This window comes from Phoenix dactylifera, chromosome 15 (genome assembly GCF_051530095.1).
Source record: "Phoenix dactylifera cultivar Ajwa chromosome 15, Ajwa_hap1_PhDact_Kaust_v1.1, whole genome shotgun sequence".
In the NCBI taxonomy this organism is placed as follows: domain Eukaryota; kingdom Viridiplantae; phylum Streptophyta; class Magnoliopsida; order Arecales; family Arecaceae; genus Phoenix; species Phoenix dactylifera.
In genome coordinates, this window is record NC_143204.1 from 10459015 (window position 1) to 10531103 (window position 72089).

The 72089-nt window shown below is 39.7% G+C and overlaps 2 protein-coding genes across 3 annotated transcripts; both read left to right on the forward strand.

Moving 5' to 3' along the window:
• Positions 1–20712: 20712 nt before the first annotated feature.
• LOC103719136 (uncharacterized) lies at positions 20713–30250 on the forward strand. Of its 2 annotated transcripts, none has more exons than XM_008808231.6 (4): positions 20713–20885; positions 21002–21079; positions 24656–24848; positions 29849–30250. In XM_008808231.6, the coding sequence occupies exons 2-4, from the start codon at positions 21026–21028 to the stop codon at positions 29977–29979; spliced, it is 378 nt and encodes a 125-aa protein (XP_008806453.1). In that variant the 5' UTR covers positions 20713–20885; positions 21002–21025; the 3' UTR covers positions 29980–30250. The 2 variants fall into 2 exon arrangements, with proteins under 2 accessions (XP_008806453.1, XP_008806454.1); XM_008808232.5 differs by having other exon boundaries at positions 20758–20885; positions 20976–21079.
• Positions 30251–48949: 18699 nt separating this feature from the next.
• On the forward strand, positions 48950–50242 carry LOC120109276 (uncharacterized). Its single transcript, XM_089927622.1, has 3 exons — positions 48950–49137; positions 49264–49540; positions 49634–50242. Exons 1-3 carry the CDS (start codon positions 48950–48952, stop codon positions 50240–50242), a joined length of 1074 nt encoding a protein of 357 aa, XP_089783748.1.
• Positions 50243–72089: the final 21847 nt, after the last annotated feature.

Here is a 72089-nt window from a genome sequence, read left to right on the forward strand (position 1 = left end):
TCAAAGCTATTGTTAAAGCAATTCCTAGTTTATACAGCCAAAAAGATTAGATTTTGAGTTAAAAATTTGAATTCTCGACCTTTTTTTATTATTTTTTTTATTTTTTAAAAAAATCAAAAATATTCTCAATTTTAAATCTTTTTTTAAATTATTTTTATTTTAGGTAAAAAAATCAAAATATTCTCACCCCCATACCTAAATCTAACATTGTCCTCAATGTTAAAGAAAATTTAAAGCAGTAATAGGACAGAGGAGAAGTTACCTGATATGGGTAGGTTAAGTGACAATTGGGGCAAAAACCCCCAAACATGCATGTTAGTAATTTATTGGATTTACTATTATTATTATTTTTATAATATTTACATGTTGGGTTGCCTCCCAAGAGCGCTAAGTTTTATGTCTTCAGCCAGACAAAATGTAGATCTCCTTTTTTTTTCTTCAATCATTATCTAAGAATGGTTTTGGAAGAGTTCGAGAAAGAACAATCGGCTGATGATGATCTATGCTCATAAGGGAAACAGAATTAGGGGGCGCATGCTCGACCCCTTCCTCGAAATGGGCAAGGTAAACCTCTAAAGGGTCCTTATTATAAGTTTGTAAGAAAGTGTCCTGAACCAGACTTTCAATCATGTCAACTTCATTGATTTCTTTGTCGTCTGGTGGTTGTTTACTTATGTTGAAGATATTAAGCTCGACTTTCATGTTGCCAAAAGATAACTTCAGCATCCCATTTCGACAATTGATCACAGCATTTATTATGGCTAAGAAAGGTCTACCTAAAATTATAGGTGTGTGACTGTCTGGATGTATTATAGGTTCGGTCTCAAGGATAACGAAGTCCACAGGATAGTAAAACTCGTTTACCTTCACTATTAAATCCTCTACAATCCCCTTGGGGTACTTCACCGTCCTATCTGCTAAGGAAAGGGTAAGATTTGTGGGTTTTAATTTCTCCAAACCTAACTTTTGGTACACATAGTAGGGAAGTAAGTTCACACTGGCTCCTAAATCTAATAGGGCTCTCTGGATGATTGTCTCTCCTATTTTTTATTTCAATGGTGGGGCAACCAGGGTCTTTGAATTTTGGGGCAATCTATTGTTGAATGAGATATGAGGCTTGTGCAGCCATAACAGCTTGCCTAGAAATACTGGTTTTTCTTTTGACCGTGGTGAGGTCTTTCAAGAATTTTGTAGAGGAGAAAATTTGTCTTATGGCATCGAGAAAAGGTATATTTATTTGAACAGTTTTAAAGACTTCCATTATTTCATCAAGGTTAGATTGTTTCTTGGAGTCCTGAAGTCTACTGGGAAAGGGAACCTTAGGTTTGTATGTTTCTATGGGTCCTTCCTTTTTGTCTGATTTATCCTGTTCTTGACCCCTCTTCTGAATAGGGTTCTTATCAGATTCATTTTTATTTTCTTTTTCATGTTCAGGAAGTTGGACTTTATTATCCACTTGCTTGCCAGACCTTAAAGTGGTAATTGCCTAGACTTCATAGGTCGGATTTCCATTAGAATTGATTTGAAACTGACCTCTCTGACCTTGATTTTGTTGTCTACTAGGGTTAGGAACTGGTTGACTAGGTAGTTCACCTTTCTTTCTATCCCCTAGAGAGTTTGCTATTTGGCTTAGACTAACCTCAAGTTTTGCAATCGCTTGCGCATGGAATTGGTTAGTCTAGGCTTGGGCTGTATTGGTCTGTTGTTGTTGCTTGATAAAATCTTGTTGCTGCCATCATGGTTTCTAATGGTGTAGGTTACTATGGGATAGGGGCATTATAAGAAGGTACAGATGGAACCAAAGGTTGGTTCATTTATGATGGACCTATCCTGGGGAAGTTGTTCTGAAAACCTGGTGGACCATTTTGATGCTGAATAGGTTCATTTTGCTTGTATGAGAAGTTCGGGAGAAACCTATTATCAGAGTGATAAACTGGGCTGAACGAATTGGGAGTGGGTCTCTTAAAGGCATTATATGAATTTAGAGCATTTGTCTGCTCAGCCTTAATGTTGGGTAAACTAGGACAACACTCCACTAAATGCTCAGAACTGTTACACAAGATACATAAGTCATGTGGCTTGTGTTCCACTTTCATGATGGGATTTAGCTCTTTATATGAACTCGAGCTAGTGGAAACAGTGAAAGCATCAAACTTTTTACTTAAGTTGTTCATTCTAGTCACCAGATTGGACATGACATTTTTTAGTTCTGGGTCTGCTTTCATTTTATAATTACCTGGTTTTCTAGACCCAAACTCATCTCTATTTACTTCCTCACTATAGCTACTCCAATTTTGGGCGTTCTCGGCTAAGTCAACAAGAAATTCATAGGCTTGATCCGGGGTTTGGTTCATGAACCTACCTTTGTGCATGGACTCGATTATATTTCTATGTGCCGGAGGTAGTTCTTTGTAAAAGAAATGTACTAGATCAGCCTTGTCAAGCTCATGGTGCGGGCACTTGACCAAAAGATCATGGAATCTTTTCCAAAGTTGGAAAAATTCTTCCTCAGATTTTTCTCTAAAAGTTCTGATGGCATCCTTAATTTTTTCAGTTTTTACCATGGGATAGAAGTTAGCCATGAACTTCCTAGATAGTTATTCCCATGATGTGATGGAATTTGAAGCAAGGGAATACAGCCATGCAGCAGCACGATCTTCTAAAGTCATGGAAAACAACCTTAATTTAATACCCTCTTCATCTAAGTTTTGATTTCTAAACGTTTGACAGATTGTCAAAAATTTGTTTAGATGAATGTAGGGTTGTTCACTCTCGAATCCATGAAACTTGGGTAACATGTTTATTGTTGCAGCCCGAATCTCGAATTGGGCTGCATTATTAATTGGTAATACTATGCAAGTAGGGGGACTAGCAGATGCGGGTGCAAACAACTCATTCAAAGTTCTAATATGTTCACCCATTGTAGAGATTGACGGTTGGTTTACAGTTTGCAAGTTGTAATGAAAAGTTCTGTCAATCTCAGGATCAAATGGAGTTAACTTATCCCTTAATGACCTTCTACCATGCATACATTATCAACAATTCATTAGATTTGACTCCTAAAATGAACGAAATCCTAAGAGAAGAGAAGAGCTAGACACAGATGACCACAACCAACACCACCCAACAATTTGACCCTATTAGTCTTAAAATTAAGTAAGGTTTAGTAGCTTCTTAAATCTAGTTGCACAGAGATTTATCAGGTTAAAAGGTTTCTGAAATTCTCTCTAGATTAGACAGCTCCTAATCTCCCTTTCAGATTAAGCTTGAGCTTACCAGTTAAGCGATCCAGTAACTAGTGACTAGGAAAGTTCCGGGATGTTTGGTGGTGCCAGAAGGGATACACCGATACCACAATACCCGTAACAGTTCTTACTGTTGTAAAACTTTCCTAGACATCACCAATTACTAAATTCTCACTGGAGTGGCTTTCAGCCGCTTCTTTCCAAGAGCCTAATTGAGCTCGAAAGCCCTAAGGCCAACGTCTAATTGATTTTAATTTAATTTGGCTTAGGATATGTATGCAAGGTGGTGATTTCTGGGCTAAGGGCGGGTAATGACTTTCCGACCTTATCTTTGTAATGGATTTTGCCCTTAAATTATTTTATGCAAATGCTTATACTAAATGCAGCAAATATTCAATGATTTTTTTAAAATTTGTGGAATGTCGTTAGGTTGTACTGATTAAATAAGCAAGCAAAATTATATATATATATATATATTAATTTTATGTTTTTTTAAGTTTTTATATAGGAATAACTTGAATGTAAACTAAAAACTAATCCTTATGCGTCAGTCAATCTCCGAATGCCCGTTGAATAAGCTTTGGAGATTACTCCGTGAAGAGCCCCAATAGAGGTATGATAACCTCGGGGGATTGCGCCCTATCAATTACAAGCAATTTTTTTTTAAAATTTCAAATTTTGAATTTCAGAATTTAAATTTTGAATTTAAATTTTTAAATTTTAGAATTTTGAATTTTTTTTAATTTTTTTTAATTTTTTTTGAATTTTAAATAATTTTTTTTCAAAATTTTAAATTCCAAATTTCAAATTTCAGAATTTAATAACTACGAAATTATCAACTAAAAATAATCAAAACAAAAAAATTAATAGAAATAAAAAAAAACTTACAACCAGAGTGCGTTCACTTCGGGCATCCAAAATTCGATTTGATCTTCGTGGTCGTTTTTACTTCTCGATTTGCCTCCCCGGCAACAGCGCTAAAATTTTGTTGTCTGATTTCTGTTTACCTAAAAATATGCTAAACAGATCGTTGTTAGAACCGATAAACAAAGTTTAAATTAATTTTACTCTTACCTGTTCTACTCGAAGAATAGTGGTTGTAAGAGGTCGATCCATAGGGAGGTGGTTGGAGTTGCATAAAAATTAAAACATTCATTCGGATTCAAAATCAATTTTTGAATAATAATAGAAAAACATTATGTCAGAGATGTTGAACATTTTCTAATTGAAAATAAACAAAAGGGAAGAAAGAAAACTTTGCAATTAAAATTGGATGCAGAGTAGGGGTCGATTTCTAAAGACAGAATATGAATTAAAATCGCCAGTCGAATAGCAAAGATTAATTTCAGAGTTATCTTCAAACTAAGAATTTCAGAATAAATTGCAGAGATTAAACTAAACCTAGAGCACGGATTGCATAAAAGAAAATTAATGGATTTCATAAAAAGAAAACTGTTTACAAATAAAAATGGAGATTAGAGGCCTAATACTCCTTCTATTTTGCAAATAAAATAAAGAAAATAAAACAAAAACAAATCTCTTCTCCCTCTCTCTCCCACAGTGGACATAAAATATTAATTCCCCTTTTTTTTTCTTCTTCTTTCCAAAAGAAAACAGAGCAATCCCCTGTTTCTTCTTCTCTCCCCACCGAACCGAGCTCCCTCTCTCCTCTATTCTTTGGCTCAACACCCAGCCGAGAGCTCCCCCCTCCCTTCTCCCTCTCCTCGCCCTCTTATAGATCACCAGATCTTGAAGCCAGCCATGAATAGGAGGAGGAACGGGCACCTGGGATCGCGTGCGGGATCTTTTCTTCGGAACGGACGCGGGATCTCGGGAGGCAGGAGAGGGCGGACGTTGGGGGATCGCTGAGACGGACGGGTTGACGCTCGGAATTCGGAAGAGGGGCTGGACGCGGTGCGGAATCGTCGGATCACGGAAGAAGGGAACGCATGTGGAAGAGGCGGAGGGAGCTGACGGTGATCTGTGGCTAGGGCACTGCGGAATGAAGAAATGGAAGGGAGCAGAGGCGGAGGAGCTACAGATGGACGGGCATGGGAGGTTGCTGGGTTTTTGAAAGAGGGTGGAGCCGGACGCGATCACAGGATGCTTCATGGCTGAAGAGGAATGGGGCGCATGATCCTTGGGGCGGACTGCATGCAAGGCTGGATCAAGGAGGAGATGGTGCTGCATCACAGGCTGAAGAAAAGGTGCTTGATCGACGGGAGGAAGAAGACGTGGTGGAGACGCGCTAGCAGCGACGCGGAGGGCTGGGATCTTGATCACGGAAGAGCTGTGGTCAGCCGTGACCGATGGAGCGGGCGTGGGACGCTGGGAGCTGACTCGGCTGGGTGCTGGATTTTCTTTGCCCTCCTGAGATGGGAGCTGGGAGACACCAAGTTCCATCCAATTAGTCATATAGATAAAGATAGTGTGATATGAAATTTGGCTTGTAGACGGACGGACTTAGTTCGTCACGGGTCATCTGTTCTGACTGGAGGTCACTTGCAAGTCTTTCAAGTCATGGGTCACCTAGCACCTCGTAGTTATGATATGGCTAAATTAGATTTGCCCAAAATTCTTTCCCAAAAGCACAGAAAAATTGGACCCGATTTGGACCCGAACCCGACTCGGACCCGACCCGATCTTCAACCGAGTTAGGTCTGGTAAGGGATCCTTCTGAAGTCAAATTTGTACTCAATGTGCATTTTATCTCTAATTTATGATAATCTGTGTCAAACCTAAATATAATATTAATCCAGTGAATTTATTATTATCCGTTAGCAATAACACTAATTTTAGTGACGCACTTTTGTGCTCTCATCAATTATTTTTGGGTATTCTGGGAATAACTTCCCATATGAAGAAATAATGAAGTCCACGTTCGTAGGGGAGTCGCCGGAGGAAGAGAAGAAAGCAATGGGAGCCCGCAGCTATGCTGCTGCTACCGTTCACCACTGCATGGAAGCCTAAGTTCTTCACTAGGGCTGGATGCAGCCCTAACAAAGGGACATGGGTTTTATGTATTTAATTTTTATATTCTTGGAGTTGTATGAACCCTCTTACTCTTAAATAAATATTTTTTCATCTCATATTTAATCTCTGTGACTTTAAATATGATGTTCGTACAACTTGTTTTCATGATAACTGAGTGAATATAAAGATAATCCATGCTTAAGGAAGATGCAGTGTCCTGCCACCTTATTTTAGGGTAGGCATTTCATACCTACTGAAGATGGATTTTCCTAAAATTACTTTAGTGAAATTTTTATTTGAATGCTTATAGGGCTTGTAGCTAATTTGCATGTTAATCCAAGAATAAATTAAAATACAATTAACCCTTGTTCCGATCTTAGTGGTGAATTCCTTGCCCTAGGTTTTCCCACACTGATATCATTTTAATTGCATTTCTTATTAAATTGCTTAGTTTAATAGTCTTCGCAAACTATTTTTTTAAATATTTTTTTTTAAGAAAACAACTATACCCCAATCCCTGTGGATCGATACCCGTAATTACTATTCTACTAGATATGTGCTATTGCATGGTCTTTAAAGTTGACTATCAATTTTTGGCGCCGTTGCCGGGGATTGCTAGCATGGTTGTTTTTCTTTTCATAATTTTTTTTCGAAATAATAATAATAATAATAATATATATCTAAAATAAAATAAAAATATTTTCTATTTTTGTTACTTTTCTTATCTCCTTTCTCTCTCTTACTAATTTTTGATTTTTCTTTTGGTATTATTTGATCAGGAATCGAAGAGAAAATTTGGGACGATCAAAAGGAAACTACTAGAAAAAGAATGCTGTAGAGGTTTGCTTTAAAAAAAAATTTTGCTGGAAAAATTTTCTTTGGTAACCTCTAAACCTTTCTTATTTAAATTGATTTCCAGTTTGCTTGAAATTTTGTGGTGATTGTCTGATTTTAATTTCAGTAAAAGTGTGAATGCATGCTTGATACACATACACCAATTAATCTGCACATAGTAAGGGCAATCACCCCAACAAGATAAGAACTGGATTTCATCACCAGATTCTTGCCCAAATTAGGTGAACCAAATCGCACATAGCTATCACTTTAATTAAAATCAATTAGACGTTGGCTCCTAGGGACATTCGAGCTCAATGGGACGAAGGTCACCGAAAGTTGCACCAATTTCGCTCTGTGGCTCAGTTGATGTTTAGGCAAGCTTTGTCCCAAGGAAGACAGTTCATCTGTTCGAGGCAAGTAGTTTTTAAGTGGGACCTTTGCAACGCATCGTGACCCCCCCACTTACCTGGGAGCTTACCTGGTCAACTCAGTTCATTAGACCAGATTGGAGGCTTAGGTGCTCTCTTCAAACCAGTTAGGAGCTGTCTAGTGATTTTAGGGCAAATACAAGGATTTGATGTGTTTTTATTTTAATGCATGCTTGACTGTACTTGACTGATCCAACAAGCTTTAGTGTATGCTAGGGTGTCATTCCAGATCTTCTGAATTAGTACCTTTTGATTCTGAAATAGAGCATTCTATTAGGGCCCTTTGAGCTGAAATCCGCACCTATAGAACCATAGGATCTGCTTCACCTGTCGAGATGGCTGAAGAACAACCCAAGCTGTTAAAGGAGTACTTTACTCCTTCCATTTATACCTCGCCATCTTGTATTCGACTACCTGATACCACTGCTGCTGTACAGTTTGAAATTAAGTCTAGTGTCATCCAAATGCTTCCCTCTTTTTATGGACTTAACAATGAAGATCCATATAAACATTTAGATGAGTTCCTTGAGATCTGCACTACTATTAAAATTCAGAACTTCACTGATGATGCTCTGAAACTTAGGTTGTTCCCTTTCTCTCTTAAGGATAGAGCTAAGCAGTGGCTCCATTCATTAGAAGCCAATTCCATTCTTTCATGGGCCCAAATGCAACATGAATTTTTAAAAAAATATTTTTCCATAGGAAGAATGAACCAATTTAGGCGAGCGATCACGAGCTTCTCCCAATCTGACGGGGAAGAATTTCATGAAACCTGGGAAAAATTTAGAGATTTACTTCGAAAATGCCCCCATCATCAAATACCCAAGTGGCAATTAGTACAATGCTTTTATGACGAGTTGTCCGAACGAAACCGTTAGATGGTTGATGCTTCTTGTGGGGGTACTTTCATGCTTAAAAGTGAACATGAGGCATGGCAATTATTTGAAAACCTTAATGAAAATTCCCTCCACCATGCCTCCTCTGCTCGTTAAGCACCCCCGAGTTCTCAAAGAAAATGGACCATATATGAAGTTAGCCAGCCCATAGGCCTATCTGACAAAGTAGATGCACTGTCCTGCAAATTGGACCAGCTAATGTTTAGAGAACAGCTTCCAAACTTTTCCCAAGCACAAGTTTGTGCTCTTTGTTCTAGCCCGTCTCACCCTATTCATGAATGCCCTTCGGCAGCTCAATTCCCTGAATTTGTGCAAGAACAAGTAAATGCTGTCCAAACACAATCCCGACCCGGTAATGATCCATATTCTATCACTTACAATCCGGGATGGCGCAACCATCCAAATTTCTCTTGGAAGCAGCAGACTCCCAATACTTTCCAACCTTATTCCCAAAACTTTCAACCATTCCAGAATGTTCATCCAAACCGTCCTCCTACTCACTATTCACAATTTCAACATGTCCCTCCTCCAGCACCCCAAAGGGATATGGCTTTTGAGCAAAAAGTTTTGACTGCCCTTCAAGGATTCGAAGCCAATACATAATTGTTGCACTCCCATACCCAGTCTATTGCCAAATTAGAAACCCAGCTAGGGCAGCTAGCGAGTGCACTAAATAAAAGAGAGGAAGGCAAGCTTCCAAGCCAACCAGTGAGTAACCCGAGAGGGCAGTATATGGCTCAAGAGACTCACCCGAATGATGTTCACCATGAACAAGCTAATGCCATGACTACCTTAAGAAGCGGACGCGTAGTGGACAATAAGGTTGGAGAAAAAGAACATAAGGAAAATGAAGACAGGAGTGTGACAGTGCCTAAAGAGAACCCATCTAATCCAATATCAACCACACCTCTACACCAAAGGCTCCTTTTCCTCAGTGTCTGAATACACCTTTTTCCTTTGGCAAGAAAGGAACTTCGTTGGAAGAAATAATGGAGGTATTCAAACAAGTCAAAATCAACCTCCCTCTCCTTGATGCCATGAAACAAGTTCCATCGTATGCCAAATTTCTCAAAGACCTTTGTACCCAGAAACAAAAATCTAGGACACATGTGCCTAAAAAGGTCTTCCTAACTGAACAAGTGAGCTCCATCTTCCAGCACAAAATCCCTCCTAAGTTCAAGGATCCTGGTGCACCTACCATCTCTTGTGTGGTAGGAGATAATTCCATTGATCGAGCACTATTAGATTTGGGGGCAAGTGTGAACCTTCTACCTTATTCAGTCTACGAGAAGTTCGGATTAGGTGAATTAAAGCCTACTTCGGTGTCCCTGCAATTGGCTGATCGATCTGTTAAAATACCATGAGGAACAATTGAAGATGTCCTAGTCAAGGTAGATAAATTTTATTTTTCAGTTGATTTCATCGTCCTTGATATGGAACCTGTGCCGAACCTTAAGAAATAGATCCCTATGATTCTTGGTCGTCCCTTCTTAGCTACAGCCAATGCATGTATTAACTGTAGAACTGGGGTGATGGATATATCTTTTGGGAACATGAAAGTCAAACTAAATGTATTCTATGCCTCTGATCAACCTGCAAGGGAAGATGAGTGCTTCCTAGTAGACAAAATGGACGATCTTGTAGAAGAAGCCCTTTCCTACATTCTGGCATATGACCCTTTGGAAGCATGTTTAGCCCATTTTGACATTGATAATTTTGATTTAAACAAGGCCATAGAAGAAGTCAATGTCCTACTTGACAATCCGTCTCTCACAAATTCTCATCCTTGGCGTATCCGATATGAACCTCTTCCTACCCTTTCTAGTACGCCACAGTGCCTCTCCATCGAGTCCCCTCCCAAACTTGAGTTAAAGCCACTTTCGGTAACCCTTAAGTATGCTTTTCTAGGATCCGAAGATACCCTACCTGTAATCATCACGGCAGACCTGTCTGACAAATAGGAGAGTCAACTTTTGAGCGTGTTAAAAGAACACAAACATACAATTGGATGGTCCGTAACCGATCTGAAGGGGATTGACCCATCTACTTGCATGCATCGCATTCACCTAGAAGAAGATGCAAAACCGACCCGTAAAATGCAAAGGAGACTCAACCCTAACATGAAAGAGGTGGTCAAGAAAGAAGTAGTAAAGTTATTAGATGCCGAAATCATTTATCCTATCTCTGATAGCAACTGGGTGAGTCCGACTCAAGTAGTACCAAAGAAGTCGGGCATTACTGTGGTCGAAAATGCAGAAGAAGAGTTGATGCCCACACGCACGACCACTAGCTGGCGTGTTTGCATTGACTATAGAAAGCTTAACTCCATGACTAGGAAGGACCATTTTTCTTTGCCCTTTATTGACCAAATATTGGAAAGATTAGCCGGTCAGGGCTTCTACTGTTTCTTAGATGGTTATTCTGGATATAACCAAGTAGCCGTGTATCCCGATGATCAAGAGAAAACCACTTTCACATGTCCATTTGGGACATTTGCATATAGGAGAATGCCATTTGGACTCTGCAATGCACCCGCGACATTTCAACGATGCATGATGGCAATTTTTTCTGACATGGTAGAAAAATTTCTGAAAGTATTCATGGATGATTTTTCAGTTTTTGGCCCCTCATTTAATGATTGTCTCAGTAATTTAGCTCTGGTTCTGAAAAGATGTAAGGAGACCAATCTAGTGCTAAGTTGGGAAAAGAGCCATTTCATGGTTCAAGAGGGTATAGTCTTGGGACACATTGTGTCCAAAAGCAGTATTGAGGTAGATAAAGCAAATGTTGATCTTATTTCTAATCTTCCTCCACCTAAATCTGTGAAACAAATCCGTTCTTTTCTTGGCCATGCTGGTTTTTACCGTCGCTTCATTAAAGACTTCAGCAAAATCTCTAGGCCCTTGTGCAATCTCCTTCCCAAGGATACACCCTTTGTCTTTGATGAAGCATGTAAAGAGGCCTTTGAAAAACTCCGATCTAAGTTGTCTACAGCACCTGTCATACAACCTCCCAATTGGATCCTTCCATTTGAACTTATGTGTGACGCTTCTGACTATGCCATTGGGGCGGTTTTAGGACAACGGCTAGAGAAGTTACCTCATGTCATCTACTATGCTAGTAAGATACTCTCAGATGCACAATTGAATTATACCACTACTGAGAAAGAATTACTAGCTATAGTATTTGCTCTGGACAAATTTCGATCCTATCTCTTAGGATCCAAGGTTATTATATTCACTGATCATTCTGCTCTCCGGTACCTCCTTTCAAAGAAGGATACCAAGTCTCGCCTAATTCGATGGATCCTGTTGTTACAGAAATTTAATTTAGAAATTCGTGATAAGAAAAGTACCGCAAATATTGTAGCAGACCATTTGTCTAGAATCCTTCTCGAACCTCCTCATAACATTTCACCACTTCATGACTCCTTTCCAGATGAACAATTATTTGAGGTACAACAAGTGAAAACACCATGGTTTGCCAACATAGTGAACTATCTTGCCATAGGATAAATTTCCGATCATTGGTCCAAACAGGACAAGGATCGATTCTTTTCGCAAGTCAGGTTCTACTTTTGGGATGACCCCGATCTGTTTAAGTACTGCTCTGATCAAGTAATCCGTCGATGTGTACCTGAATGAATTTCAGAGTATTCTTAGTTTTTGTCATACCCAAGCCTGCGGGGGACATTTTGGGGGTAGAAAAATTGCAGCTAAAGTCTTACAAAGTGGATTTTATTGGCCCTCATTGTTCAAAGATGCTCACAATTTTTGCCAAACTTGTGAGCGATGCCAGCGAATGGGTACAATCACCCGTAGAGATATGATGCCACTTAACCCCATTTTAATTATAGAAATTTTCGATATCTGGGGTATTGACTTCATGGGCCCTTTTCCGCGTTCTTTTAGTTTTGAGTACATTCTTGTCGGGATAGATTATATCTCGAAGTGGGTAGAAGCTGTTGCCACTAGGACTAACGATCACAAGGTTGTAGTTAAGTTCTTACAAACAAATATATTTAGTCGCTTTGGCACACCCCGAGCTATTATTAGTGATGGGGGATCACATTTCTGCAACCGATCTTTTGAAGCTTTGGTTCGTAAATATTCAATCACCCACAAAGTTGCCACCCTGTACCATTCCCAAACAAGTGGACAAGTTGAAGTTTTCAATAGGGAGATAAAACACATCTTAGAGAAAACAATATGCCCTGATAGAAAAGATTGGTCTCAAAGATTAAATGATTCTCTCTGGGCTTATCGTACTGCCTATAAGACTTCTATTGGCATGTCTCCCTATCGACTGATTTTTGGTAAAGCTTGCCACCTACCGGTAGAACTTGAGCATAGAGCTTTTTGGGCCATTAAAAAGTTTAACTTTGATATGGCAGCAGCTGGTTCTAACTGGAAACTTCAACTTAACAAGCTTGAAGAGTTACGCAATGAGGCATATGAGAATGCCAAAATTTATAAGGCAAGGACTAAGGCTTTTCATGACAAATCCATTAACCGTAAGTCTTTTGAGCCTAATCAAAAGATTTGGCTATTCAATTCTAAATTGCGTCTCTTCCCTGGTAAACTTCGCTCTAGGTGGGATGGCCCTTTTTTAGTTAGGAAGGTTTTTCCTCATGGTGCGGTAGAAATTCAAAACATTAGTGATGGTCGTGTCCTGAATGTCAATGGTCAAAGATTGAAACCTTACATAGAGTGTGTTGCAGATGGACAGTTGATTGAATCCCTTGATTTAATGGATCCTATTTATCGGGATAATTAAGGATGCACTGCGTCTGGCTGAAGACGTTAAACTTAGCGCTTGTTGGAAGGCAATCCAATTTTCATAGGTTATTTTTGCATATTTTTTTTTATCGTATTTTTTTCAAGTGTCCTCATATTACTGATGCAACTAAGGTACAATGCTTCTATCCTCCATATGCATCATATTTTCGTTCAAAATAAAATAACAAAAAATAAAAAATAATAATAATATAATATTATTAAAAAAATAAAAAAAACATTGAGGACAATGTCTGATCTAGGTTGGGGGGTATAAGATTCAAATTTTTTTACGTAATTTTTCGTTTTCGATTTTTTGAATAAGTTTTTCGAAAAAAAAAAACGAACCTAATTACTATACCTTAGTGCTGAAATGATAAATGCACAAAGTATATAAAATCTAACAAGTCCAATAATTAGTCAGAAGTAAGACAACTTGAGTTCTTTTCATTAAAAGTTCTTTTAGTGAGTTGTAAGATAATTTTTATTTTGAAATTTTACAACACACATGGCCTGCACTTCTAAGGATTAGGTTCAATATTATGTTGTTAAGTCTGGTAGCAACCTTGAGTCCTGATGAATCATACCTATCTAATTCACTATTATCAAAAAAAAAAATGAATTTAGTCAGGTACATCGAAAAGGGCTACCTATTGTCAAAGATCAGCGGGCTTATGATGATGAACCCGAGCATAGGTCCGTAGGGGAGTCTTGATGCCCAACACCTTATGCCATCTGGTATGAGAGTGTTGACTGAATGCTCGCTACACGGAGGAATCATTACAAGAGTAAAAGTGCATAATTTATTTATTAAAAAAAAGAAGAGAAAGAGAAAATAATATTGATCTTGAAAAAGATAATAGTGTGAAAGCCATCGTTATAAAAATTCGAGTAAACTGGAATATTACAGATAAAGTCCATGAGGTATTAAAGTAAACATCCACAACTCTCGAAATCCTGCAAGATATGATGATTTTGAATCAGTGAATATGTCTTATCTGACCAATTCTTGGAAACTACTAGCTTTAGTAGTATTTTGGAGATCTAAAGCCTTAGCTTGTGTATGGTCCAGATATCACCGAGCACCCAAGTATAAATACGCCTTACGACTCTCTAACAGAAACTTAATGACTTCAACTTAAGTTGCATACTGACCTAGGATTTGGAATGACTTAAAAATTAAAACTTTGTGTGCTTTTGAAATTTTTGGCATTAATGCATTTGAAATTAGATTTTATAAAACAATAAAATAAATTCTTTGGGTAGAGACAGCAGTTTGTGGGTATCTGAGCCGGAAACCCTCACAAGACAAAACTCGTCCACTAGGGCCACCTAGGGGTTTAAAGCCTTATTGCATACGGTAAATGCAATCGCGATTCCTGCGAAAGTGTGTTAGTTTTTTTTTATTTTTATTTTGCTCGAGGACTAGCAAAATGTAGGTTTGGAGGTATGATAAGTGTTAAATAAGGCGTAAATTAATCTATTTTATATAACACTTATTATTATTATTATACACATATTCTAAATTTAAACATGAAAAAATGTGTTTTCCTTCAGCATTTCATTTTAAATAAATTATTCAAGTTTGATTGATTTTCTTTATTTTATTGGTCGAGTCTAATGTATGTAGGTCAAGTCAAATTCATTTGGGATGATCCTTGAACCCAAATTGCATGCACCCTGTGAATCAAATCCTCTCAGATTTTCGATTCAGCCGTTCATCCCAACTCTATTGTTTTTTTCACATCCAATTGAGCTCGACCTTTCATGTTCTAACATTCTGTCCCAAAATCTTCCATGTTGAATTATTTGAACCTGTATAATGGATCAGCTTTCATGTTGCAATCAACCATTCAAGTCATCATATCCTTCCACGTGCAATCCTGAGACCAACAAACAAGCCCGTCCAAAGAACAGAGCCGTGTGTCTCCTCTTCCGAGTCAAGCCATTTTTCTTCCGGATTAATCCCATTCAAATGTATAACGTCCCAGCTATTCCGCTCCACGTTATTCTCCCAAGCTTCACAGCATCTCCCACATCCAATAGATTCAGCTGTCGTGATCTACCTTCGTCCACGTCCTCAACCGAACCCAACAGCTCCCAGCTCCTTATCCCACGGATCAACCAAACTCCCGGATTAATCCCAGCGTCCAAGCCAATCTCTTCCGCATCCAAAGCATCTCCCAAGTATTCTTCGACTTCATCCTCTCAGCATCTCTATCATCTCCAACTAAAATTCTTTCTCCCAAACCAATCCAGCATCTTTCCGGCTTGATCCCATGAAATCCCCTGCTTATCCGTGATTCTCTTCCTCCTTAAATCTTTCACTCCCGTGTCCCACGAACAAAACTAAAACCGCTTCCACCCATGAAGGAGCTCATCTTTTCTTCTCCTGGACATCTCCCAGCCCGCGGTTCATCTTCATCTCCCCATTCCGTGGATCACGCCCCAACTCATCTTCCCCGAGTCCGTGATTCATTCTTCCCCTGTTCCAGTTTGCAACCTTATCCCAAGGAACGGAGCCTGATAAATCCAACGAGTCCCGAGCTTCACGGCACCTTCCCCTACTTCGGATAAGTCCCAAACCCCCTCATTCACAGCAAATCCTTCATCAGGCCATGGATAAGTGCAGCTCCTACTAGCCTCCGAGATTCTCCCCAACATCTTCCCAACGTCCCACGCTTATCTTCCCGTTCGGATCAAGCAACCAGTTCATCTTCCCTGTTTCGTTCCCGCAATCGTACGCGTCTCCTTCTGCATCCAAAGATCCTCTGTTCTCAGCCGTATCCCTCTACCGAACTCAGGATCCGATCTTACCTCCCAGCTCATGGATTCGTCTCCTCTTCCGGCTTGATCCCAGCTCCTCCCAGCTGAGATCCCAACGTCTCACCCATTGCATCCACGCTTTGGGGAAGGGAAGGTTTCCCCTCCCCCGAACCCCCTCCCCTTCCAAGGGTTATGGAACCCGAACCTCGTAACCTTAGGTTCGGGAACTTTCGGGATATCAGGGGATGGGATGGTTTCCACTCCCCCGAACCCCCTCCCCTTCCTTAGGCTATGGAACGTTACCCCCCAAAGCCCCCCTCGGGGGGGAATAGGAGGTAATTAAACTAGACGAAAGGCCGGCAACCACCCAAATCCGCAAGCGATCTACCGCATTCCCTTCCTCTTCCTTCGAGATTCTATCAACGCCCACATCAGCAGCATTCCCAAACTCCCTTCGGGTCACTCCACAAACGGAATCCCCTGTTTCGAGATCACATCCATCCGAATCCCTTGCATCTCAGCTCGCGATTCATCACTTCCTCCCAACCGTTCTCTCCTCCCACAAAATCCCAGCAACCCCACGTATCTTCTCCGCATCAGAATCAGTTCGTTCCCATCCGGATCAGCTCCATCCAGCCGCTTTCATCCTTATCCGTGATTCAAAACAGGGGAGGAGAGAGAGGTGGGCAGCCTATAAAAGGAGTCAGGCGTAAGCAGAGGAGGCATTCTTCTCACCCATTCTCTTCTGTTCCATTCTTCTTCCCCCATCAAGCTTGGAGTAAGCCGAATCCCATGAAGTCAAGAGAGAGATTATTTTTGGGTATTCTGGGAATAACTTCCCATATGAAGAAATAATGAAGTCCACGTTCGTAGGGGAGTCGCCGGAGGAAGAGAAGAAAGCAACGGGAGCCCGCTGCTGTGCTGCTGCTACCGTCCACCATTGCATGGAAGCCTAAGCTCTTCTACTAGGGCTGGATGCAGCCCTAACAAAGGGACACGGATTTTATGTCTTTAATTTTTATATTCTTGGAGTTGTATGAACCCTCTTACTCTTAAATAAATATTTTTTCATCTCATATTTAATCTCTGTGACTTTAAATATGATGTTCATACAACTATTTTTCATGATCACTGAGTGAATATAAAGATAATCCATGCTTAAGAAAGATGCAGTGTCCTGCCACCTTATTTAGGGTAGGCATTTCATACCTACTGAAAATGGGTTTTCCTAAAATTACTTTAGTGAAATTTTTATTTGAATGCTTATAGGGCTTGTAGCCAATTTGCATGTTAATCCAAAATTAAATTAAAATACAATTAACCCTTGTTCCGATGTTAGTGGTGAATTCCTTGCTCTAGGTTTTTCTACACTGATATCATTTTAATTGCATTTCTTATTAAATTGCTTAGTTTAATAGTCTTTGCAAACTGTTTTTTTTAAATATTTTTTTTAAGAAAACAACTATACCCCAATCCCTGTGGATCGATACCTGTAATCACTATTCTACTAGATACGTGCTATTGCGTGGTCTTTAAAGTTGACTATCAGGAGGCCTCGGGGTGTCTTCTTTGCTGGAGCCCAGGCATCCCTAGGATGTCCCTAGTCGAACTCAATTGTCATAGTCGTCCTATTTGAAATACAAACGAAATGAGAGTTTTTTTATTAGCAATGAGTTCAAACTATAGTGAACCTTACTGATGACAAGCGCGAAAGTTGTCGTAGCTCCAAGATCACAGGATCGGGGTGTCATCGAGGTCTTTATCTTATATGCCTAAGGCCTCTAGTCGCTAGGTTTCGAGATCCAGTGTAGAGCACCTCGTACTCGATTTCGTTACTCAAGATAGAGAATTTGTACTAGAGGGCACACCCTTTGATTACTCTACTAGGGCTAGTAAGCATGGAACTGACACTTGCTACCTCTAGGACCCAATGACCCATCCACGCGCATGACTTATGGTCGCTCTGTGGTCTTTTTATTGATACCGGCCATCGGGCGATTGTCGATTTGCTCTGGAGGCAGGCAGGCACTTCTTGGTCCCGTTGGACACAAACATACTGATCTAGCCGCCCATATCAGATGAGTGCTTCGATTTTGTCCTTGAGTGCACTCCTCGATGTCACGATCTCAGTCTTAATGAAAGCGACAATACTTTTTTTGGCCCCTCTTGGTCACTAGGCCCTTCATCGGATGCAGAGGGCGTAGGTAGCCTCGACCCTCAATCTCCATGACGATCAGGGCCCTCTAGGTGGTGAGAGGGGCATACCTCTCAATCTCCCAAAGAGGGCTTTTGGGCTGTTGCAGGCCCCTCTTGTGCTAAGGTGAGATACTCTTCTGCTCTCTTCGCTCCTTGCGTTCCCTCTTGCTTTCTTGGGGGGGAGTCTCCGACTGGCGGACTCGCAGCAGGAGGCCATGGCTTTCTTGGTGTGGGCATATTTGTCGGCCGCACCAACATTTCGATGAAGTCATCAAGGAAGTGCTTTTCTAGGAAGAAAAGGAAGCGCAACGACCGCAAGCTGCTCTTCATTGCAGATATCGCTATCGACTGGTCTAGGTTGCGGACCTCTAATGTCGCTGCATTGAAGCGGATGACATATTTCTTGAGGGATTCCCTCTCCTCTTGCTTGATGTCGAGCAATGCGGCCGAACCGCGGCGTCATCTTTGGCTAAAGATGAAGTGTGCCGCGAAGAGGAGGGTGAGCTGTCCGATGAAGCAGATGGATTCAGATTGAAGCTCGGAGAACCAAAACTAAGCCGCTTTGTGAAGGGTCGCAGGGAATGCCTTGCAAAGAACGATGTCGGTAGCTCTGCGCAACATCATGAGAGCCTTGAAGCTCTCAAGGTGATCCAAGGTGTCTGAGGTGCCATCGTATGGCTCTACTTATGGCATCTTGAATCGAGATGAGATGAGTTCCTCCATAATCTACCGAAAATACGGAGGCTTTGAGGAGAAATTGAGGTCGTTGCTCGCCCTCAGAGCCTGTCCTTTGAGAGCCTAAATTTGTCATCCTATTTTCTCGATTCTCCTATCAAGGTTGGCTTCCTACTAGGGCGAAGACTCTACGAGGTGAACAGACGAGAGGCTCTGGACGAAATTCTCGCTGGAATGAGGACTTGGAGTGCATTATTTTCTATTCCGACCGGGGCATTCCACTAAGTGCATCGACTTTGATGCGACCACTCAAGATCCCGATCCTGAGAGAGGTGGCTGACCAGATGCATGCGAAGCAACTAAGCGGGGAGCTGAGTTGGTTGGATTCAGTCATGTCGGCTCCGATCACATTACCGCCTACTGCAGGCCCTAGACCACCGCGTTCAACTCTTGCACCTATTGAGTAAGCAGATTGAACTGCTCCTTATTTACCGGTGTGGCGGGCCGTTTTGGTGGAGCAGATTCGGGGCTCTGCAACGATCCTTGGGAGCTCGGAGTGTGGTGTTGCGAAGCATACAATACACCCAGGTTCCTCGCGACCTCATGTTGGTTATCTCTCTCTCCAATTGAAGTTGATGTAGCTGGGGGTTGGGCTCTTCCTCTAGCGTCAATCTATTGCCGCCGAATTCGGACCGAGATGGGAGCGCAGCTCATACGACCCTGAGGTCGACTAGAGGCGACGGGCACTAGACTCCTCCGTTGGGTGGCCTGCAAGAATTTTACTTATCGAAGAGTTTCCGGTAGAGAACCCTCCAATGCCTAAATCAGAATAACGAGACAACAGTGTAGAAGAGAGAAATCTCAGCAGAGGATGGTCTCTATAAGTGATAGTGAGTGCTTATTATACACATACCTTAAGTCCCCCGGGTTGCACCCTTTATATGGGGGAGGCAGTCTCAACGTTATTTGGGCCGACGTAACGTGCAATGATGCTAGAGGCGCGAGGGTCTATCCGCGTGGAAAGAGTGCGACGCAGATGTGATGCGAGATGTGGGGCTGCCATGACTACGAACTGCTAAGACTATAGGTTGTTAGGGCTGTCAGCCCTGGTCGACGTGTGCTGATGATTCTCCTCGGCCGGCGACTTCTCGGTTGGAGCTATAGTCGTTTATCTCAGTTCATGTTTTTGAGATTAGAGAGGTCAGTCTGATCGAGATTGAAGTGTCCCATATTTCTTTCATCACTATCCGATCACAAGAGCAAAATTGTGACGTCACGGTGGTAGTGCATTTCCATCTCAATGAAGTTGGTCCCCATTGCAATGGTGGGGGCAGCGGCTCTGATAAAAGACCGACCAATATAGTGGGAGAGCAATGTTCCTTCTCCAGTTGCGATAAGGAAGGGGAGGAGCCGATCGGAATCAAATTTCTAGACTCAATTATAACCTCTTAAAGTTGCAAAAATTACATCACTTACCATCGTACGTTGAATTACCATTCGAAAGTTCCAAAAATTACATCACTTACTATATTTAGGTTTAGGTTTAGGTTTAGTTCAAATTACAGTACTTGCTATTCGTACTTGAATTTTTCACCAACCATACTCGAGTATCTTGAGAAAAATCATGACCGTTCATTTATCAACAAAACGGTGAAAATAGAAATTCTTGCAAAAAGTTGAGAAAGCGCCGTGGCAAGATGCTTTGGGGAACTACCAAAACAGGACAGAGAGACGTTGATGGTCAAAAGCCTCATGGCTCTGAGCAAGCCGAGGCTGGTCCCTCAGTGGCGCTGAGCAAGCCGAGGCAGGTCCCCTCCCTTCCCCACCGCTTCACTCTCGCCTTCTCAAAATAATAATTTTGTGGGCCTCCCTTTCTCTTCTTTCACAAAAGCCGAAGGCCATCAAATCCTCCCAGTAACTAAAGAACACCTCAAAGGAACGGTACTCTCTCGCCCCCCCCCCCCCCCCCCCCCCCCTCTCTTCTATGAGGTGGCAACAAAACTTCCGAAGGTTCCTGTAGAGATTTACCTAGAAATCCCATTCCTTGAGCCTTTTCTCTTCGGCAACTGGAGAGATCTCCTCTCTTCTCGATCGGTGATTGGGTTTTTTTGTTTTTTTGTGGCTCTTCTATGATTTTTGTAGAGTTATGAGCATTTGTGTCGATCGGGGTGGAATTTGATGTAGGAATGGCTTCGGATTTGGAATTCTAGGGGTTCTTTTTGCGGAGGAGGGAGATGCACAAGGGGCGGTCTCCGGAGCCTTTAGATTTCTTCATCTGGACGGTCGAGGTATGTTTTTCCCTTTCTCCAAAAGTTTCATCAGGTGTAAGTGATTTTCTGCAGATTAATTTCATTAGGGGACGTGTTGCTTAAATCTCTTTCCTTATTCTTTCTTTAATCTCGGTTTCATCGGATCTTAGTGATTTTCTGGAGATTAATTTCATTACGGTACATGTTGGCGTGGAAAAATGATTGATTTTTTCGCATTTTAATTTTTTTTTCTCGTTTTTTTTTTTTTATCTCCTTATGGTGGTTGGAGCTACCAATTTTTTGTGATTTATCTTAATCATCCATTGTGAGCTCAGTAAATTTTTTTGTGGAATTCCATTTATGAGATGTATAGAGGTGGTTTGGTTGCCCGTTCATCGGTCTATCTGCTCTAGTAGGCATGGATCACTTCTGGAACTAAGCATTCTAGTTTCATGCCATGCTACTGGATTTTTTGTCAGCTTGCTCCTAGACATTATGCTTGTTACGTGAAATATATGTTTGTCTTGCTTTATGGAAGAACCATCCAGTGTAAAAAAAACACATACCTATCAGGAGTAATCGAATAATTTGGGGTTCTTCAAGAGAATAAGAGATTGTGGATTCAATCTCCTATGGCAATTCTTCATTTTGTAACTTCTTTTGCATCCTTTTCTTGTCTCCTTTTTTAGGTGTTTTGATTTTATTTGATCTCTGATTGTTTAGAAGCTGCCTTGCTACATCAAGCGCATGATTACAGCAGGTCTGTTGGCTGGTCTGAAGCTGATGAGATATGATGGAAAATGGAGTTTTAATTGGCAATATGTTATATCAAATGATGAAACAACTTCTTCTTAACATGTTGGTTTCATAATTTTCTTCTACTAATTAGTATTTTTATTTTAAAACATCAACTTGATTGATGTTATATGATTTTTTCTTTTTTTCGTATTCCCTTGATGCATTTCCCAGTTGAACTCCCTCCCTTGTTTTCAGACGACATGGTATATATGCCACATTTCAATCAACTGTAGTCCTTTGAAAAGCTGTTACATTTACTTTGTTAAATGGTTGACAAATCTCTGTATAGGTGGATCAGATCAGTGTTAGTGACAGTTTGTATGATGTATAACTGAAAATCTATTTCTCAGTCAAATTCATTTTCTCCTTATATGGAGTGGAGTTTTGTGGCTTCTAGTTGGATTGATGCACAATAATGTGTCTTGCAAACTGGTGTCTATGAACATTGATGAATCAATCATGATCCAAAAAAAAATTACTATCTTGGAGGAAAAATATGACTGCATCTCCTGCAGAAATTTGAAGTGCCTTATTGGTCTCTATGGACTGTCTTGGTATCAGCTAGAGGAGGTGTATAAGCAGATATGAGTAGATCTAATGGCTCTGAATACGATATCTGGATTTTCATATGCCATTGGTTATGTCAAAGATTTTCTGTTTATCTTTTTGAGTGATTCTTCATTTGGCAGTCAGGTGTGGTCTTAAACTACTGTGACGGTTATAACTGACCCTGCTATTGCCATATATGCCGTCATCTTGTACCTTTTCTAATTTTTATTTTTTATGAAACTTATTTGCTTACATTGATGCTGCAAAATCTTGCTGCTTCTGATGGAAAGATGATAAGGGAGAGAGCTATCCATTTACTCCACCTAAAATTTAGTTCAGATGCATGCTACTTTTCTTGATTATCATTTCCTATTGCAATGGATGAATACCATCAGTTGTTGAAAAGTTTTAATATCATTTACTCAGGTTTTCTTTCATGTTGCTTGATAATGGATTTCTAACTATTAGTATGATAGAAGTATATGACTGTTTGTTTTGTTGATATTCATAGGAGTTCTTCTCTATTGGTAACTGATGAAAGAACTTAATGCTTATAGAAGAAACTTAATGTTAAATTTTTTCTGCCCAATTTGCAATTGAAACATGTAACTTTTCTTTTCAGGTAGGCCTTTTGAGTTTCAGTATTATGAGTGGATTGAAAACTCATAACTTGCTATTTTGTTGATTGTTCTATTGAGTGCAGATGACCCATTATATCTAGTTGGGTGACTATGCATATCATCACAATCTTTTGCTTCCACCTGATTACTTCATGTTACACTTCATTTCTGTTAAATTATGTTGCTTCCACCTGATTAATTAACCTTGATTTCTATTGAATTTTATTATTTCATAGAGTTGTCTCTACCATATTTACATTGAGCCGATGGTAATGCATGGCTTCTATGAGTGAAACATGGCATGTTATGAAATTTTTTTAATTATCAGATAGCTCAGATGTTTGCTGATAAATTCTAATCTTTGGTTTGTATGTTATTTCTTGCATGACCTCATTCATTTTTTAAAAGAAAAACTTAGAGGTAAACACCTAAAAATACTACAACAGATGTACACTGCTGCTTCATTTATGACCTACCTCATTTATTTGGCTAGTGGATTTTGTAACGATCTGTCCAGACCGCAGAGTTCTGTCCCATTGAGTAGTGTCACCTTAATGTCCCCACTCCATAATTTCATATCATAAGCAACCCTTTAAAATAGGTACCTCTCCTGCTACTTCAACTTTAGTTTGTATTTGTCAACTTTAGTTTGTATATGTCCTGTTTTTTTCTAAATCTTTAACCTGACTCTAAGGCTCTCTCTGAATTGGGTTCACACTTAGTACTACATTGTGGCCCTAGTTCACATTCTCTTTTGATCGGTACTAAACAACCCCTAAACTTCATATGTACTGGAAGTAAAGTATCTGCTTTCTATCTTAACCACACTCAGTGTAACAATCTAGTTCCTTCTAAACTGATCTTATACCCAAATACCTCCCTTCACTCTTCAATACGTGCTCCAATATTTTGATTTGATACATACAACTAAACTACTTATGTGAGATGTCGAAATTTAAAGGGGGGAGTAAAAAAGAGCCTCTGGGAATAGGTATCTACTCATTTTAATTTAAAAATTATATGTGTGCCAATATTTCTTCTTCATTAAACAATTTTGCATACCCAATGCCTCTTCCCTTTTTTTAAAATAACCCATGTTTGGCTAAAACAATCATGATTAGGATCTGGCAGTTTCTTCTTTACCAAAATAACCATGAGATCAGGATCCAATGGTGAGTTTCTTCATGAGCATGGTTCCTTTGGCATGATTTTTCCATCCCTGCTTCCTCTCATGAAGGCCCCAATCAATATGGGTTTGGCAATGTTGCGACCAGGATCTGACAGTGTGCTTTTCTGTGGGCATAATCTTCTCAATCTGCAGGTTTTCCCATCCACTGCCCCTCTCATGAGAGATGCACAAGGCTATTTTGTATAAATGAGCTTTTAATTGGCAGCTCTGCTTACTTGAGACACTAGCACTTTTTAGAACAATCACGGACTCGTAGACATAGCCCTATTCATTAATCTGGGTGGGTCAGAGCGAGCTATGATAATTCAAATAAAACCCAATTAAGGAAGTAGCAAACCAAACCTAAATAATTTTTATTTGATAAGTGTGTATATGCTTCTGCCATACAAATAGTAATTTTTTTTCTTCACAATTGTATTGATATATTTTTCTTGGCCTGATATAAAAATATGATTTCAGGATGTTGGGTTGTGGCTGGAAGACATAAATCTTGGTAGCTACCGTCAGGTTTTTGAAGATAATGGTGTCAATGGGGAGTACTTAGAGAGCTTATCTATGTTCACAACAGAACAGATTCTGCGGTTTATCAGGCGGTGCCACATGAAGTGGGGAGATTTTATTACACTCTGCAAGGAGTTACGGCGCATTAAAGGTTTTGTTCTTGACTTGTGTTCATTTTATATTCATGATTGCATTGCATAGTTCTTGACTAAACCAACACTTTTTGGGTTGACTGCATCGTAGAATGTGTTCCTTCTTACAATCATTTGGTGTTTGGACATTGATTTGATCAACAGATTTCTAGCATGTGGTGTTTCTGTTATAGGAGCAGTAGCATGTGTCTGTGTTTTGAACTTCAGATGCCAACAGCAGTCAAGTGGCAAGCCCATTCATCAGGCTGTCACATTATCTAGCAAGAAGTTTTTGAATGCAGTACCTGTATGTCATTTGATGGTTCATCATTCATGTGACTTGGATTCATGGCCATGTTCGGTTGCCATTACTCAGGATGCAAGAAAAAGAATAGTACTATCCTGAGCACAGTACATTCCAAAATGGCTTAATTGCGAACCTCGTTGTGCTATGTATAATAAGTCCTTGCTAGACAACCATTGCTTGTTCATAACTGTGTTTAGAATTAATAAATACCCTACTTCTGTTTATGCTATCCTTAATCTCCTAAGTAGATCCAGCTAGTGCCTGACATCCTTAGTTCTTTATGGGTGCACGTAAAAAGACTTTTACAATAATATACATCTCAGAATAATATGTGCATCTGTATGCCTATGTCATGTCACTTTTTTTTTTTTTTGGACGGGAAGTCGGGCAGGGAGGGGGAGGAAAGGCTGGTGTTGGAATCCCTCGCACGCCGCAGAAAATTTCAGAAAAATTCTGCGCGCAGCGGAAGACATGCGCGAGATTCCGTTCATCGCATGAACATATTTTAAAACCGTCGTTCGTAGATAGATTAGGATTAAATACTTTTTATATGATTAAGAAGATAAGATCTTTACCTTGTGCGGGTAGATGATCACCGCAATCTGATGATCGTGGTATTTGTTGAAGGTTCGCTTAAAGCCGCACACGCGTCCGGCCTCTACAGGTATCCACACGAGGAGAGGACCGATTGAAGCCTTTGAATCTCCCCGGGGTGCTAGCTCCCTTGCAGAGAAGACTTTGGATGGATGAATCTCTTTCTTCTTGCAGCAAACAACTCCTTGATTGCTCTCCCTTGAACAAGAAGGATTGGAGAAAGAAGAATAAAAAGGGAGCAACAAGTTGCAGCCTTTTTATTTTGGTGGAAGAAGGAAGGGAGAAAGGAGAGCCAACGCCTCCTTTTTTTTCTTTTGTTGGCGGCTGCTAACAGGGATTAGAGAGAGTCTTTTCACGGCTGAAAGAGGGTTGAAAATCCCTCTTTCGGCGTGGGCCCCTTTCCCTCTTTTAATTAGCCGTGTGGAGCTCCTAAAAAATAGGAGCTCCATGTTTATCTTTTAGAAAAGAGGAGGGGCGGTACGCCCCTCCCTCTTTTCTTCACGTAAAAGGCATGGGAGGGGTGTGGGCCCCTCCCTCTTAGTCCCTCTTTAATCACACCCCACTTAATCATATTAAGTGGGGTGGTGTAGCCACATAGATAGGGTCTAATCCTCTTCTAAAGAGGATTAGGTGAACCCAATTCCTTCTTTCATTCAAATCCTAATCTAATTAGGATTCAATTGAACCATGACTCAATTGAATTCTTCAATCCTAATCCAATTAGGAGCCATCTTAATTTATTAGATTAAAATTAATTAGGACTTAAGAAATCCTAATCTAATTAGGACATATTAAATTTCAGTCCTAATCTAATTAGGACTATAGAAATCCTACTCCTAGTAGGACTCTAATTTAATTTAAAATCCTAATCTAATTAGGATTCTTAGAATCTTACTCCAAGTAGGACTCGTGTCTAATATGATCAAGTCCAATTAATTAAATCCAATTAATTAAATTAAATTACAATCAAATTGCAATTATTCCTTCTTCAACTTGCTAGTTATCAATCAAATTGATAATTATAAATTATTTGTGATTCCTAATCACAATTCAACCATCGGAGCAGTCAATACCTCTAATGTGTGTGACCCCATAGGTTCTATTCTGTCTGGTAGTGAGATATATTGCGATCTCTATCACAATATCATTGAAAACTCCTTTCAATGGGTTGGAACAATTCCAACTCTTCTCATTCGGGTTCACTGATCACCAAGTGAATGCCTTTGAGTCTCACAATCCACCAGTGACACCTAGCAGCATGTAGTGGCAACCCAGCAGAATGGAATGATGAACCTCTAGGTGTAGTTAGTGTATGATACAATCCCTCTATCGTAGATCCCGACAAGACGGAGGTCATGGATAACTCGTCAAACCCCTATCGTCTGTCATATGTCAAGATTTATTCGACTTAAGTTCGAGAGTGGAAAACTCCTTTTTCACTATACATACTACCCCGGCCGAGGATTTACGAACTCAGTCTCATAAATCACATAGAATCTCTCTTAACCTATCAAGGTCGATAGATTCCATCTAGATGCACCCCTACTCCTACAATGAACCTACTGCAGCCAATCTGCACCACAAGAACCCAATTGGCTAGGGCTCATGTTTATGTGCTCGTCAAACTACAGCAACCTCACTGTGAATAGCCGAGGCATCGCAGGTCAAAGGACCAGTCATACAACTGCAGCATCAAGTAAGTCACTGACGAGTGGATAGACATCCAAGTGACTACTTGCTATGGTCACGTTCAGTACCCTTGTTCTCTAACAAGCACTTGCACAATTGCTCCAGTGTCACCACACTGTGGACTCAAGACTCGTCCATCAAAGAAAGCGATCTGTGCACTAATCTCAGCGGATCGATCACCGTCCTCGTGATGATCCATCGATCAGGAGCAATTCAGAAATTAATCACCAATGACACATGCCTCAAATTCTCAACTCTTGAGAATATGCGTCATCATCTTATTAATTTCTTGGACGATTCATGGACACATAAGAACATGAATGAAAAGAATGCCCATTCTAATAAATTCATTATTAGGTCAAGTACAAATTTATGTCCCAGAATAAAATAATGCGTCAGCCAAATTGGCTTCTAGGGCATACTTCTAACAGCTGGCTCCTGCATCCTTGAGGAAAATAACTCTGCACATGTATGACTACAGCATTTGGCAATTGAACCTTCTTTTCTTGCCCTTTTTTGCATGAAAATTGCATTTCGTCTGATGTTTGATGTGGAGGGTTGATTCTGTACATAATTAAGATTTCAGATCTGCAACAAGTGCAGCAATCCAATATTTACACTCTGTACCAGAGATTGATTGTAATTTTGTCTGGGGAATCCTCAGGGCCCAGATTTAATTGTTCACTCAAATAGACAAAAAAGAAGGGAAAATATGGTTGGGAATAGGAAAACTGGATTACATTAAAGTTTCATTGTGTACTTTGTTACACCATCATATTTTCTTTTCTTTTCTTTTTTATAATGCAACTAACGTTAAACATGCATGGCTTAGATTAGAAGATACATGAGAGAGAGAGTGAGGTGGCATGGCCGGCAGTAGCATGCACGTGCATGTGCGAACCCCCGCCCCCCCCCCCCCCCCCCCCCCCCCAACACACACAACATAAATACATGTATGCATTTATTTTTTTTATTTCTCCTCCAGTTTCTCGTCTATTCTGTCTTAAACTTCAATTTTCTTTCATTTTCCCTATTTATCTCCCCAGCTTGTTTTTTTAGGCACCATAGAGAAATCAGGGATCCTCTTTGGTGCAGGTGAGATGAGGAAGCCATATGCCTCGAATGCTTCATAAAAGTTTACTAGAATCCTTTATAGTGGCCTTCATCCCATTTCTGTTTAGGATTGTGTATCTGCTGATGTGGTTCATCTAGAGATCAAAATAAGACTCAAAAGAACTATGGTTGGATCTAAATATCTAATATCAACCTTTGAACCATAGATCACCTACAAGACCCTCCAAAAGCCCTAGAGCAGGAATCAAACAAGTGCAGACCCATATTATTCACTAGAACCACAAAATTAACGAAAAGTCGAATCCTACATTTTTTTTAAAAAAAAAAGAAGACCTAAACCTAATCTAAGCCATTATCTGCATCAATGGTACTCTTTATCATGTTTTTCTCATGATAGCCCATAAGTGGTTTTCTGCATAATTTGTTTTTTTTTTTCCGGCATGTCATCTTTGGGAAGTTTGAAGAGATTCAACATTGCTAGATTGAAATTGCTTTTTCGAGAGAATTGCGAGCATCTGTGAAATTTCCTTTCAAAATTTCTTAACCATAATCTAGAACCCACTCGGATTGGACCTTATCAGATTGATGACCTCTTAAGAAGCAAATGGAGCCTTGTGGATTGCACTCTGGTGATTTAAAGTCTATATGATGTAAATCTGCAGTAACTTTGGCTCAGAGCTGATTTCATCTGATCTATGTATCACTCTCTAAATGCATTTAATCAGTATAAATCCAATCAGCTTCAAAACTGATCACTAATCTGCTATTTGGATAATGACAACAGTAGAAACTGGTCCAGGTATTCAGATATGAAGCTATGATAAATTGTCTGGATTTAACAAGTAGGAGAATAATTTGTTCAGCTGTAGTCGGTAGAAGAGACTCGAGAAAATAGAGATGAGAAGAAGAAAAATAGAAGAAAGAAGAATAAGAAAAGAGTGAGGAGGAAAGAGAAGACCTGCAGTCAATAATATTGTGAAATAATGTCACATAAAACCCATAAAAACCACCCAAGTTGAGGCCATATATGGCCCACCAAGTTGAGGCCACATCAACCACATTTTGTAGACATGCCTGAAATTCGCCATTTGAGCCTATAACCCTCTAGTAACATCAACTAGTTTTCAGGGACTATAAAAGAGAAAACCAAAGGATGCCTGGAGAACAGAAAATCTAAAATTGTCCTGTCTATCACATGATTTTTGATGTGGTGATTGTGGCGGTTGGTTTCTTTTTTTCTTTTCTTTCCTTTAATAATTGTCTTGTTTGCTAAAATCCTGCAATCAAGCCATGTGTCATCATTCTTTGGATGCAGCGAGTGGTCATTATTAACATTTTTGGTGCATGTACATGCAGTTGCTTGCCTGAAAGGAGAGCAAGAGATCCGCAGGCCATGGTGGGCTCCATCATGCTTATCAGTGGTGTTTGTTAGGGTTGCCAGGCGCAACAGACAATCTCGGGTTGTCTCCTTGAAGCTGGAATCTTGAGCTTCTACATGAAATCACCCTCCCTCATCACATGCCACAACCTACCTATTACCCCTTCACTTGATCCTTTTTTTCATCCCTTTTTTCTTTCCCTGTTTAACTTTTGGGAAGTTGGCATGTTGTTGCTACAGGCTAGTGGACTATGAGGTGTTTTGGGTCTGCAGACAGTTTGGCTGTTCTTGTCCCTGTTCTTTTATGTATAATTCTCTGTTCACTCTGTTTTATGTATTTATTGATTAATTTTTCATATATAGGTTTTTATTGTGGCTAACTGCAGGAAGATATAGCATTTTTTAGTATAATTATACTAGCATTAAGCAATACAAAAATACTGCAATTTTAATTGTTGTGAAGAACAACCATCATAATTCTTCCTTTCAGAACAGGGCAGTACATGGCTGGCGATCCTTCCTGAATCTTTCTAGAAGGGTCAAATTTTGATTTACACCCTCAAGATTTGGTTATCAAACTCTTAATCTATTGCGCATGGCTGCATATTGGAAGGTAATCAAGGAATACTTGTTTCTGCTCCTGATATACTTGATTGAATGATGACATGACTGTTTGATAGATCTTAATGACATTGTTGATCATTTTTGCTTGTTCGGATGGCTTTGCACTTGCATAGGTCGCATGATCTTTCGTGTTCTATATACACTAGGTCACTGTAATGGATGGATGGGAAGTTCCATTCTCCAATCCTTCGGTATCATTGTTCTCCAATCCTTCGGTATCATTGTTCTCCAATCCTTCGGTATCATTGTCCAATCTTGTGTGTTTAACCATCCATTCTCCAATCCTTCGGTATCATTGTTCGTGCAGAAGTTCCATTCTTCTTTCTCTTCTGTTTGCTAATGAATGAGAAAGTTTACTTCCCATGTTGCGATCCTGTAGTCCAATTGATCCCTAGAAGTTGGGAAGTAAGTGTTGGATTTTTCATATAGTCTTGAAAGCTATACTGTTGTCCGTGGCATTTATCAGATTATAACAGCAGAAAGATGAACTGGTGACAATGCTGGAGCGAACAGAAGCTAGTTGTGGTGAGAACCTTTAGATAGCTCTGATTATCCCGTGGCTCCCAGAATTGTATGGTAAGGGTCGACGATCAGGATTGGTTGGGTCATGACTCCTTCACTTGCTTTAGGAATGTTTTGTCACTTTTTCTCTTCCTAAGTTTTTATCAGGTATTGGGGGCACATGATGGTCCAACAGAACTGCTGCTATCTCTAATCAAAAAGATTGCTTACTTCCACATAATATGGATAATGTGGGAGACATCTCTCTATTTTCCCCTAGGTAATTTAATTACCGCTTCTTAGCTTTTTATCATTCCAGAGATCAATCAAGATCATGAATGTATTGCCTGCTTGAGAAACACCTTTAGATCGATTTTCCCTCCATTCATAGCTGCATCTAGGGCTTCAGCAGACCCCAAAAGGGCTCATATTTGACCCGGCTTAGTAAGGCTTATTTTCGAAGCTCAGACTGGTAAATTAGGCATGGATCCATAATGAAGACCCAACCTCTAATCGGATTGTTTATAGACTTCCAACTAGTTGGACATGACCTAATTGGATCATTCTAACTAATCAAACTAATTCAGATATTCAGATTTAGCTCTTTCGTTCATATCTGATATAGATCCACCAAAGATATGGTCTTCGTTTAATACAGGCATGGTCTTCGTTTTTTTTTTATTTGGTGAAAGTTCTATATATGGTCTTAAATAATGACTATTAGAACACTTTGGAGGCTTTGTCATGATATACTTGATGAGAATTTTGACAATGATTATTATTCAGTTGCTATCTTGTTATAACGGCTGCTGTATAAGATGGGAATGCAACAATTATTTGATATTTTCACTGTTCATATAATTACAATAATGACACTGTTAACTGAAATTGTAATGTGAATTCATAATATATATTTCATCGAGTGAATGATGCCTTATTCAATCATTATTTCTTGTTATTGACAGTTGAGTTGGATAAATATTGGTTGTTTACTATAAAACTAGTATTTAAGACATGCCCATGAACATAAAATGTTCGTTTAAGTATCTTTTTTATTAATATTTTTTTTGAAATTCTAAAAAATGTAGGTTCTTTTCCTGGAACTCTCCTGTAGTTATAACAGTTCAGAATACTGTAGCTACCGACTTAGTTCTTACATTTCTCACATGTCAAGACCAATGAACAAGAGTTTCCATTAAATATAATAGGAGATCCCTTTTTCGATATATCTCTCTCTATTATATCTTTGATTTAACTCATTGCTAAAACTACCAGTTCTTATCTTTTCTCATGCGCCATCTTGTGAGACCGCTAAACGAATAACAGACATTCAGGAATTTCTGTTAAATATAGTAGGAGATCTCTTTTTCGATATTTTATTTTCTCTGTAATATCTTTTAGTTAAGTCATGGCTAAACCTAACAAGACAAGTGTAGCAATCATATCATGATGCTTGTAAAGTTTTGGGGGACTAAATTGATGGGTTCTGAGACTCTCAAAACCAGGATTTTATTTTATTATTTTAGTTATACATACAACTTTTATCTATTTAATTTTTTTAATCATTACAATTAAATATTGTTTATACCGTCCAAACCTATTGTTTTGATCGTAGATCTTGATTCTTCGATAATTCAATGGTAGCATATCGTCCAATGGAGCTAAGATTCAAAATATAGACCACATGGCCAAACTTGGTGATTCCATTTAATCCCCTTTTTATTGTCACCTATCTCATGCATTACACATGTTCATTTACTAGACTCCGCAATTTTGAAAATAATGATGATGTGGCAAGGGTTCTGCTATTTGGATATACAACATTTTTAAAACCTTCGCGGTTCTCCCATGGTGTCCAATTATATTTTCTCAAGATTTCTGTTTTTTCAGAAAATCTTCCAAAGCCCAAATCACTTTAGTTGCTGCTACCTACTTAAACCCGAGTGAATGGTCCAAGCAATGAGTCACATATTTTGAGTGATTTGGTGAGTTTTATAGGTTTCTGGGAATATAAGAAGCCTATTTCTGATATCCAGCTTTGAAGGTGAAATGGGCCACAAGGATGGTACTTCGGGCCAGATCTGGATCGTCCAGCCCAAATATGTAGTTCATATATTAGATATAAGAGTAAATTAAAAAAAGCCCCCTAACATTTATATTTATTACACTTACATTTGTAAAATCTACACTTACTCTCTATTAAATTAATGGCATTGGTGAAACTATTTACCTCATGAAAAGTCAAAATTATTCTTGAGCGAGGAGGAGGATTCCCACATTTTTTTATATCGTTGGTTTGCTGTTATTTCACTTAAGATTATTTTGGTCATTTTCAAATTTTTTTCTTACGTAGCATTTGATTTCCATTTAAGGTTAACGGTCTGACTAGCATTCTGTTAAGTCATGAGTTAAAATGTTGGATAGAAATAAATCTCAGAAAGTAAACGTATGTTTTTCAAATTATTGAGTGTAAATATAATTTAACCCTAATCTTAAGAGAGTTTTTATAATTTATTATAGATATAATATATTTTTCGAGCATTCATACATAAATTTTTGAGATTGCGCATATAAACTATAGTATTGCAATAGAAGTAAGAGGAAACTATTGTTGTTCCTTAGTATATGAGGAGAGAGAATATTGTTGGATCAGGTAGCTGCGATAGGAAACTACATAGCATTTCTTGCTGAGGAACAGAGACAGTAGATGGCTAGTTCTTTAGGAGAAAGATAATGTATATAACAAGATTGCTAAACTCCAAGTTGCTCCTTTGGAGATCGACACTCGCCCCCGCATTATTGCATATCTTTTGGAGCCACCACTCAACATGTTTCTTGGTTAGTAGAGATGTAGACATTCTGCTAGGGCAAGGGTTCAAGTAGTGGCAGCAGGAGGGGGAGACAAAAAGCTATAAGCCTTAAAATGAATTGAGGTACATGATGCTATAATGGTGTGGAAGCAATCCAATAATAATCCGTACTACAACATTTTCAGTTGGCAACCGAGATTAGAAAGCTACATGGCTTATTCGTTACATTAGATCATGTTGCACATTATTTAGGTTGGTTTGGATGGATTAGTTTGCTCATGATCCGAACCTAATGATATGGAATGTATCGTACCGTATCGGTTCAATATCGGTATCTGATATGGATGGTGCACTAACACTTAGTACATCGAAAAAATTCTGTACCACACCATACGGAACAATGTTAATATGGTACCGATATGAAATCCGGTACCGAGACCGCGAATCTTGATTTTAGCTCTTGTTGGTTGTACTATATCTGCAGTTTGGTTCTTCTTATTTGGTAAATATACAACTAAGGGGTTTGGGAAAAAAATAATCTTTTTTTGGTAAATATACAAATCTGAGGTCAAGTATGTTTTTTCCGAGTCCGCTTTTCTTTTATGTAAACACCTTGCTAACCTTCAAAATGATCTTTCATCCACTCATAAGGCTATAGCCAATTCTAGGGATGCAAGTAGTCTGGTAGGATCAAGTCTAATATGTTTGGGATCTAACTAAGACTCGATCAATTTTTTAAATTTAAAACCATAAGTCAGGGAAAAGTTTTCTTTTTTTCTATGTTTTTCTTCTCGGAATTAGGACGAGTAAAAGCAAGGCAAAAAGCCATAGTTAAAGCATAACCTTTGATCAAAGTAGGTGTGGATTGTTGGAACAACCCAATCTATACTAATTCAATCAACAAAAATTAGCTCAAAACTAGAGGAGGCAATTGGGTCGAGTCGGATTGGGTACAGGTCGGGCTGGATACAGATCAGATCAAAAATTCATCGATCCAAATTTGATCTATTTTTTAAATAGGCCAAAAATTTATATTTGCACCTAATATGTTTATTAAACAGCTAACCCAATCCAATCCGTATTACTCATTTATTAAACAGATTAAATCAGGTTAAATGAGTTAAATAGGTTAAATAGATTTTTAATGGATTAAATGAATTTAAATAGATTAAATGGGACAAAAGTAGGTTAAGCAGATTTCAAACAAATTAAACAGATCTTAAACAGATTAAATAAATAAGTCAGATTATGACCTCATTCAATTATTAAATGGATTAAAAGTTTAAACCTGAACTCAATCTATTTAATAAATAGAATTAGATCGGTTGATCCATTTATGATTCAAACTCGTTTATGACAAATCCAAATCTACTTAAAATGAGCCATTTGCACGTCGGATTTACGAATCGGATCATAAATTGTCACCCCTAAAAACTTGAATTTGGCCACTCTTTTTTTTCTTTTTTTTTTTTTTGACTTGACTAGGTCCGGCTATATTGAGGATGAGTCAATTTTGGACCTAAATCTTACATCCAAAATAAGTTTGTTTAAGATCACCGGCTGTTTTCCCCTGGTTTTCTATTACAATTTCTTGCATTTTACATCTCTAGAGAATGAGAGTCCAATCATAACAAGGTACCATACAGCCAATGGCTCGGTGACTTGAAACAAATGATATTTAAAATACACGTTAACTTAGTCTGCGAGACCTGTGCAAGGGTAAAGGGAAAGAATGAGGTATTTTGAAATACCTCCATTTTATTCTTTTTCCTAACAAATTTTTTTATGTTTAAAAATTTATTATGCTAATTGTTTACGTGCAAACTTTTGTTTATAACATCATTCTTTACCATATTAGATTAAATATTGGCTCCGAAATATAGTAAACTAATACTGTACAAAAAAATAAAAGAAGTAGATCAACTAAAGAAAAATAAAGTGCATGAGACAATCTATATTTTGTTCTTTTTCTAATAAATTGAAATACAATATTTATATTTAATAAATAAGTTAATTTCTCTCATGCAAACTTCTTCTAAAACCTTATTCTTTACCATATTAAATAAATATTAGTTCCTACCTCTAGTAACAAAAATCAACTTAATATTACATTAAAAAGAAAAGAAGTAAATCAACTAAATAAAAACAAAAAATTGGCTGAAACAAGGTCATCCTTTTATTCTTTTCTGTAACAAATTAGTATTGAACATTTAAAGTTCAGAATAGTTTTAAGATAATTTTTCTCTTGAAAAATTTTGCTAAGAATTACATCATTCTTTACTATATTAACTTAAATATTGGTTTCCATTTGTATTAAGAAAATCAACTAAATAGTGTAAGAAAAAAGTAAATCAACTAAATAAAAACAAAATGGGTGAGACTCAATGCTTTCATTAGGCTCTAAAACAAATGACCACATAAGCATATGTGCATATCTGCATGCAATACTTTCGGCTTAAAAACAGGCATAAACCTCGAACCAAAATGAAACAGGCATAAACAACTTAAATAAGAAGACAAACTAATTTAACAAATATATCCTGAATTTGTAACTTTTCCAACTAAAACTCAAGTGGAACCAGCAAGTCAAAATTCTTTAGAGATTTGATTTTATTTTTGCAAGATTTTATAAAACCCAATTCACCCGCCCTCTTGAGTTGCCTAGTTGGGCCAACATGATTTTTTTTAATATTAAAAAATATGTGTAACAAAATTATCTATGATTGGGTACTAGCATATTCATATTTGTATCCATATTTTTAAGAAATATGAATTCAAATAGGGATATTAAATGAATGCCAAAATTAGTATCCATATTTATTCTAAATAGATACAAATATAAATTGGATATTAAGTATAACTATATTTATTCTAAATAAATACTGACATAAATCAGATATTATTTATATCCGTATTTTTTCTATCCTAATATAGATATAAGCCAAATTTTATTCGGATATAAACCAAAATTTTATCATAATTTTGTGATGAAAAGTAACATTAATTATATATTGTAAAGGAAAAGAAAAGAATCTACTATGCAGGTCGCACACAACACATAAGTAAGCAAACATTTAGATTTAAGGTTTGTTAAATCAACACAAAGACTGATTTGGTTGTGGGTCAGGTCATCGATTCGACCAAATTTATATGAAAATATTAAAATAAAAAATTATATAAGATAAAAATACAATAAAAATATTAATATTTTCTGTATCAAATAACATTCTTACTTTTTATATAATCATAAATTATCTATCCTTAGAAAGCTTGTAAGAAAAATTATATATGAACATAGGAATGCATAGAAGTTAATTTTTAAATATTTTAATAATAAGGCTTTGAAAATGTCATAAAGAGTAAAATAATGCATGTTCATTTTCATTTTTTACCAAAGAGAAAATGATTTTTGTAAACAATAAAGATTAAAATATGAAATGTCATAATATACATCAGATGATTATTTAATAATTTGAGTACAGTCAAAAAGTCAACTCTCTTAATAAAATAGAATGCATGCTATAACGTGGCAGTTGAGAGCTTGTTATTCAAATCAAAGATCACTAGTTCAAATTAGTTTCTTTTTGAGATTTTTTACTGGATGTCCGAATCCAAATTCAAAAAGTATTTAAAATCTAAATTCGAATCCAAATTCGAAAAGATATCAAACTTTCTATCCAAATCCGATCCACTTTGGATACAGAAATGGATGCGGCAACATAGATCATAAGGCATTAAGTTCCATTATACCCGTAGATTATATGAATCATGTAGACCCTAGAATTGATTTTGATGATCACAAAACTTTGTGGTATAATTTCTAATATTTATGTTGCGAGAAGAAAGATAATTTATTTTGTAAGAAACATAGTAAGTTGAAAGAATACAAGAAGGCCTCAAAAGTTTTCAAAAAAAGTTGTAAAAAAGTTACACATCATTGGCCCAAGTTTCAAGTTCAAAGAATTAAAGTTGGAGGAGCAATTCAAAGAAAAATTCAAAAGAACATTCCTCGAGTCGACTCCTGAAAGCTTAGAGTCGACTCTGGCACTTTGGAGTCCCATGGTACAAAGCTCGAGTCAACTCCTACTTCATTCGAGCCGACTCTCTTAGTAAAGACAGAAAGATAATTTTCAGGAACAGTGCTTGAGCCGACTCCAACTCTGCAGGAGCCGACTCCAACTTTGCTAGAGCCGACTCCAATTCTACAGGAGTCGACTCCACTATGTTTGACAGCCATAAGGGCTAGGTTTTCACGGCTCCATCGACTAGTTTTTTACTCCCAACGGCTCTATTTCGTCTCTAACGGCTAGGAGAAGCTTTCCACATGTTCCTAAGACTATAAATTCATGAAAACACCATAAAACAAAAAGAGGAAGAGCTTCACAAGATTAAATCTTTCAAGAATCCTAAAAGAGAGAGCATAACACCAAATCCACAAAAAGGGCCAAACATTTGAGCAAGAAGTGAGCTATTCAAATTAGGATCAATCAGAGCATCCACCATGAGCCTCAAGATCACATTCTCAACCTCAACAAATTAGTGAAGAGCTTCAAAGATCAACCACTTTATCAATCCAAGTTTTGCTCTTTTTTATTTATGTTTTACATCTTGAGCTTAACTCTAGTATGCTTTAATTCTTTCAATTCTTCAATTGTATCAAGTTTCACAAAAGTGGAACTTGAGGGAAAAGGTTTTAGTTGATTCCCTTTAAAATCAAATGGATTTATTGGGATCCCGAAAAACAACGTATAAAGTTTGGTTGGTGATCCCGCAAAACCAACTAGGTTGTTTGTGATCCCGAAAAACAAACGGTATTGGGTTTGATTATTGAGCCTGGAAAAAATAATCAATTGTATTGGGTTCGTTGTGATCCCAAAAAAATAACAAGTTGGGTTGTGAACTCGAAAAACAGCCACACTGTAATCAGGAAGACTATAGTAAAATTTTCAAGAGAGCTTGGAGAGTAGACGTAGGTGTAGTTGGCACCGAACCACTATACTTTTGTGTATTTGTAATGCTTTGTTTCTTCTTTAGCGTACTGGCCTATTCATTCAGTTGCAATTCTAGTTAAAATTGTTTAGCTAGTTTTAACTTGCTTCGTCTTATCTACCTAACTTTGATTAGAATAGTACTCTTGATTGTATTAAGTTAGCTCCTTTGTTTAGATTATCTCTCCACTATACTTAAATTTATAAGCTCATTTATCTGTTGCCTAATAGTTTTAATCTTGATTAGATTAGAATTAATCTGTTGCTAAGGTTAAGTTCCACTGTGCATCCATATAACTTAGCTTAATTAACTCAAAAGTTTAGAAGTAATTAAAAGTTTTTAAAAGCCCAATTCACCCCCTCCCCCTCTTGGGCTGCATCTACTGAGCAACAAGTGGTATCAGAGCAGGTGGTCTAATATTAGTTGTTGACCTAACCGTCAAAACCAAAGATCATGGCAGCCCCTTTCAATAATTTATTTTCTAAGGGATCTTCTACAAACAGACCCCCACTGTTTTTTGGAATCGATTATAGGTAGTGGAAAGCTAGAATGAAAGTTTTTACTCAAGCCTAAAACTATGACCTTTAGATATTCACAGTAAATGGTCCTCACACACTCTCTGAAATTGTTGATAATGAAAAAGACTTAGCACAATTGAATACTAATGCTATGAACATACTATATTATGTTACTCATGAAATTGTATTTAATGAAATCTTTGCATGCTTATCTGCTAAGAAGATCTGGGATATTTTAGAAGATATTTATGATAAATTCCAGATCAGCTCATATGTGCTTCAATTACATACTAACAGTGAGCATGCAGGAAACATTTTTGAATCTCCCAATCAGGAAGAAAGAACAATAAATAAAGAATTCGGCAATGAAGACAAGGATCCATTCTCAAACATCGAAAAATTCAAAAGATTCCTGAAGACAAAGAAGAAGAGGAAGCAAGAAGAAAGGAAGAAAGAGATAAAAAGCAAGAAAGCCTTGACCAAGAAAGAGTCAAGCTAGAAAATAAAAGCTAGAAGAAACAATGATGACATCAGCTCCAAAAAACTACAAGAGGCAATTAACTTGTGCTTTACAGCATAAGAAGATAAAGTAAAATCTGAATCTGATTTTACACTAAGTGAATTTCAAGAAGAATTATATTTCGATGAACTATTAAATGCTTTACATGATTTGTATGGTGAATGTAAAAGAACTATCTATGAAAAACAAGAATCTTAAAAAGCTAAATTTGAAAATTTCAGAAGAAAAAAAATTCTATTGCTGAAATACAAGACAAATTAAATTATGAAAATGAAAGCTTAAGGTTAAATTCAAAAGAATTGATTCAGAAAAATTAGAACTTAATTAAAAAAAATTATAACTTAAGTGAAGAAGTTAACAAAATGACATCTTTTATTAACAAGTTCACTGTAAGATTAAAAATGATGTTTGAAAGCCAATATATTTTTTTTGATAAATTAAGACTTGGTTGGACTTTTGGTGCCGACACCAGTGCCAAGTCAGTCGGTCGCCACATGATCCAGCCAGCTTAGCAAGTCCCAGCTGATTTAGCCAGCCTAATTTTATTTTGGATTGATTTATTTTAGTTGGGTTTATTTTATGTTGATTGTGTTTATTTGCATATTGTCATTTGGGTTTATTTGCATTTTGTCATTTTAGGGCCTTTTTAGGATTGTTTTATTTTTAGGGATCTATTTATTATTTTGTGACCTTATATATATGGGTCCACCCTCATGTTTAGGGTTTAATGAATGATGAATGAAAATTAGCCCCCTTCTTTCTCCCCCTCCTCTTCTCCTCTTCTCCTCTTCTTTTTCTTCCCCCTCTTCTTCTTCCCTCTTCCCTCTCCTTTCTGTAGTTGTTCAGCATTAGTTTGGTATCAAAGCAGGCCGGCTTTGCCCCTGCTGCTAAAACCTTGATCCACTTTCTGTTCTCCTCTCTCTCTCTCACGGCTCTCACATGAAAAAAATAGAGAAGGGGGACCTTCATCGATTCACCACACACCCAGCTTCCTCTGTTTGCTCACAACTCCCGATCCCACCCCCTCTCAGCCGACTCACACCACTCACCCCTCTTATCAGGTTTTATGGGAAAACACAAAAAAAGAGAGGGATAAAACAACCTTTTCTTCTCTCCTCCTTTTCTTCTTCCCCCTCTTCTTCTCCTCTTCCTCTTTGTCTCTCCTTCCCTACCTCCATCCTACATCAGCTTGGTATCAGATCAGGCTGGCTTTGCCCCTGCTGCCAAGGCGACGATCCAGTTCTTTTTCCTTCTCTCTCTCTTGGTTTTCAACAAAAAAAGGGGAAAAACCCCTTCCTCAGATCATCCCACCGGCGACCGTCCTCATCCCGCTCGCCTCCACCACGTTCACGACCACCACTTCCACCATTCACCCCCGGAAGCCGCCTTCGGCCGTCGCCGTGACCAGCCATCGCCCCTCACTCAAGGCTATGGAGCCCCGCCCCGTAGCCGCAGAGGATCTTGCCGGCCACTATGCCCTGTGATGCGCTACCGGAAGCCGCCGTCTGCTGGGGCCGTGACCGCCATCCGCCACAGCATCAGAGCTCCACCCGCAGTCGCTGCCGTAGGGGTTGGAGCGCCCTCCCAAATCCATCGGGAGGTTGAAGAAAGGTAGATTAACGGGTAAGAGGCCACCCGTTAACCCGAACCCGGTAGCCCGGATCCAAAAAAAAATTGCGGATCGGGCTGTCTTAACGAGTTGGGTCTGTTAACCCATTATCCCAAGTCCATTTGGGTTATAAAAAATTAAAAAAAAAGAAAAGATAAAAAAGAAAAAAAAAGAGTACTTTCATTTCCTTCCTCTGGTCGTCTACAACTCCACCGCCGCCTCCGCCTCTCCTCCCCCGATTGCACGCCGCTTCCACCTCCACCGCAACGCCACCTCCGACGTCGCCGCTTTCCCTCTGCCCGCACGCACCGCCGCCATCTTCCTCTGCCGCCCGCACGCAGCGCCACCCCCTTGCTGCGACCGCCTCCACCGCAGCGCCGCCTTGTCTCCCCACCGCCGTGCTCCGCCCCTTCCTCTTCCTCCTTCTTTGCCGCTCGCTGCTTTCATCTCCTCTGCTACCGCCTGAGTCTGACCACCCCTTCGCCTTACCCCGCCACCGCCGCCTTCTCTCCCCTCCCCCCCCCTTCTTCATTTGTCCCGACCACTCCTCACAGCACCTTGCCCACGCCAACTCTCCCTCCCTCTTTCATTTCATCAAGGGTTTCAACATTGAAACCCTCTTCACACCACATCAGGCTCATTTTGCCCCCCCTCCCCTCTCTTCCTTCATGGGCCGACTCCACGCGCCCTACCACTCTCCTTCCTCATCGGGCCCAAACCACCCGCGCCCCCTCTCAAGGCCCACCCTCACTCCGGCCCACCCACCCTGCTTTTTCTGCTGCAGACCCCTAACCCCTAGGCCTTTTGGGCCCAATTTCAATAGGTCGGCCACTCCATTTTTATTTTCCCTCTTGTCTGCAACTTCAAAGCCCAACAGGCCCTTTCTTCCACAAGCCCACCAACTAGAATTGTTCAAGCCCATAAGTTGCTGAGATCAGACCCGCCGAGTTGCTGTGCTTAGACCCGATTCGTGCTATTCGCTTTTGATCGTCGCCCCAACCCAGGTCAAATTCCTTTATTACTGAAAATTCTATTTGTTTGTCTAAATTTAGTATCAATTAACTCTTTAGTGCTCTATTGATATTACTTCTTGAAAATTTCAACACATCCACTCCGAACAACACCAAAACCCTAGTAGTGGCCTATCTTTGTTATTAATTGTAGGGCAACCTCATCTTTGGAAGTTCTTTGAGGCTCTGTGCAGCCCTGCAACACACTGAAAACTAGTACTATTTGATTGCAACTACTTGCCTGAATTTATTACGTAATTCAATGCCAATTTCAATTGCTAGAGTTGGCTTCCGATTAAATTGAGCATATACCTTGCAATTTTAAATTACTTTCCTGCATTAGGTCTACTTAGAAACCTCTTTAGTTACATATCTTCATTCATTTTATGCATCTACGTAGTGGTCGTGTCGCATCTTATTCTGGGTCCCAACTAGACATAGATTTCAAAATTGAAGCTCTATTGAAAACTATCCAAGATACTAATGCTCAAGTCCAAAACACCAATGCCCAAGTCCAAACCAATAATGCCCAAATTCATGACCTAACCACAATGTCCACCTAGGTTAATGCCCGACTTGATTCAATTGAGGCTTCACTTCAGAGGGTTATTGAACCCAAGGAAGCTAGTGCCTCCTATTTACCGGTCTTGAAGGGGACGAGACCCTAGAACATATCCTAGAACAACAAGGCTCTGTTCGGCAGGATAATTTTGGTAATAGGTCTGTTCCAGGTCATCATCATGTCTACCCTCATCCTAGAGACCTGGTCCCTTCCCTAATATTGATAGAGGTTACCGACATAACGTAGAACCCAGAGAACCTCGTGATCCTGATGAAGATTGAGGATGATAGTGTTATTTTGATGATTAACACAACAATTGAGGAGATATCTAATTAAATACTACAAGTTAATATGATACATCTTACTGAGTTCGTCACTCTCGGTACATTAGAAGAATGAGATCAAGATGTCTTTCAATGATTAACAATGAGATAAAATTTAATAGAAAAGGGATAGTGAATTCTAAATTCTAATTCATCAAAGTTTCAAGTGAAACGTACTCTTAAGGGCACAATAGTAATTTTTATTTCTAAGAGTATGTAGCACTACTATGGCATACATTCAAAATTGCTTGAAGGATATTTCATTGATTATATGGATGAATCTAACCTTAAGATGCAGCAAAGTGTGGAATGAGTCGACCCCAAGAAAGGTGAAGTCGACTCCGGCACATCATGGAACCATCAGGCACACCTCTGCAAAAATGGCACGGATGAACAGTAGTGGAGTCGACCCCAAGTATGCTTGAGTCGACCCCATCTTCAAGCCTCAAGAAAACAAGTCTCTGAAATTTACTGAGAGGGCCGACCCCAATCTTCCTTGAGCCGACCCCAGGTGGAGCCGACCCCAGGAATGCTTGAGTCGACCCCAAATGAACATGAGTCAACCCCAAGGCTATGTCGTTCAAAACTGTCTCTGAAATCTCTGAGAGGGTCGATCCTAATGGAACTTGAGTCGACCCCACTGTAGCTTGAGTCGACCCCAAAAAGAGTTGAGTCGACCCTAGTGAAAAATCGCTGAAATACAAGGTTCTGTGATCCCTGAGAGGGTCGACCCTACTGTAGCAGGAGTCGACCCCAATGAAAGTTGGATCGACCCCACTGAAAGTTGAATCGACCCCAAGTCTGATGAACAGTGGTTTGAGTCAACCCCAGAAAAGTTTGGGTCGACCCCAGCACGGGCAGAAGCATAACGGCTAGTTCTGCAGAAGTACTTTTTGACCTCCCAAAAGCAAGTAACGGCTAGTTTTTGAAATCTAACCAATGGGAGGTGTCCAATGGATTAGAAAAACTATTTAAAATGACACTATTCATCAGAGAAGACATCCTTTTTGTAAAATATCAAAGCTTACTCAAGAAAGACAAGAGCCCTAATCTTCTTCATTCTAGTGCTTCATTCTAAGTGCCTAAAGGAAGTGATTGAGTAGATTCTAAGAGACATTAAGAGCTCCATCAACCCTTGAAGAGTAAAGCAATCTTGGCAAAGAAGAGAGAAGTCTCATCAAAGCGATAACTATATTCTAAACTCTTCTTTGTAGCTCATAATTATTATATTTGCTCATTTAGGAGTTTCAACCTTTTTCTTTTTCTTAATCACCTTGTAAAGGTTTATTGGTGAGCCCGTAAAACCAACGGTGTAGATTTGTTGGTGAACCTATAAAACCAACTGTGAAGGTTTGTTGGTGAGCCCGTAAAACCAATATAGGTTTTTGGTGATCCTGGAAAACCAAAGTGTAAAGGTCTTTGGATTGTGAGCCCCAAAAACAATCCAACTGTAATCCGTGGGATTATAGTGAATTCCCAAGGGGTCGCTTGGGGAGTGGACGTAGGTGCTTAGGAGAGCACCGAACCACTATACTTCTTGTGTGTTTGCATTGTGTATTGTCTTAACTTAACTCACTCATCAATTGACTCAATTAAGGTATGAAAAATTTAGAGAAACCAATTCACCCCCCTCCTCTTGGCTTGTCACCTTGGGCAACAAGTAGTATCAGAGCAAGGTGCTCTCATAGTATTTGCTGATCTCACAATCAAGAGACAAAGATCATGACAACCCAAGTAGGATGTTCTATGAGTGAGGGGCAATCCACAAATAGACCTTCTCTATTTAATGGCACTAATTACACATACTGGAAAGCTAGGATGAGGATATTCATTCAAGCTCTAGACTATAAATTGTGGAATATCATAACTAGAGGACTACACACACCCATAATTAGTATAGAGGGCACAATCATTTCCAAACCAGAAATGAATTGGAATGAAAGTGACAGAAGACTAGCACAACTAAATGCTAAAGCAATTAATGTACTTTACTGTTCACTAGATGTAAGTGAATTCAATAGAATATCCACATGCATTTCTGCGAAAAAAATTTGGGATAAACTGAAAATTATACATGAAGGAACTAATCAAGTCAAGGAGTCAAAAATAAATATATTAGTACATAAGTATGAGTTGTTTAAAATGTAATCCACTGAGTCCATAACTGAAATGTTTACTCAATTCACGAAAATCATAAATGGGCTAAAGAGCTTAGGAAAGTCTTATACTAACTCTGTACTAGTGCAAAAAATTCTCAAATCTCTACCAAGAGTTTGGAAGGCCAAGGTAACAGCAATTCAAGAAGCAAAGGACCTCAATACACTATAATTAGAAGAACTTCTAGGATCACTCATGATCCATGAGTTGACCATGAGGCAAAATTCAGAAGATGAGGTCAAGAAAAGAAAGACCATTGCCTTGAAGTCTACCACTCCAAAACAGGAAACTGAATCAGAAGAATCTGATGATGAGGAGGAATATGATGAAGAAGGAATGTCTATGCTTGCAAGAAAATTCAGAAAATTTATGAAGGAAAGAAGAAATTTTATAAAAGAAAATCCTTCCTCAAAGGTAGCTCAAGCAAGCAAAAGGGTAAGGATAAAGAAAAGGAAAGGAAAACACCAATTTGCTATAAGTGTAACAAGCCCGGGCATTTCAAGATAGATTGTCCGGAATTAAAATGGATGGCAAGAAAACTTAAGAAGAGCAACTTCATGGCTGAATAGAGTGAAAGTGAGGAGTCAAGTTCGGAAGAGGAAGATCAACAAGAGACGGCTCAAATCTGCTACATGGCCAATGACAATGAGGTAGATTCTAAACTTGAATGTAATTTTACAGTAGAAGAGTTACATGATGCATTTTTAGAACTCATGGAAGAACATAAGAAATTAATCAATAAAAATAAAGTTCTAAAAGATGAAAATCAATCTCTTATCAAAGAAAAGCTAAAACTATCTAATGACTATGAAACATTAAGTAGGAGATTCACCAATGAAACCAAAAGTCAAATAGCTAAAAATGTCAAGTTAAAAGAAGATGCTGAAAAATACAAATCTTTAGTGGACAAGTTTACACTTAGCTCAACTAAATTAAATATGATTCTTGATAGTCAAAAAGCTGTATATGATAAAGCTGGGTTAGGATATAAAACAAATAAAAAACAAAAATACTTGAAGAACATATTTGTGAAAGCCAAAAATGAAAATATAACTTGTCATTGCTGCAATAAATTAGGACATAAAGCATATGAATGTAATTATAGAAAGTCTAGCTACAACAAATTGAGTGATAATTATAAGCAAAAATCCAAGAAAATTTGGGTTCCAAAAGGAACATCAAGTACTAACCCTAAAGGATCCAACATAGTTTGGGTACCTAAAGCATATTCTTGATCTTGATTGTAAGGGTGTCTTGCAGCTAATAAGGTGGATAAATGATGGTATCTAGATAGCGGCTGTTCAAGATACATGACAGGTGACGTAGAATAATTTGTCACCTTGGAATCTAAGAAGGGTGGAGTGGTAACCTATGGAGACAATGGAAAAGAACTTATCATTGGAAAGGATAAAATTTATATTACTCCATCCACCTTTATAAAAAATGTTTTATCAGTTAATGGTCTGAAACATAACCTACTTAGCATAAGTCAATTTTGTGATAAAGATTTTAAAGTTACATATGAAGCCTCAATATGCATAATCACAAATTCTAAAGATAATAGCATTGTACTTATAGGACAAAGGCAGAGAAATATTTACATGGTAGATCTTCATGATTTAGGCAAGAAAAATGGATTATGTTTAATTACTAATGAAGAAAGAAAAAATAAAATAAGTTGGCTTTGGCATCGTAGACTAGGACATGCTAGTATGGACTTAATATCAAAACTAGTCAAGAAGGATTTGATAAAAGATGTGCCAAAATTGATCTTTGAAAAGGACAAAATCTGTGGACCATGCTCATTAGGAAAGCAAACAAAATCATCCTTCAAATCAAAGAATATAGTATCAACCACTAGGCCTTTTGAACTCATACATATGGATCTATTTGGACCCACTAGAACCGCAAGTCTATGAGAGAAAAAGTATGGACTAGTTATAGTAGATGATTTTTCAAGATAGACATGGGTTTCATTTCTTGCACATAAGAATGAAGCATTTTCAGCATTCTTGAAATATTATAAAAATATCATAACTAAAAAAAAGCTCACCTTAATAGCAATTCGAAGTGATCATGGAACTGAATTTGAAAATCAACACTTTGAAGAATTTTGTAATGAAAATGGTATCTCACATCAATTTTCAGCACCTAGAACGCCTCAACAAAATGGGGTTGTTGAAAGGAAAAATAGGACCTTGGCAGAAATGGCACGCACAATGTTGTGCGAGTCAAATCTTCCAAAGTACTTTTGGGCTGATGCTATAAGTACTGCTTGCCATATTCTAAATCGGGTTTTAATACGACCTATAACCAAAAAAACTCCTTATGGACTTTAAAAGAATAAGAAACCAACTGCTAAATATCTTAGAGTATTTGGATGTAGATGTTTCATTTTAAACAATAGCAAGGAGGATCTAAGTAAATTTGATGCCAAGTCAGATGAAGGTATCTTCTTAGAATACTCTACATCTAGCAGGGCATACAGAGTGTTCAACAAAAGAACTCTTGTAGTTGAAGATGTAGAGTGATTGATTATAATCCTATTTGATTTTGATGAGCTCAAAGCAATTGAGTATATCTGATGTTATACTAATGAATTCAATCTAGTGTTTCAGCCAAATATTTGTGAATTTATGCTTAAGTGTCTCTAGCTTTGGTTCAATACATTTTGGCTAAGTTTGGAACTCAGTTTGAACTAAAGTCTGAAGCTCGAGTCGACTCCGGAAGATTACGAGTCGACTCCAAGTATTTCAGAAGTTCTGGCACATGCTCGAGTCGACTCCGGCACACTGCGAGTCGACTCCGACTGAGAACAGACAGCATATCAGAGCTCAGATTTCAGATTCCTAGGGATTGTGTTTGAAATAGTCGGATGGAGCTTAAATTTTAGGATCTTTAGGATTCGTCGGAAAGTTGAGAGATGGGTAGGAACCAGATAAGGGGATAATATTCATTTGTTTTGTTAACTATTATGTATTATTCTGTTTGGATAAATTTATAACATTTATATATTTTTACTGAATCAGAATGCCGCCTCGTCGTGTCCGTACCTTGAATCGGATGGTTGGGCGCTCTCGGGGAAGAGCCCCCACTAACCAAGCGGGCGAGGCACCACATAACTCAGGGGCCTAGGGTCAATCAACTCCAGATGCTGCCGCCGGAAATCAAACTCGGGTGCTCGAACTGATCGAGGAGGTCTTCGGGTTAGTACGCCAACAGAGGCAACAACCTCAGCAACCAGTCCAGCAGGATGTTGCTCCTCCTGAGCAAAGAAGGAGTATTGCAGAATTCAAGAGAATGGCACCTTCGGCTTTTAAAAGCACTACTAGTCCTCAAGAGGCCGAAACCTGGATAGATGAAATGGAGAAAGCCTTCAGGGAAATGGAGTGCACCGATGAAGAAAAGGTCAGATTTGCCACCTATATGCTTCAGGACTGAGCTCATCATTGGTGGATGTTTGTGGAGCGCACATTGGCACCCGAGCAGGAGGCACTTACTTGGCAAAGATTCCGCACCGCATTCTACTCCAAGTATTTTCCCTCCAGTCGTCTGAGGGAGCTAGAGAGGGAATTTCTCAATCTGAATCAAGGAACTATGACTGTGGATGAGTATTATGAGGCAGAGTTTGACAGGCTATCTCGGTTTGCTCCCACCCTCGTCATGGATGCAGAGTCCCGGATGAGAAGATTTGAAGAAGGATTGAAGCCTCACTTACGTTGGAGTTTGGCCGCAATACACTCGACGAACTATGATGATCTGGTAGACAGGGCTAAGAATCTGGAAATTGTCTGGAAAGAAACATATGATGCCAAAGATAGGAAACAAAAGAAGAGAAGCAGAGATTATGATGCTCGCAGTGGACAGAATTCTAGCAAGACTGCAAAATCTCATAATCAATCTTGGCAATCAGGGAAGCAAGGATCTTATGGAAAAACTATTCAGCAAGAGAAGCATAAGGGTGATGCATGTGGTGGTATGCATAAGACTGAACACTGTAGACGATTATCCGGTGCTTGTTTCAGATGCGGCCAGCAGGGTCATAAGGTAGTTGAGTGTCCTCAACAGGACTTTCGATCAGTTTAGAGGCCTCAAACTACAAGAACCCAGCAAGTGCAAACTTATCCTGCTCCGGCTCAGTCAGCTCAGCCTTCTCCTAAGCAGCAGAAAGGGGGGAGACCGCACACACAGGGTCGTATTTATGCACTGACTCAGCAGGATGCTCAGGCATCCAACACTGTGGTGTCAGGTACATTGCCAGTTGCTTCTATTTATGCTCATACATTATTTGATTCTAGTGCTACGCATTTTTTTGTGTCATCTACATTTGTGCAAAAACATGACCTGCCTTATGTGCAATTAGAGTATGATCTGCATGTTAGCACTCTTGCCGGGAGCGGAATGATTGGTAACCAGGTCTGCAAGACTTGTCCGATTCAGATTGTAGGTAGAGACTTGCCTGCTGATTTGATAGTTATAGATATCCATGACTTTGACATAATCCTCGGTATGGACTGGTTAGCATCACAATTTGCCACCATTAACTGCCATGAGAAATGGGTAAACTTTCAGATCCCCAGAGATACCGAATTCAGCTTCGTAAGGAGTGGTGCTTATACCTCCCCTCGAGTTGTCTCCGCTATGCAAATTAAGCGGCTGCTTAGAAAGGAGAGTATGGCGGATATTGCCACAGTGGTTGATACCAGACAATCAGATCAAAGATTGGAAGATATTCGAGTAGTGAATTAATACCCTGATGTCTTTCCGGAAGACCTTCCTGGCTTGCCACCAGATAGAGAAATTGAATTTGCAATTGATTTGATTCCTGGTACTACACCAATCTCTAAGACCCGCTATAGAATGGCTCTAGCTAAAATGAAAGAATTAAAGGAGCAGTTGTAGGATCTTCTTGATAAGGGTTTCATCAGACCTAGTGTTTCACTTTGGGGAGCTCCAGTCTTATTTGTAAAGAAGAAGGATGGTAGTATGAGATTATGTATTGATTATCGAGAGATAAATAAAGCAACAATAAAGAACAAGTATCCTCTACCAAGAATTGATGACTTATTTGATCAGTTAAAGGGTGCTCAGATATTCTCTAAAATTGATCTTCGTTCTGGGTACCATCAATTAAAGATAAGGGCTGAAGATGTGCCTAAAACTGTTTTTCGTACTCGTTATGGGCACTATGAATTTTTGGTCATGCCTTTTGGACTGACAAATGCCCCTGCAGCTTTTATGGATCTGATGAACAGGGTGTTCAGACCCTTTCTGGATAAATTTGTAGTAGTCTTTATTGATGATATCTTGATCTATTCTGGGAGCCAGGCCGAGCACGAGCAACATTTGAGGTTAGTACTGGAAACCCTAAGACAAGAGCAGTTGTATGGTAAGTTGAAGAAAAGTGAATTCTGGCTAGACAGTGTGATGTTCCTAGGGCATGTAATATCTAAAGAGGGTATCTATGTGGATCCAAAGAAGATCGAGGCAGTGGTCAACTGGAGCAGACCCAACAGTGTTACTGAGATTCGCAGCTTCTTGGGCCTAGCAGGATATTATAAACGATTTGTTGAGGATTTTTCCTCTATTGCTGCATCTTTGACTCGACTAACTCGTAAAGGAGTTAAGTTTGAGTGGTCAGATAAATGTGAACAGAGCTTCCATGAGCTTAAGCAACGTTTGGTGTCCGCTCCCATCCTTACCCTCCCCTCCAGTGGCAAAGGTTATACCATCTACAGTGATGCCTCAAAGAAAGGATTGGGTTGTGTGCTGATGCAGAATGATAAGGTTATTGCATATGCTTCCCGACAATTAAAGTCATATGAGGAGAACTACCCCGTTCATGATCTGGAACTTGCTGTTGTTGTGTTTGCATTAAAAATTTGGAGACATTATTTATATGGTGAATCTTGTAAGGTGTACACTGATCACAAAAGTTTGAAATACCTTTTTACCTAGAAGGAACTAAACATGAGACAGAGAAGATGGTTAGAGTTACTGAAGGATTATGATTTGTCTATTCATTACCATTCGGAAAAAGCTAATGTGGTAGCAGATGCACTGAGTAGAAAATCCACTGGTAGTATTGCTGCCTTACTCACCTCTCAGAGAAAAATTCTAGAAGATCTGAGGAGAGCAGAAATTGAGGTATGTTGGCATGACCCTGATGCACAATTGGCAAACTTACGTGTCCAACCTACCTTGATAGAGAGGATCGGGATTGCTCAAGCAGATGACCCTCAGTTGCAAAAGCTTAGAAGTGATATTGAATCAGGTTCTCAATCAGAATTCAGACATCATGAGGATAGATCATTGAGATACAGGAACAGAATGTGTATTCCAAATGACTCCGATTTAAAGAATGAAATTATGAAGGAAGCTCATAATACTGGATATACAGTGCATCCTGGGGGTACTAAGATGTATAAGGATTTGAAAGGTACATTTTGGTGGAATAATATGAAGAGAGAAATTGCACAATTTGTGGCTCGGTGTTTGACATGTCAGCAAGTTAAAGCAGAGCATCAAAGACCGGCAGGGTTGTTGCAGCCCCTACCACTTCCTGAATGGAAGTGGGAACACATCACTATGGACTTCGTCTCCAGGTTGCCTCGCACTCCTAAAGGTTATGATGCTATATGGGTGATTGTGGACAGATTGACAAAGTCGGCACACTTTTTGGCATTCAAAGTAGGAATGACCTTGGAAAAGTTTGCAGAGCTCTACATTGAACAAATAGTGAGGTTGCATGGAGTACCTGTATCCGTTGTTTCCGATAGGGACTCGCGGTTTGTATCTCACTTTTGGGGTAGTTTGCATAAAGCCTTGGGGACCACTCTGAGCTTCAGCATAGCTTTCCACCCTCAGACTGATGGCCAATCAGAAAGAACCATTCAGACCTTGGAAGATATGCTAAGAGCTTGTGTAATGGATATGAAAGGTTCTTGGGACCGTCACTTGCCTTTGGTTGAGTTTGCATATAATAACAGTTACCAGGCAAGTATTCAAATGGCACCTTATGAGGCTCTATATAGAAGAAAGTGTAGATCACCTATCTGTTGGGATGATATTGGTGAAAGAAAAATTATGGGCCCCGAGATTATGCAACAAACAGTAGAGAAGATCCAGCTGATCAAGGAACGCCTCAGGATAGCTCAGAGCAAACAGAAGAGTCATGCAGATAATAGAAGAAGGGAATTGGAATTTCAGGTCGGAGATCATGTATTTCTGAAAGTGTCTCCTATTAAAGGGGTGATGCGATTTGGAATACGCGGAAAACTCAGTCCACGCTATGTGGGCCCCTTTGAGATTCTGGAAAGAGTAGGAGCTGTGGCTTACAAATTGGCACTTCCACCTTCACTGTCTGGAGTTCACAATGTTTTTCATGTTTCCATGCTAAGAAAGTATATTCCAGATATGAGCCATGTGGTAGAAGTGTCTTCCTTGCAGCTTAGAGAAGATTTGACATATCCCGAGCAGCCTGTACGTGTGGTTGATAGAAAAGAGCAAGTGTTGAGGAGGCGCACGATTCCTTATGTTAAGATTCAGTGGAGCAATCACTCAGAACGTGAGGCTACGTGGGAGCTGGAGGACGAGATGAAGGAAAAATATCCTGACCTTTTTGCAAGCTAAGGTATGTTAAATTTCGAGGACGAAATTTTTTTTTTAAGGGGGGAGAATGTGAGATACAGGGCTGAAGTCGGCAGCCCTCGCCGACTTCAGTCCCGATTCGATTCGAGAGGAACCGGAATAGAGGATCGCGATTGCGATCCTCTCCGGCTCCTCCGGGGGACAAACGGGGCAAGGGCGCCGCGGGTATCCCGCGGCACCCCTCCCAGTCCATCCGCGGCCAATTCACGGCCGCGGATCTCGCTTGATCGCCGCAAAAATCGCGGCGGAGGGCCGTTGCAATGGGGCGTTAAAACCCCATCTTTCCTTCCCCTAGGGCCACCGCCGAGCCCCCTCTTCTTCCTCTCCCCACTCTCCTCTTTCTCCTTCCTCTACCCTTGCCTCCCAAGTAGCTGGCGTGCCGCTGGATCCACCACCATCACCACCCGTGCCTCCCCCTATTTCGAGATCTCCTTCCTTCTCGGAAAGCACCGCCGCCACTGCCGCTTGACCACCGAATCGAGCACCGGCGGCCGAGATCTTCCTCCCACTGCATCTGCCACTGCCGGTAAGCCCCCTTTTGCCTTGATTCCATGCCAAATAGCTGCTTTGCTCCCTCTGTTTTGGCCCCATGAACCGAGACCATTCTCGGTTGACTCTCGACCCCGGCCACCGCAACGGCCGTCGGCCGCCACTGCGGCCGGCTGGCCGTCGATCGAGAGGTGCCCTCCGGCCACCTAGGCCGGCCACCCAGCCAGCCCTTTCCCCTCTCCCCTCTTCCTTCTCTTGCTATCCAACTCCCCTGTCCATGGGGAGTTTGGGGAAGATGAAGGCCCATCGTGGGCCGAACTGGGCCAACTTGGGCCTGGTTCACTAGAGGCCCAACTTGGGCCCAGCTCAATAGTGCTGGGCCCAGATGGGCCATAATCTTTTGTGGGCCCAGTTCAACCTAGTTTGGGCCCTATTTGGGTCGTACCCTTTTGTGGGCCCAGTCCAAATCCGAAACCCAGTCCAAACCCGAAACCGTTTCGAACCCGAACCCAAACCCAAAACCCAATAGTATTATTTTTGATTTTTGCTTAGCTCTGAAATTAACAAAAAAATTAATTAAATGTTAACAGGTGAACCTGATCTGCCTACCTGAAGTAGGAATTAAGCGAGAAGATGTAAGTAACTTAATACTTCAAGTGAAATTTTCAAATTATTTGATAAATAGGTTAAATTCTGATAAATATTTTGTATTTGATAAATAGATTAAATTCTGATAAATATTTTGTATTCTGTAAAATGGGTCAGGCATATTAAATGTTATTTGAAAATTATGCTATATGCTCTGAAATCCGCAAAATATGTTTGGATAATTTATGAAATGTATTTTTCTATTTATATGCATTCTCAGCATGGCTATGATCTGTTCTGTTCTGTTCTGGCCCCGCCAATGGGGATTATACGTTGGACCTGTCGACTTGTAATCTGTGAGGAATCGGTTTTTACACCGCGCCACCGGTGATTAGAATAGTGGTTTCTGGACACCGTTGCCACCGGTGAGTAATAATAGTGGTTTCTGGCACTTTGTGCAACCCATGCCACTGGGTTAGTGTAGCTCATTATTCTGTTTTCTCCATTTTTCAGATACAGAGGCTTGATCGCACGGAATTGGGGAGTGCGTTAGAGTTTCCGATGATTCTTCAGTTATTGGCATTTTAGTTAGTTTAGTTTGGACATTTGAATCATGTTGGCATGTGTTATTCTGAAATTTTGTAAGACTGCTTTTGAATGACTTTAAGTATTTTGTCAATTTTAAGAATCTGCTATTAATCCTCAAATAAGTCTTGAACATCTGTATTTGCTTTGATGTAATCCGATGCCTTGCACGCCTGCGCGGCTCGCCGTGCGGGCATGCGGCCTCTGCCGTGCCTCGGGCTCGGGGCGTGACACAGCAGGATGGAAAGATGAATCTCAGACCCTGTCACCGAGTCGACTCCTGAAGAATTCGAGTCGACTCCGATGCTTGCCGAGTCGACTCCCGATGTTTCCGAGTCGACTCTAAAGGGTAACAGAAGAAAGACAGAACAATATATTTCAGACCCTGCAACCGAGTCAACTTCAGAAGGTTACGAGTCGACTCCGAAGTTTGGCGAGTCGACTCCTAGTTAAGTACGAGTCGACTCTTAGAGGAAAGCAAGACTAGAAGGCAGAGAAGCAACTTCGGACTCTAAGAGCCGAGTCGACTCCAACAAGGTGCGAGTCGACTCCGAGGCAGTTCAAGCTAAAATACAGAGGATCAGTTTTCGGACTCTGAGAGCCGAGTCGACTCCAATAGAGTACGAGTCGACTCCAAGGCAGTTCAACTCAAAACACAGAGAAACAGTTTTCGGACTATGAGAGCCGAGTCGACTCCAAGATGATCCGAGTCGACTCGAGAAAGAAATGCAGAAAAACAGATCTCTGGAATCCTGAGAACGAGTCGTCTCCAGAGGGCCGAGTCATCTCCGAACATTGGCGAGTCGACTCCAGGGTTGGCCGAGTTGACTCCAGAACGGGACATCACTTTAATTCAAATCCTGACCAGTGGGCGAGTCGTCTCCAGTAAAGTATGAGTCGACTCGAGCAACAGCCGAGTCGACTCCAGATCGAGCGAGTCGACTCCGATCCCAACGGATACACTGTCAGGAGTTGCAGATTGTGCAGAACGGCCATAAAGTGGTGTCTAACGGCTAGTTTTCAAAGTGGAATGCTTAAATAGCTAGAGTGAACAGTAGTAGACACTAAGGGGAGCTATTCCATTAAAACAAAAAGGGATTTCCACCTACCAAAGGCTCTCAAGAGTAAATACAAGAGAAAGAAGGAAATAGCGCATTGAACTTCATCCAACAAAAAATTCTTTCGCATTCAAGTCTCTCCTTTGACATCAGATCTTCAGTGCATTCAAAGAGGAGACTCAGAGTTCGAGAAGCCCCTACTTTCTCTTCCAAAATCTGTTTGAGGGCTTCTAACTCTACATTATTTATATTGTTCATATTTGCTTTTTAAGAAGCTTTTTCTGTACTCTTTACAAACTATTTTCTTGTTACTTGATTCAATCAGGGGATTGAATCAAGGTTGAGGTTTGTTGGTGAGCCGAAGTTAAAATCAACAGTGTAAGGGTTCGATTGTGATCCCGAGAAAACAATCGGGTGGTTCTAGTCGGTGAGCCTGTGAAAACCGACCGAGTTCATTGTGATCTCGTAAAAACAACAAGTTGGGTTGTGAACTTGTAAAACAACCGGCTGTAATCCTAGAGATTATAGTGAACTCCCAAGTGAAGCTTGGGGAGTGGACGTAGGAGCAAGGGTTAGCTCCGAACTACTATAAAACCTCTTGTGTTTGTAATTGGTTCATTGTCTCTTCCATCTTCTCCACTCACTACAACTAGTACTCTAATTAATCTGCTTGCAATAATTTTAATTAGTTACTCATGAAGTTTTAATTTGCAATTATTACTTAAAACCCAATTCACCCCCCCTCTTGGATTGTCTTCTTGGGCAACAAGTGGTATCAGAGCAGGAGCTCTTCTATCAAAAGAGTAAAAGATCAAAATGACAACCCCTTTTGGATCTTCACTTATTGAGGGGCAATCCACCCATAGGCCTCCATTCTTCAATGGAACTGACTACGCCTATTGGAAGGCTAGGATAAAAATATTTATCCAAGCCCAAGACTATAAAATTTGGAGTATCATAGTTAATGGACCATACATTTCTTCTATTTTTGTAGATAACATTACTATTTCCAAGCTTGAAAAAGATTGGAATGACAATGATAGAAGGAAGGCACAACTAAATGCCAAAGCAATGAATGTGCTTTATTATGCCTTAGACCGTAATGAATTCAATAGTCTCTACTTGCAGTTCTGCAAAAGAGATATGGGACAGACTTGAAGTGACCCGCGAGGGCACGAATCAAGTCAAGGAATCTAAAATAAACATGCTAGTTCATAAGTATAAACTATTTAAAATGGATTCTAATGAAACTATCACTTGCATGTTCACTAGATTTACTGATATTGTCAATGGTCTAAAAAGCCTTGGCAAAAGTTATGCTAACAGTGACCTTGTCAGGAAAATTCTTCGATCTTTGCCCAGGTCATGGGAAGCCAAGCTAACGGCAATCCAAGAAGCCAAGGACTTGAACAAGCTGCCACTCGAGGAGCTTCTTGGATCCCTGATGACACATGAGCTCACAATGAAACAACACAGCGAAGAAGAATCCTCTCATAAGAAAAAGGTAATAGCCCTCAAATCTACTTCTTCTAACAAAGGTCCATCTTGCAGTAGCAGCAGCGAAGAAGAAGACAATGAGGGAGATGATGATGAGGCTCTTCTCGTGCGAAAGTTCAGAAAGTTCATCAACCGGAAGAAGTCCTTTCATCAGAGGAGAGGTCCCTCAAATTTCTACAACAAGGACAAAGGTAAGGAAAGGAAAAGTGAGAGAATCGGTTGCTATGAGTGCAAGAAACCGGGACATTTCAGAATCGACTGTCCATTACTGAAGAAGAGCATCAAGCACAAGAAGAAGAAAGCTCTTGTCACTACCCTGACAGACTCCGATTCATCATCATCATCATTGGATGAGGAACAAGAGGAAAAGGCCAACTTCTGTTTTATGGGAAATAAAAATGAGGTAACATCTGAAACGCATTTAGATTTTACCTTTGATGAATTGTATGATGCGTTTAATGAACTAATGGATGAATATAAGACAATAAATCTTAAGAATAAAGAACTAAAACTAACTAATCAATCTCACTTCCATAAGTATGATAAATTAATTAAGGACAAGGATTTTATCATTAAAGAAAATTTAGAATTTAAAACAAGCAACCAAATGTTAATTAAAAAAACTAATACCTTAATTAAAGATAACGAAAAACTAACCAAGAAAATTTCAGAACTTAAAAATGGTAAACAAACTTTAAAAGATAATCTCACAAAAGAGTTAAACATACTAAAAACAGAAAAACAAAAGCTAACACAAGAGCTTGAAAACTACAAACCTACTGTTGAAAAGTTTACATATAGTTCTGAAAAATTAGAAATGATACTTAACAATCAACGAGCTGTGTTTAATAGAGCTGGTTTAGGGTATAAACCTAATAATAAGCAAAAGCTCCTTAAAAATTTCTTTGTGAAAGCAGGAGAAAGTAAAACTAAGAATATAACCTGTTTTTGCTGTGGAAAAGTAGGACATAAAGCTAATGTGTGTGACCATAGGAAAGTAGAAGCTAAAAAAAAAATTAAAAAGATTTGGGTTCCAAAAGGAACCAACATTACTAACCTTGAAGGATCCAAGAAAACTTGGGTACCTAAAATTGTATGATTTCCTTGTGTAGGAGTGTCTTGCAGCCAAAGTCGACAAAAATTATTGGTATTTGGATAGTGGCTGCTCAAGATACATGACGGGTGACAAGGAGCAATTCTTCACCTTAGAGCCTAAGAAGGGAGGTGCTGTGACATTTGGAGACAATAACCAAGGTCACATCGTTGGTATAGGTAAAGTACAAATCACCTCTTCAACCTTCGTTGATAATGTACGATTTGTAAATGGTCTTAAGCATAACCTACTTAGCGTTAGTCAATTATGTGATAGAGGTTTTGATGTTTTGTTTAAACCATCTTTATGCATCATAACCAACTCAATTGACAATGGCTTAGTATTTAAAGGAATTAGACGTGGTAACGTCTATGTAGTAGTCTTGAAGACCTTGCTAAAAACAGTCCTTGCTTAGTAGCTAGTGATACTAAGGTTGATGATGCAAGTTGGTTATGGCACCGTAAATTAGGTCATGCAAGTATGGATACAATATCTAAATTAGTTAAAAGAGATTCTGTAATAGGTTTGCCAAAACTAAAATTTGAAAAAAATAAAATTTGTGAAGCATGTCAATATGGCAAACAATCTAGGAGCTCTTTTAAATCCATAAATTATGTCTCTACCTCTAGAACTCTTGAACTACTACACATGGATCTATTTGGACTAACTAGAACCACAAGTCTTGGTGGAAACAAATATGGTCTTGTTATTGTAGATGATTTTTTTAGATATACATGGGTCATGTTTTTAGCTCATAAAGATGAAGCATTTTCTGTATTTAAGAAATTTCATAAAAAAATAACTAATGCAAGAAATGCTTCAGTCATAGCTATTAGAAGTGATCATGGAACGGAATTTGAAAATCATCTATTTGATGAATTCTATAGTAAAAAGAGAATAACTCATAATTTCTCTGCACCTAGGACACCACAACAAAATGGAGTTGTGGAAAGAAAGAATAGAACCCTAGAGAAAATGGCTAGAATCATGTTGTGTGAAAGTAACCTCCCTAAGTATTTTTGGGGAGAAGCCATTAACACATCATATCATATATTAAATAGAGTTTTATTGAGATTAATTATAAAGAAAACACCTTATGAACTTTGGAGAGATAGAAAGCCCAAAGTAAACTATTTTCATATTTTTGGGTGTAGGTGTTTCATTCATAATAATGGCAAAGATAACTTAGGTAAATTTGATTCTAAATCTGATGAAGGTATCTTTTTGGGCTATTCTACATTAAGTAAAACTTATAGAGTCTTCAACAAAAGAACCCTTGTTATTGAAGAATCTATACATATTGTTTTTGATGATACTAATGATGTCTCTTCTAGCAAGAGAGTAGCTCTTGATGATGATGCAGGAATACTTGAGAAAAAGATAGATGATATGACATTGCAAGAGGATGAACCAAAGCAAAGTGGAGAAACCTCAACAAGCCAAGAGGTAATTGATGATCATGGGCTTACAAAGGCTTGGAGGTATGCCTACGGTCACCCTAAAGAATTAATATTAGATGATCCATCACAACCTATTAGAACTAGAGCTTCTCTTAGGAACTTAAATAATCACCTAGCTTTTGTTTCACAATTAGAACCTAAAAACATTGGAGAAGCTGAAAATGATGTAAATTGGATAAATGCTATGCAAGAGGAACTAAACCAATTTACTAGAAACAAGGTATGAAATTTAGTAGAAAGACCCGTTGAATACTCAATAATAGGAACTAAATGGATATATAAAAACAAACTTGATCAAAATGAAGTTGTGGTTAGAAACAAGGCTAGACTAGTAGCAAAGGGCTATAATCAAGAAGAAGGTATAGATTTTGATGAAACCTTTGCTCCGGTGGCTAGACTTGAAGCAATTAGATTATTACTAGCATTTGCATGCTCTAAAGACTTCAAACTATTTCAAATGGATGTAAAAAGTGCCTTTTTGAATGGGTATATTAATGAGGAGGTTTATGTAGAACAACCTCCTGATTTTGAAAATCATCAATACCCCAATCATGTATATAAACTAAACAAAGCACTTTATGGCCTAAAACAAGCCCCTAGAGCATGGTATGAAAGACTTAGCAAATTTCTATTAGACCATGAATTCTCTAGAAGAAATGTTGATACAACACTGTTTTAAAGAAGAAAAACAAAGAAATGTTAGTAGTGCAGATTTATGTAGATGATATTATTTTCGGTGCTACTAACAATCACCTCTGCAAAGAATTTGCTGACTTAATGCAGAGTGAATTTGAAATAAGCATGATGGGAGAGCTGAACTATTTCCTCGGGCTCCAAATCAAACAATCTAAAGAGGAGATCTTCATCAATCAAGCTAAATACATCAAGGAGATGCTTAAGAAGTTTGATATGGATGGAAACAAGCCAATCAGCACACCCATGAGCTCGTCATGCAAACTAGATAAGGATGAATCAGGTAAATCAATAGATCAAAAGCTGTATAGAGGTATGATAGGCTCTTTACTATATCTTACAGCAAGTAGACCTGATATCATGTTTAGTGTATGCATGTGTGCTAGATATCAATCTAATCCTAAGAAATCACATTTAATTGCAGTAAAGAGAATTTTTAAATACCTAATAGGAACAAAAAATATAGGTTTATGGTACTCTAAAGAATCTAGCATAAACGTAATAGGGTATACAGATTCAGACTTTGCTGGTTGTAAACTTGATAGAAAAAGCACCAGCGGGTCATGTCAATTCTTAGGAAAAAATTTAATCTCTTGGTTTGGCAAGAAACAAAACTCGGTTGCACTATCTACGGCGGAAGCCGAATATGTTGCTGCCGGGAGTTGTTGTGCTCAAATCTTGTGGATTAAACAACAACTTGAAGATTATGGCATTAAACAAGATAAAATTCCCATAAACTGTGATAATACAAGTGCCATTAATCTAACTAAAAATCCAATTCAGCATTCAAGAACTAAACACATTGAGATAAGACATCACTTCATAAGAGATCATATACTGAATGGTGATGTGACACTTCAATTTGTTTGTACTGATGATCAACTTTCTGATATCTTCACAAAACCTTTGAGTGAAGATCGATTTTGCATACTAAGAAGAGGGTTAGGAGTGATTGATCTATTCTAGTGATACTCTCTTCTAGTTCATTGATTTTGAGAATTAGTTTATGTTGGACATAGGATTTCTTATCTATGATCATCAAATCAGTTCTTAAATCCTAGATAAGTCAATAACTCTCTCTTTTGGCACGAAAATAACAAGATTCTTGATTGTGTGCCAGAGTTCGAGTCGACTCGGATACATTTTAGAGTCGGCTCATGGGGGAGTCGACTCGCGCATATTTGAGAGTCGACTCGAGGTCGAGTCGACTCGCGACTTACTGGAGTCGACTCAAGGTCGGGAATCCGACTTTTAACCCTAAGCGGAATGTTTTTCTCTTCACTTCTATTTTCAGCCGCCACTGTTCAAAAACCCTAGAGCCGTCTCCGACCTCGTCTCCGGCCCACTTTAGGTCATCTCCGTCGAGGTTTCTCCCTATTCTCCGTGTCCTTCCCCATTTTTAGGTCAAAAATGCCTAGGAAGGTCATTGTCCCGAGCCGAAAGAGACCCTCCTCCGCGAGTGGGGCCGAGCGACGGTCCAAGGCTCGGAACGAACCGACGAGGCCACCACCTCCGGTTCCTTCCCCGCCTAGGCCGGTTCCCTCGCGCTCATGCGCCGGAAAGGTTGTCTCAACCGGGAGGCAAGTCAACTTTGACTTCCTCTCCTGGGAAGGGTTCAACCTAGGGCATCACCTTAGGGCCCAGGGTTTAGAGTTTTTCTGCACACTTGACCTCCCTACCTATCCAGGGTTAGTTAGAAAATTCTATGGTATTGTCGCACGGATTAGCGGGGGTATCCAGGAAACTGTTTTGGGTGTCCCTATTTTCATCTCGGAGGACTTCATTGCTCGAGTCCTCCATCTCTCGAGTGAAGGGATTGTTCCCACACACCCCTCCGATAGGATAGAGGCCCTTACGGCCATCTTAGGGAGTCCACCTCTGTCCCCCATAGAGGAGGTGTTCGCAAATCAGCTTTCGGCTGAAATGCGGCTTCTCCTAAGTGTCATCTCTAGGACTCTCTTCCCCAAAATGGGTAGGTTTGCCTTTATCTCAGAGAGAGACCTAGCACTGATATACCATCTCTTCCAAGACACTCCCATCAACTTCCCCAAGCTCATCTACAAGTACATGTGTGAACCCCTAGATAAACCTAGGCTCAGCTGTGGAGTGATTGATTATAACCCTATTTGATTTTGATGAGCTCAAAGCATTTGAGTATATCTTATGTTATACTAATGAATTCAATCTAGTGTTTCAGTCAAATACGTGTAAACTTATGGTTAAGTGTCTCAAGCTTTGGTTCAATACATTTTGAATAAGTGAGGAATTCAATTTGAACCAAAGTCTGAGTCTCGAGTCGACTTCGGGAGATTACGAGTCGACTCCAAGCGTATCAGAAGCACTGGCACAAGCTCGAGTCGACTCCTGTACATTACGAGTCGACTCCGATTGAGAACAGATAGCCGGACAGAAAGATTCATCTCAGAACCTGTCAACGAGTCGACTCCTGAAGAATTCGAGTCGACTCCAATGCTTGCCGAGTCGACTCCAGGGTAGTACGAGTCGACTCCAGGGAGTAACAGACAGAAACACAGAGAAGCTATTTTGGACTCTGAGAGCCAAGTCGACTCCCGAAGAACTCGAGTCGACTCCGATGGTTGGCAGGTCGACTCCTAAGGAAGCAAGAGTCGACTCTCAGAGAAATGCAAGGCTAAAAGTCAGAGAGCCAACTTCGATGTCTGAGAGCCGAGTCGACTCCCGCAAAGTCCGAGTCGACTCCCGCAAAGTCCGAGTCGACTCCAAGGCAGCGCAACTCCAAAGACAGAAGACTATATTTTTCATCTCTGAGAGCCGAGTCGACTCCCGCAAAGTCCGAGTCGACTCCAAGGCAGCGCAACCCCAAAAACAGAAGACTGTATTTTCGTCTCTGAGAGCCGAGTCGACTCCGAGACAGTTCGAGTCGACTCCGAGACAGCACAGGTCAACAGACAGAAGATCGGGATTTCGGGCTCTGAGTGCCGAGTCGACTCCCAGAATATCCGAGTCGACTCGAGTGAGCAAACTTGAAAGAAAGATCTTTGGATTCCTTAGAACGAGTCATCTCCAAAAGTGCCGGATCAGCTCCAGACATTGGGGAGTCGACTCCGAGTTCAGTCGAGTCGACTCCAAGTCAAGACAGCACTTTAATTCAAATCCAGAACAGTTACCGAGCCGTCTCCAGAAAAACATGAGTCAACTCCTGCAACAGGCGAGTCGACTCCAGATCGCGCGAGTCGACTCCGATCCCAACGGAAATATTGTCAGGAGTTGCAGAATGTGCAGAACGGCTAGAAAGATGTGTCTAACGGCTATTTCTCTTGGGGAATGGCTTAAATAGCCTAAGTGAACAGTAATAGAGTAAGAAAGAGAGACACCATTCAAAGCAAAAGAGATTTCCACCAACCAAAAGCTCTCTAGAGTGATTACACGAAAAAGAAGGAAGAAGTGCATTGAAGTCGACTCACCAACTCTCTTCCTCACATTCAAGGCTCTCCTCCAGACAGCAAGTCTACTTCAAATTCAAGAGGAGTCAAAGAGTTTGAAAAGCCCCTTCCTCCATCTCCAAAATCAGTTTGAGGGCTTCTTACTCTTCCTTGCTTAAATTGTTTTAAATACGCTTTTGAGAAGCTTTCTTTTTCTGTTTGTTTTCCAACCATTTGTTTCTTACCTGATTGAATCAAGGGTGTTAAGGTTCGTTGGTGAGCCTAGGTTAAAACCAACGGTGTAAGGGTTTGATTGTGATCCCGAAAAAACAATCGGGTGGTTCTAGTCGGTGAGCCTGTGAAAGCCGACCGAGCTCGTTGTGATCTCGTAAAACAACAAGTTGGGTTGTGAGCTTGTAAAACAACCGGCTGTAATCCGAGGGATTATAGTGAATTCCCAAGTGAGGCTTGGGGAGTGGACGTAGGAGCAAGGGTTAGCTCCGAACCACTATAAAATTACTTGTGTTTGTGATTGCTTCTTGTTCTCTTACTTTTCCTTCATCCACTGCATATAGCAACTAATTAATCCACTCGCAAAAGTTTTAATTAGTTACTCACAAAGCTTTTAATTGCAATAATTATTTTAAAACCCAATTCACCCCCCCTCTTGGGTTGTCTATCTGGGCAACAAGTGGTATCAGAGCCGGAACTCTTTTACCAAAAGAGTAAAAGATCAAAATGACAACCCCATTTGGATCTTCTCATATTAAGGGCCAGTCCACTCATAGACCTCCATTCTTCAATAGATCCGACTACTCATATTGGAAGGCTAGGATGAGAATATTTATCTAAGCACAAGACTATGAGATGTGGACCCCCATACTTAATGGACCATACATCCCATCAATTTTTGTAGAGGGTGTTACTATACCCAAACTTGAAAAGAATTGGGATGACAATGACATAAGGAAGGCATAACTAAATGTCAAAGCAATGAATGTGCTTTATTGTGCTTTAGACCGAAATGAATTCAATAGAGTCTCTACTTGCAATTCTGCAAAAAAGATATGGAATAGACTTGAAGTGACCCACGAGGGCACAAATCAAGTAAAAGAATCCAAAATAAATATATTAGTTCATAAGTATGAATTATTTAAAATGGATCCCAATGAAACTATCACTTGCATATTTACTAGATTTACTGACATTGTCAATGGCCTAAAAAGCCTTGGCAAAAATTATACTAACAGTGACCTTGTCAGAAAAATTCTTCGTTGTTTGCCAAGGTCATGGGAGGCCAAGGTTACCGCAATCCAAGAAGCCAAGGACTTGAACAAGCTTCCACTTGAGGAGCTTCTTGGATCCCTAATGACGCACGAGCTCACAATGAAACAACACAGCGAAGAAGAATCCTCTCATAAGAAAAAAGATAATAGCTCTCAAATCTACTTCTTCTAACAAGGATTTATCTTGCAGTAGCAGCAGTGAAGAAGAAGATCATGAGGGAGATGATGATGAGGCTCTTCTCGTACGTAAGTTCAGAAAATTCATCAACCGAAAGAAGTCCTTTCATTAAAGGAGAGGTCCCTCAAGTTCCTATTACAAGGATAAAGGTAAGGAAAGGGAAAATGAGGAAATCGGATGCTACGAATGTAAGAAGCCGGGACACTTCAGAGCGGACTGTCCTTTGCTCAAGAAGGCCAGCAAGTATAAGAAAAAGAAAGTCCTCGTCTCTACCCTATCGGACTCCGATTCATCATCATCATCATCGGATGAGGAACAAGAAGAAAAGGCCAACCTATGTTTTATGGCAAACGAAAATGAGGTAACATCTGAAACGCATTTAGATTTTACCTTTGATGAATTGTATGATGTGTTTAATGAATTAATGGATGAATATAAGACAATAAATCTTAAGAATAAAGAGCTAAAACTAACCAATCAATCTCACCTCCATAAATATAATAAATTAGTTAAGGATAACAATTTTATCATTAAAGAAAATTTAAAACTTAAAACAAGCAAGCAAATGTTAATTCAAAAAACTAATACCTTAATTAAAGATAACGAAAAACTAACCAAGAAAATTTCTGAACTTAAAAAGGATAAACAAACTATTAGAGATAATCTCACAAAAGACTTAAATGCACTAAAAACAGAAAAACAAAAGTTGGCACTAGAACTTGAAAAGTACAAACCTTTGGTAGAAAAGTTTACATATAGTTCTGAAAAATTGGAAATGATACTTAATAGTCAACGAGCTGTGTTCAATAGAGCTGGTTTAGGGTATAAACCTAAAAATAAGCAAAAGCTCCTTAGTAATTTCTTTGTAAAAGCAGGAGAAAGCAAAACTAAGAAAATAACCTATTTTTGCTGTGGAACAATAGGACATAAAGCTAATGTGTGTGATCATAGAAAAGAAAAAGCTAAAGAAAAAATTAAAAGGGTTTGGGTTCCAAAAGGAACCAACAGTACTAACCATGAAGGACCCAAGAAAACTTGGGTACCTAAAATTGTATGATTTTCTTGTGTAGGAGTGTCTTGCAGCCAAGGTCGACAAAAACTGTTGGTACTTGGATAGTGGCTGCTCAAGACACATGACGGGTGACAAAGACCAATTCTTCACCCTTGAGCCTAAGAAGGGAGGTGCTGTGACATTTGGAGACAATAACCAAGGTCACATCATTTGTATAGGTAAAGTACAAATTACCCCTTCAACCTTTATTGATAATGTTCGATATGTTGATGGTCTTAAGCATAACCTACTTAGCATTAGTCAATTGTATGATAGAGGTTTTGATGTTCTGTTCAAACCATCTTTATGCATCATAACCAACTCAATTGACAACAGTTTAGTATTTAAAGGAATAAGACGTGGCAATGTGTACATAGTAGATCTTGAGGATCTTGCCAAACATAACCCCTGTTTAGTTGTTAATGATACTAAGGATAATGATGCAAGCTGGTTATGGCACCGTAAGTTAGGTCATGCAAGTATAGATACAATATCAAAACTAGTTAAAAGAGATTCCGTGATAGGTTTGCCAAAACTAAAATTTGAGAAAAATAAAATCTGTGAAGCTTGTCAATATGGCAAACAATCAAGGAACTCCTTTAAATCCATAAATTGTGTCTCTACCTCGAGACCTCTTGAACTACTACACATGGATCTATTTGGACCAACTAGAACCACAAGTCTAGGTGGAAACAAATATGGTCTTGTTATTGCAGATGATTTTTCTAGATATACTTGGGTCATGTTTTTAGATTATAAAGATCAAGCATTTTCAGTATTTAAGAAATTTCATAAGGAAGTATGTGGAGTGATTGATTAAAACCCCATTTGATTTTGATGAGCTCAAAGCATTTGAGTATATCTTTTGATTACTAATGAATTCAATTGAGTGTTTCAGTGAAAATCCTGTCTAAGTGTCCCAAGACTTGATTCATAATTTTTGGATAAGTTAAGGAGTCTGTTTGAACCAATGTCTGAGACTCGAGTCGACTCCCGAGTATCACGAGTCGACTCCAAGCGTATCAAGTTCACTAGCACGAGCTCGAGTAGACTCCAGATAAGTACGAGTCGACTCCGACTGAGAACAGACAGAAGGACAGAAAGCTTCAACTTAGAACCTGTCAGCGAGTCGACTCCCGAAGTGCGCGAGTCGACTCCGATGTTCACCGAGTCGACTCCAAGGAAGTAAGAGTCGACTCCAAGCAGTCACAGGCAGAAAAGTCAGAGAACAGTTTTCGGGTCTGAGATTCGAGTCGACTCCAGTGGAACGCGAGTCGACTCCGATAGGTGGCAAGTCGACTCCAAAGAAAGCATGAGTCGACTCTCAGCGGAACACAAAGAAAAAGTCAGAGAGCATTTTTGGGACTCTGAGATTCGAGTTGACTCCCGCAGTACGCGAGTCGACTCCGAGACTCCGCGATCATCAACAGACAGAAGATCAAGTTACTGCCTCTGAGATTCGAGTCGACTCCCAGACATCTCGAGTCGACTCCAAGACAGCTTCACATCAAAAGGCAGAAGATCAAGTTTCGAAAACTGAGAGCCGAGTCGACTCCGAGGAAATTCGAGTCGACTCCAAGACTGGACGAGCCAAAAGACAGAGGATCGGGAGTTCGGGCTCTGAGATTCGAGTCGACTCCCAGGACAGTCGAGTCGACTCGAGTGGACAAAATTCAAAATTGGATCCACGGACTTCAGTGGATGAGCCGACTCCAAAATTGCCAAGTCAGCTCCAGAAGTTGGCGAGTCGACTCCAGGTCAAGACGAGTCGACTCCCAGTCGTGAAGGCAACTTTAATTCAAATTTGGAACAGTTGCCGAGTCGACTCCGGAAAAGCTTGAGTCGACTCCCGCTACAGCCGAGTCGACTCCTGATCGCGCGAGTCGACTCCAACCCACCAACGGTCATATTGTCAGGCTGCGCAGAGTGTTCAGAACGGGCAGAAAAAGCACTCTAACAGCTAGTTTCCGTGGGGGTTGGCTTAAATAGCCACAGAGGACTGTAGCAAGGCAGAGAACAACCATTCCACTCCAACTAATCAAGCATTCAAGCTCTGCAACGTGCTCTTCAATGAAAAAGAGGAAGATCTGCATTTACTGCTTCCAACTACATCTTCCCAGCAATTAAAGCCTCCTTCTCCTGCATTCAAGTCGACTACTCTTTCAAGAGGAGATCAGAAGTTTAAGAAGCCATTCCTCATCTCCAATCTAAAAGCGTTTGAGGCTTCTTAACTTCATTTATTGTTCATATTGTTTTCATCTGCTTTTTGAGAAGCTCATTTTTTGTTTTCTTTCTACAACTTGTATTTACTTGGTTCAATCGGGGATTGAATCAAGGGGATTGAGGTTGGTTGGTGAGCCGAGTTAAAACCAACGTGTGTAAGGGTTTGATTGTGATCCCGGGAAAACAATCGGGGCGGTTCTAGTCGGTGAGCCTGGAAAAACCGACCGAGTTCGTTGTGAGCTCGTAAAACAACAAGTTTGGTTGTGAGCTTGGAAAACAACCGGCTGTAATCCAAGGGGGTTATAGTGAATTCCCAAGTGAGACTTGGGGAGTGGACGTAGGAGCAAGGGTTAGCTCCGAACCACTATAAAACCTTGTGTTTGTGTTGGATTGTCTCTCTTCTTCTTCCCCTCACATCACTCACAGCACTTAGCATTAATTAAATAACTTGCAATAGTTTTTAATTAGTCAACCACATCGTTTTAATTATTCAAATTATTTTAAAATCCAATTCACCCCCCCCCCCTCTTGGGTTGTCTATCTGGGCAACAAGTGGTATCAGAGCCTAAACTCTTCCACCCAAGAGTTAAAAGATCAAAATGACAACCCCATTTGAATCTTCCCACATTGAGGGTCAGTCCACCCAAAGACCCCCTTTCTTTAATGGATCCGACTACTCATACTGGAAGGCTAGGATGAGAATATTCATCCAAGCCCAAGACTATGAGATGTGGACCATTGTAGTAAATGGCCCATACATCCCATCCATATATGTAGAGGGTATCAAGGTACCCAAACTAGAAAAGGATTGGGATGAACATGACATGAGGAAGGCACAACTAAACTCTAAAGCTATGAATGTGTTTTATTGTGCCTTGGATAGAAATGAATTCAATAGGGTCTCTACTTGCAACTCTGCAAAAGAGATTTGGGATAGACTTGAAGTGACCCATGAGGGCACGAATCAAGTTAAAGAATCCAAAATTAATATATTGGTTCATAAGTATGAACTATTTAAAATGGATTCTAATGAGACAATCACTAGCATGTTCACTAGGTTTACTGACATTGTCAATGGCCTAAAAAGCCTTGGCAAGAGCTATACTAACAGTGATCTTGTCAGGAAAATACTTCGCTGCCTACCAAGGTCATGGGAAGCCAAGGTGACGGCAATCCAAGAAGCTAAAGACTTGAACAAGCTTCCACTTGAAGAGCTTCTTGGATCCCTAATGACTCACGAGCTAACCATGAAGCAACACAGCAAAGAGGAGTCCTCCCACAAGAAAAAGGTAATAGCTCTTAAGTCTACTTCATCTAACAAGGACTTGTCTTGCAGTAGCAGCAGTGACGAAGAAGAGAATGAGGAAGATGATGGTGAGGCTCTTCTTGTGCGCAAGTTCAAGAAATTCATCAACCACAAGAAGTCCTATCATCAAAGGAGAGGCCCCTCAAATTCCTATCGCAAGGACAAAGGTAAGGAAAGGGAAAATGAGGGGATTGGGTGTTACGAGTGCAAGAAGCCGGGTCACATAAGAGCTGAGTGCCCCTTACTGAAGAAGGAGAGTAAGTACAAGAAGAAGAAGGCTCTTGTCACAACACTATCCGACTCCGACTCATCATCCTCCTCATCAGATGATGAACAAGAAGAGAAGGCCAATTTCTGCTTCATGGCCAATGAAAACGAGGTAACTTCCGATACGCATCCTGATTTTTCTTTTGATGAACTTTATGATGTGATGACCCAAAGATTGATTCATAGATTGATTTTGATGATCACAAAACCTTGAAGTATAGATACTAATGTTTATGTTGCAAGGAGAAAGATATTTATTTTGCAAGGAACATAGCAAGTTGGGAGAACACAAGAAGGCCTCCAAAGCTCTCAAGTTGGAAGAAAGCTACAATTTATTGGCCCAAGCTTAAAGTTCAAAGGATTCAAATTGGAGGAGTAAAATCAAAGGAAAAAATTCAAAAGAATAGTCTTTGAGTCGACTCCTGAGGAATTCGAGTCGACTCCAATGTTTACCGAGTCGACTCCGGGGAAGTATGAGTCGACTCCTAGGAGTCACAGGCAGAAAAGTCAGAGAGCAGTTTTCGAGTCTGAGATTCGAGTCGACTCCAGTGGAACGCGAGTCGACTCCGATGGTTGGTAGGTCGACTCCAAAGAAAGCAAGAGTCGACTCTCAGCGGAACACAAGGAAAAAGTCAGAGAGCATTTTTGGGACTCTGAGATTCGAGTCGACTCCCGCATTGCACGAGTCGACTCCGAGACTCCGCGACCATCAATAGACAGAAAACCAAGTTACTGCCTCTGAGATTCGAGTCGACTCCCAGACAGCTCGAGTCGACTCCAAGGCAGCGCTACACCAAGATGGCAGAAGGCTGTGTTTCGCAAACTGAGAGCCGAGTCGACTCCAAGGAAGTTCGAGTCGACTCCAAGACTGGACGAGCCAAAAGACAGAGGATCGGGAGTTCGGGCTCTGAGATTCGAGTCGACTCCCAGGACAGTCGAGTCGACTCGAGAGGACAAAATTCAAAATTGGATCCACGGACTTCAGTGGATGAGCCGACTTCGAAATTGCCAGGTTAGCTCCAGAAGTTGGCGAGTCGACTCCAGGTTAAGCCGAATCGACTCCCAGTCAAGGCATGCACTTTAATTCAAATTTGGAATAGTGGCCGAGTCGTCTCCAGTAAAGCACGAGCCGACTCCTGCAACAGGCGAGTCGACTCCTGATCGCGCGAGTCGACTCCGATCCCAACGGTAATATTGTCAGGAAGTGCAGACTGTGTCCAACGGCTCTATTTTTGTCTCTAACGGCTATATTCTTGTTTCCACGCCATCTAAAGCTATAAAAACAAGAAGAGAGCTAGGGGAGAAATCATGGAAGTGGGAGAAAACATTTAGGGAAGAGATTCCAAGAGAAATCTCCCATAAGCACAATAAGGGCCATTCAAAGTGAAATAGAGAGAAGAAGAGCTTCCAAGTGTATCCCAAAGCTTCCTCTCCATCCGTGTGCTGCCGCGGTGATCCTCTACTTCGTGCCAAATCAGAAGAGGGTCAAGTAAAGAAGAAGTCGAGCTCCTCCAGCATTCAAGTCGACTACACATTCGAGAGGAGACCGGAGTTCAAGAAGCCATTCCTCTACTTCAGCTTAAAAGCGTTTGAGGGCTTCTAAACTCCTCTTTTGATTATATTGTTTTACATCTGCTTTTGAGAAGCTTATTTTCCTTTCTTTCTATAACTTGTATTTACTTGGTTCAATCGGGGGATTGAATCAAGGGGACTAAGGTTGGTTGGTGAGCCAAGTTAAAAACCAATGCGTGTAAGGGTTTGATTGTGAGCC

What these genes read in the sequence shown, in the direction of transcription:
- LOC103719136 (XM_008808231.6), top strand. Translation starts at nt 21,026, where the DNA reads ATGCACAAGGGGCGGTCTCCGGAGCCTTTAGATTTCTTCATCTGGACG. An exon ending in TCTTCATCTGGACGGTCGAG is followed by an intron (nt 21,080 to 24,655) that starts GTATGTTTTTCC and finishes ATATGATTTCAG; the next exon opens with GATGTTGGGTTGTGGCTGGA. An exon ending in GGAGTTACGGCGCATTAAAG is followed by an intron (nt 24,849 to 29,848) that starts GTTTTGTTCTTG and finishes ATGTACATGCAG; the next exon opens with TTGCTTGCCTGAAAGGAGAG.
- LOC120109276 (XM_089927622.1), top strand. Translation starts at nt 48,950, where the DNA reads ATGTTTGTGGAGCGCACATTGGCACCCGAGCAGGAGGCACTTACTTGG. An exon ending in GAGTTTGACAGGCTATCTCG is followed by an intron (nt 49,138 to 49,263) that starts GTTTGCTCCCAC and finishes TCTGGTAGACAG; the next exon opens with GGCTAAGAATCTGGAAATTG. An exon ending in GCGGCCAGCAGGGTCATAAG is followed by an intron (nt 49,541 to 49,633) that starts GTAGTTGAGTGT and finishes GCTCCGGCTCAG; the next exon opens with TCAGCTCAGCCTTCTCCTAA.